This window comes from Cyprinodon tularosa, unplaced genomic scaffold (assembly GCF_016077235.1).
Source record: "Cyprinodon tularosa strain WSP-4 unplaced genomic scaffold, ASM1607723v1 ctg844, whole genome shotgun sequence".
Classification (NCBI taxonomy): domain Eukaryota; kingdom Metazoa; phylum Chordata; class Actinopteri; order Cyprinodontiformes; family Cyprinodontidae; genus Cyprinodon; species Cyprinodon tularosa.
Genome location: NW_024039612.1, coordinates 13,899 through 85,987, shown reverse-complemented (window position 1 = coordinate 85,987; position 72,089 = coordinate 13,899). Strand labels below are relative to the sequence as shown.

General features: G+C 39.5%; 2 protein-coding genes and 1 long non-coding RNA gene across 3 annotated transcripts; 1 reads left to right on the top strand and 2 right to left on the bottom strand.

The window, feature by feature from the left end:
* Positions 1 to 15,817: 15,817 nt before the first annotated feature.
* LOC119775022 lies at positions 15,818 to 18,076 on the bottom strand. Its single transcript, XM_038272868.1, has 3 exons — positions 17,378 to 18,076; positions 17,160 to 17,305; positions 15,818 to 16,235 (listed from the first exon to the last, which is right to left on the bottom strand). The coding sequence occupies exons 1-3, from the start codon at positions 17,802 to 17,804 to the stop codon at positions 15,894 to 15,896; spliced, it is 915 nt and encodes a 304-aa protein (XP_038128796.1). The 5' UTR covers positions 17,805 to 18,076; the 3' UTR covers positions 15,818 to 15,893.
* An 809-nt stretch (positions 18,077 to 18,885) lies between these two features.
* On the bottom strand, positions 18,886 to 64,740 carry casq1b (calsequestrin 1b). The gene is made up of 11 exons (XM_038272864.1): positions 64,342 to 64,740; positions 30,488 to 30,581; positions 25,794 to 25,894; positions 25,565 to 25,676; positions 24,089 to 24,162; positions 23,371 to 23,501; positions 23,170 to 23,215; positions 23,008 to 23,062; positions 22,811 to 22,911; positions 22,613 to 22,687; positions 18,886 to 20,396 (listed from the first exon to the last, which is right to left on the bottom strand). The coding sequence occupies exons 1-11, from the start codon at positions 64,579 to 64,581 to the stop codon at positions 20,094 to 20,096; spliced, it is 1,332 nt and encodes a 443-aa protein (XP_038128792.1). The 5' UTR covers positions 64,582 to 64,740; the 3' UTR covers positions 18,886 to 20,093.
* Positions 38,680 to 39,117, top strand: LOC119775020. Its single transcript, XR_005279602.1, has 2 exons — positions 38,680 to 38,797; positions 39,009 to 39,117. It is a non-coding gene; the product is annotated as an uncharacterized LOC119775020 (long non-coding RNA).
* Positions 64,741 to 72,089: the final 7,349 nt, after the last annotated feature.

Here is a 72,089-nt window from a genome sequence, read left to right as displayed (position 1 = left end):
AAGGTTTGTCTAATGGTTTCTGCACTGATTCTGGCCTGATCACTGAGTCCATGCACCTGCTCTGCTCCACTCATCTGCAATCAGCTCTGACTGGAGTCACCTGCTTCCAGCACTTTAAAAACCCCATCAGATCTGTCCTCGGTGCCAGATTATCTCAAGCCAACCAGCTACGAATAATCCAGCATCAAAGGAAGAACCTGACCGCCTATCTGTTTCCAACCCGATCTGCCCCCTGACTCCGAGCCTGCCCGAACCCTGTTTGATTCTGCCTGCCTGCTTCCCTCTCTCTGGATCTCTGACTCTGAAAAGCTCCGCCTGACTGCCTGCCTCTCCGTCCTGGATAAAACTGGCAAACCTCCCTCAATCTGCCCGCCTGTCTTCCTGCAGCCAGTTGCCCACACAGATCCAGCCCCGCTTTCTGATTAACCCTCTCAATAAATCTTCAAAAACGTCACTAACCTGTCTGGGTTTATTTGGATCCAGTCTCTGTCTCTTTACAGTTTGTGGGCAAATTGCACTTAGGAAAAAGGAGGAATGAGAAGCCTGCTACTACAGTTGAATCATGTGGAAAATGTACATCTCTAATAGTCAATGAGAATGTATCTTTTTCCTTTGTTGTTAGTTTCTACGTATTGTTTGATTAGTAGAGGATTTTGTTTATTATAATTCTAATTTTGCTGCTGTCATCAACATTCTGTTTAAAGAAGTTAGAGCTTGGCCTGTTTTTCAGTGTGTTCCTGTCTCTCTGACTGTCACTATGTGCTCTCTTTCATCCTCTGACATGGGAGCTGGCACAGAGCTTGTCTACTTGGCTGTGTGTTTCCTGGACTAGGCCGCCTGTGGAGCTGGTTGATAGCTACCTTTTGTATCTCTGCTTCTTTTCCTATTTCTGCTTCTGTCTCCTTGAACCCAATTCGGCCTCTGCAGGTTGCCACTCACAGTTAGCCTGGTTCAGAAGGCTGAACAGCACCAAGTCAACCAAGTAGGCACACATTTAAAAACATATATAACCTCAGTGTTGAAATTCAAAAGCAGTGGTTTGTATAAAGGAAACATTTTGGGATATAACTCAGCTTAATACTGATTAGTCCTTCAATAACATCACTGAGTGACCATACCTCAGCTCCGTAGACCACAGGTTGACACTGCATACCGGAAACTTATACACCATTAGGTTCAGGTGATTAAATATCGTCAGGCTATTCAATCCCAAAGGTGACACATAGTCCTATTCTACAAAACCAAACCTCTAAAACTTCTGGCCTTCATCAGTAGAGTCGAAGGTGACGATGTTGTCTCCGCACGTCACTAGCAGCCGGGCCGGGTAGAGAAGGTGGAATCTGACGTTCTTCTGATATAAGGCTTGTTTGACGCTATTAAACACAACTCTCTTTTTATCGAGTGCTGTGCTAATATCTTAATAGACTCCTATAGTGGCACCTTTGTAGTTGTACTAATGGTTCCTGGCCCAGTGCAGCGAATCCTCCAGTCTGCTGGAATCTGGAGAAGCAGACCAGGAATGTGCGGAGGAAGATCTCTGGCAGGCTCTGGAGGTTGGGGTACAGTGGGCTCTCTCCAGCTCAGGCAGTGTGGAAAAAACATTGGGGCCCATTACCTACATCAGATCATCCAACATGAACTTTATTTGTTCTTTGTCATCTTCACACCTCTCAGGAATATTCAATATATGGAGTAGATCTTTGTGAGTGATTATTAAGCCTTAATAATTGCATTGGTCCAGTAATGACTTGGTCTGGCTCTGGAATGTTTGGATGGTGGATTTGGCTGCTGTTAGCCGCTCAAAGCTATCACCTGCCACCGACTCGACAGCAGTGAGACGGCTATGAAATGAGGCCATTATTTCTGTAGTGCAGTGAAGAGGTGAGGTCTATCCTTGGATAAAGATGAGTATCTCATTGTATAGCAATTTAAAGAAACTCCACGCTTGCTTGTAATGTAATGCACAAGGAGCACATTGATAGTAAAAAGAGTCAGACAATTTAAACCCTGGTCTGACCAGTTGAGCATGGTCCACTGGATGGATGTTGAAAGAGCAGGATTACTATTGCAACAACACATTATCAGTAGGGTAAAACTAACCTGTCTCACGGTCTAAACCCAGCTCACGTTCCCTATTAGTGGGTGAACAATCCAGTGCCTTGTTACAGGTATATGTACCAAAGACTTTTAAGGTTCATTAAACCTCTGCTTAAGAAACCGTCTCTTGACCCAGATGACTTGGTCAAATATAGACCTATATCCAATCTTCCTTTCTTATCTAAATATCTTGAGAAAGTAGTTCCCAAACAAGCATGCGATCACTTACACCATAATTAACTTTTTGAAGAGTTTCAGTCTGGCTTGAGAGCTCATCGTAGCACTGAAACCGCTCTGGTGAAGGTTGCTAATGATATTTTCATGGCCCCAGATCAGGCCTCAGATTTTGGTCAGGACCTATCATTTAAATCCCATATCAAAGATGTTTCTAGAATTTCCTTCTTTTATGTGCGGAACATTGCAAGAATTAGAAGTATCCTGTCCAGGGGTCCTGCTGAGAAACTAGTCCATGCATTTGTTACTTCAAGGCTGCGCTATTGTAATTCTTTACTATCAGAAAATCCAAAAAACTATAGTTAAAAGCCTTCAGCTGATGCAAAATGCTGCAGCCAGAGTTCTGATGAAAATTAAAAAGACAGTCCATATCTCTCCTATCCTGGCTTCTCTTCATTGGCTTCCTGTTAAATCCAGAATAGAATTTAAAATCCTCCTGACATATAAATCCTTAAATGGCCAAGCTCCTTCTTATATCAGAGATATGATTGTTTCTTATGTTCCTAAAAGAGCACTTTGCTCTCAATCTGCAGGTTTACTAGTGGTTCCTAGAATTTCTAAAAATAGAATGGAAAACTTTTTAGTTATCAGGCTCCTCTCCTATGGAACCAACTACCAGTTTTAGTCAATGAGAAGGACAACCTGTCTACTTTCAAGACTAGGCTTAAAACTTTCCTTTTTGATAAAGCTTATAGTTAGAGTGGCTCAAGTTATCCTGAGCTATCTCTATAACTATGCTGCTATAGGCTTAGAATTCTGGTGGACATAGGGACCCCCATATAATCATTCTGCTTCATTCTATCTCTATTCTACCACACTGCAGAATCTATTAGTTTGATCTCTAATGTTCTGCTCTCTCTGCTTTTTCTCATAGTAGCTTTTTCTCGTCTGTTCCTTTTTGGCTGTGACACCATCCTGGAGAGAAATATCAGCTGTGCTGCTGCCATCAACCACCCTTGTTTATAGATGCTGGAGATCGGCCTGTTTTCCAGTGTGGTCCTGTTTCTCTGACCGTGACTGGCTGGATGTGTTCTCTTCATCCTCTGACATGGGAGCTGGCTCTGAGCTTGTCTGCCTGGCGGTGTGTTTCCAGGGCGGGGCCGCCTTTTACAGCTGCTTTTTGTATCTCTGCTTCTGTCTTATTGAACCCTAGTCAGGCTTGGCAGAAGGCTGTTCACCCTGAGCCTGGTTCTGCTGGACGTTTCTTCCTGTTAAAAGGGAGTTTTTCCTCTCCACTGTCCTTACAAGCATGCTTAGTGTAAGGGATTGCATTTGAGTCAATGAGTCGATGCAATCAACTGGTTTCCCTTAGATAGAAAACTTTGAATCAATCTGACTGTATGATCTGGTTGAACAGTAAAGTACCTTGAGATGACATGTTTTGTGAATTGGCACTATATAAATAAACTATACTGAACTGAATTGAAAGCACTGTGGTGATGATACTAAATTTGTCTATAAGTCCAGATGAATTCACCCATGACATAGACCATAGGCATGTCTTGAAGACGTAAAAACCTGGATTACTCTTAACTTTCTGCTTCTGATGCAGACAAAACAGAGGTTATTATCTTTGGACCAGAGTCTTAAAAAAAAAAAAAAAGATAATTAATTAGTTTATCCAGATGGGATTAAATTGATCTCAGATAATAAAGTAAAAAATGTTGGTGTTGTGTTTGATCAGGACTTGTCATTTAAATCCCAATTCAAAGATGTTTCTAGAATTTCCTTCTTTCATCTGCGCATAATTGCAAAAATTAGAAGTATCCTGGCTAGGGGTGATGCTGAATCTAGTCTATGCATTTGTTACTTCAAGGGTAACTATTGTATTTCTTTACAGTCAGTCTACAAACTAAAAGCCTTTAGGTAATCCAAAATGCTGCAGCCACAGTTCTGATGAAACTTAAAAACAGAGATCATATCTTTTACAAGTGCATTTTTACAAGTGGTTCCTAGAATTTCTAAAAGTGGAATAGGAGGGATATATTTTAGTTATCACGCTTCTCTCCTGTGGAACCAACTAACAGTTTTAGTCCATGAGGCAGACACCCTGTCTACTTTGAAGGGTAGGCTTAAAACTTTCCTTTTTGATAAAGCTTGTAGTTAGAGTGGCTCAGGTTAACCTTAGTGTAACCCATGTTAAAATCTAACATAAATAGGGATCTAACATAATAGGGATAAGTAGTTGGTTAAAAGTCTGTAGACAGAAATAACGTCGCTGTCCCTTTAAGAAACCAGCGTTGCAGGTGCAGTGTCTGGGTGACGCTGCAGTACGCAGACCCGAAGGAGAGAGCAGAGGAGGAATCGGAGAAAAAAAAGAGCGGTGAATAATTAACAGAGAAAAGTTAATATTTTAGTAAACAAAACATAATTTACCTGGTCGGGAACTGACGAGGATTTTATGAGAACTAAGCCATATCGGTTTTGGTCAGGTTTTTTGTTCGGTTGGAAGCTTGGTCGGAGCGAGGATTAGTCTGCCATGTGCGGCGTGCACATTCACAGACGGGATTCAAGATGGCGAGCCAGACCTAGACCTTCAATTCATCTTGTCCATTGAGGGAGGGACTTTCCCACGTGTGGTAATCCCCTGCCAGAGCGGTAGGGATATCAGAAACTAGTTTGAACTGAACTAAAAAAGAACTGGAGACTGATTGAATTATTATTTTTTTTTTTGGACTGAATCAAACTGATTCTTTTCGTCGAACTGAGTGCCTATATTTACATTTGGACTTGAACTTGAATTTAAAGTGCCATACTTTGATTTTCATATTTTTATTTTCTGAATGTGATTTGAGTAATTGTGGTCCACTTGATTTAAATGTGTTTGAAGGTATTTTGCAACCTGTAAAAGAACGGAAAAGAGTTAACTCAGGAAAAATTTAAATCTTAAAATAGGTGCAACCTATGAAAAAGAGACTGGTCTAATTAATTCAAATTGGTCTAATTAAAATAACCTAGGTGAACTAAAGAGCAAAAAGAAAGAGTGATATATTCTTTTTTTTTCCTTCTCCTTTTTCCTCCCCATTTCTACTTACCTCATTATTAAGAATCTGCAGAGTATTTTTGGTTTCATGTATTGTATTTTATGTGTGTTTTGCATTCATTAAATTGCCGGCCATTTTCACTTAAGCAGCGGTCTCTGGTGCTATTATTTTGCTCCCCACTCCTTAGAGCCTAGAACTGGTCCAGTGGCGCAGTTAGTGGTGTGATACCGGTGCTACAACTTGGCGAGCCAGCCAGGAGTGGCTTAAAGCATTAAAACTAGAAACCAGAGACCATATATAATATTGTTATCAGTGTTAAGGGAGGAGAAAGAAGGAAAAAAATGGATGTCGTTGAAACCAGCAGTGTAAAAATCCCTAACTCAGTCATAGTTAGCGGTATAACCGATACAGAAATAGATGACGAACTAAGTGACTTCCTGAAACAATATGGTTCCATTCAAAGGGTAATTCCAGTAGCTCTCACTGAACCAGAGTCGGCCAAGCAGGTTATCGTAGAGTATGTGTATGGTATAGCTATGCAATCTCTCTTACCTTCACTGCCTTACAGACTTAACAGTAAAGCCAATACTGATGTCACTTACCACATCAGAGCATTAGCCAATGTTTACACACCTGTAGCTAGCAAAACAGCTACACAGACTTACCTTTCAGAGTTAAAGGACATTGCAAAACGGACTGGTAAAGACTTTGCAGCTGTCCTCAGAGAAGAGCTTTCCCTCATCGGTGAGACTGTCGATCTAGATCATTCAGAGCTCCAAGATGAAGATGCAGAGCTGAGCTCACCTGATACCCCAGAGCAACATGCCCCTGAAAATGCTGCACAAGTAGGCCCCCTGCCCAGCATTGGCCCCGCAGCAGCATGTTCAACATCATTGGTCTCCACCATTGACACCATCTAAAGAAAAGACACAGCCCGCTCTGAAACTTTCTGACGTCAATCCACCTGACATACAAAAAGTTATTGTTGAGCACATAGTGAGAAATGAAGACTCTGCTCTGCAGGTGCACACTTCCTTGAGACTCAGACCCTTCTCTGGACGTGTCCCACGGCCCAACAGTGAAGTGGATTATGAGACATGGCGATCCAATGTGGAACTTCTTCTTAAAGACACAACACAGTCTGATATTTACAAGTCACGAAAGCTTCTTGAAAGTCTCTTATCACCCGCCATTGATATTGTGAAGCACCTGACACCGGATTCTCCTCTTAGTGCATACTTGGAGATCTTGGACTCTGCTTTCGGCACAGTAGAGGATGGAGATGACCTTTTTGCAAAGTATCTCAATACAATGCAGGATAATGGTGAGAAACCTTCAGCTTATCTACAACGGCTGCAGGTGATGCTGAGCACCACCCTCAGAAGGGGAGGTGTAACTGCAAGCGACCTTGATCGTCATCTTCTCAGGCAGTTTGTAAGAGGCTGCTGGGATAACATCTTGATAGCTGAACTCCAGCTAGAACAAAAGAAGCAGAATCCACCTACCTTTGCTGAACTTCTCTTGTTACTCCGCACAGCAGAAGATAAACGTTCTTCCAAAGCTTCACGCATGAAACAGCACTTTAATATTTCAAAACCAAGAGTGTCCTCTCATTATCAAGGTGTTTATGTGCAGGGTGAAGAAGAGTGTAGCTCATCTCAGCCAGCTCCTGATCACAGGTTTGAAATCCAAGACTTAAAGAAACAAATAGCTGATCTACAGTCCCAGCTCACACGTATCACACAGAAAGACAGTAGAAAAGCTAAATCAGCCGCCAGACCACTAGCTCCCCAAACAGCTAACACACATTCCCCAGCTACCACTCACACATCTCAAAGGCTGCAGCCCCACAGCCGAGACGCAAACATCAGCGCAAGCAATAGACCAAAGCCCTGGTATTGCTTTAGATGTGGAGAGGATGGGCACATTAAGCCTCAGTGTGAGAGTGAGCCGAATCCATCTCTTGTGGCTGAGAAGAGGAAGCAGTTAAAAGAAAAGCAGTTAGCATGGGACAGTCAACATAGCGCTTCAAAGCCTGATGCTTTAAACTAGACCCAGTTCCAGTTGTGGGACAAACGGGAACTGGAGCACAGGCAAAGTGTCCCAAAAAGAAGCTGCACAGAGCCCATGTGTACTCACATACACAAAGACAGTCAGTGACTTTGCCAAAAGGTCTGATTGGGGCCAAGTGCACCGCACAAGTTATCATAGCTGACAAAGACTGTAGTTGCTTGTTGGATTCAGGCTCCCAAGTAACAACGGTCCCCAACTCTTTCTATCTAGAGAACCTGTCTCACTTGCCTCTCAACTCCTTGAACGACTTGCTTGAAGTGGAAGGAGCCAACGGTCAAAGCGTCCCTTACCTTGGCTATGTTGAGGCCACCATCAGATTCCCTAAGAGCTTGCTTGGAGTCGACATCGAAGTACCTACCCTGGTCTTGGTTGTACCTGACATGCGCTCCACGTTGTCATCAGTGCTTATAGGCACAAATACTTTGGATGTTCTCTATGAGAAGTATGCAGAGATTGTACCTCAGAACTTTGAGTCTCTTCCTTATGGCTATAAAGTTGTCTTAAAGACCCTTGAAATCCGTAAAAAACAGTCTTTTGAGTCCAACCTGGGAGAGGTGAGGCTTCATAGTAGAGACTTTGAGACCATTTCAGCTGGACAGATTAAAGTCCTTCAAGGATTAGTGAGTTGCAGAATATCTGATGTTGGAAAGTGGGTGATGGTAGAGTCACCAAAGTCATCGTCCCTGCCTGGTGGCATCCTGGTGACAGATAGTCTGGTAAGTCTACCACCAAAGCCATCAAGCTGCATACCAGTCACGCTCAAAAACGAATCAGAGCATGACATTACCCTGTCCCCAAAGGCTGTGATAGCAGAGATACACGCTGTCAGAAGTGTTCAACCTGTCAAGACCCCTGACTCAGATTCTCCTGCAAAACCTGACCAAAAACCAAATCTCGACTTTGACTTTACTGATTCTCCTATACCCAACGAGTGGAAAGAGAGGATAACAGAGAAATTGAGCTCCATGCCGGAGGTGTTTGCAATGCACGAGCTGGACTTTGGCCGCACTGACAAAATCAGACACCATATAACTCTCAGTGATGAGACACCATTCAAACATAGGCCAAGACCTATACATCCGCAGGACATAGAGGCTGTGCGTACCCATCTCCAGCAACTCCTCGATGCAGAAGTCATCCGTGAATCAGAGTCACCTTTTTCCTCGCCGATCGTAGTCGTCAGGAAAAAGGATGGCAGTGTCAGACTCTGCATAGATTACAGAAAATTGAACACACAAACAGTAAAGGATTCATATGCCTTACCAAATCTGGAAGAGTCCTTCTCAGCATTGACCGGTTCCAAGTGGTTCTCGGTGCTCGATCTCAAATCAGGCTTCTATCAAATAGAGATGGAGGAAGCAGACAAACACAAAACTGCATTCGTCTGCCCTCTAGGATTCTTTGAATTCAACAGGATGCCTCAGGGGATAACCAACGCCCCTAGCACGTTCCAGAGACTTATGGAGCGTTGTATGGGAGAGTTGAACTTGAAGCAAGCCCTAGTTTTTCTGGATGACCTCATCATCTTCTCTTCTACATTGGAGGAGCATGAGGAAAGGTTGATGAACGTGCTCAACCGATTGAAAGAGTTTGGCTTGAAACTGTCACCAGGGAAATGCAAGTTCTACCAAACTTCTGTAAAGTACCTTGGCCACATTGTGTCTGAAAAAGGCATCGAGACCGATCCTGACAAAGTAGCAGCATTAAAAACCTGGCCAAAACCAAACAACTTGAAGGAATTAAGAACCTTCCTGGGTTTCTGCGGTTACTACCGCCGGTTCATTAAAGACTACTCAAAGATTGTGAAACCACTAAACGAGCTCACTGCTGGCTATCCACCGCTAAGAAAGCACGCTAAAACCACAGTGAACTCTGAGAAGTATTTCAATCCAAAGGACGACTTTGGTGATAGATGGACGCTTGCTTGCCAAACAGCGTTCAACACTATAATAGAAAAGCTGACAACCGCTCCCATCCTCGGGTTTGCAGACCCCAAGCTCTCCTACATTTTACATACAGATGCAAGCACTTTGGGCCTCTGTGCTGCTCTCTACCAGGAGCAACAGGGACAGAAGCGTGTTATTGCTTATGCAAGCCGAGGTCTGTCGAAGTGTGAGTCCAGGTATCCTGCTCACAAGTTAGAATTTCTTGCCCTTAAGTGGGCAGTAACAGAGAAATTTCAGGATTACCTGTACGGTAACACATTCCTTGCTGTCACAGATAGTAACCCATTAACATACATTCTCACCTCAGCTAAGCTTGACGCCACGAGCTACAGATGGTTGGCTGCTCTGTCGACGTTCGATTTCCAGCTACAGTACAGAGCCGGTAAGCAGAATCAGGACGCGGATGGACTGTCCAGACGCCCTCATGGCAGAGTAGCTGATGACACATCATCACAAAAAGAGTTAGAGAGGATACAACAATTCACAAAAAGACACATGTCAGAAGCTGATTATGCACACTTGAATGACAGCACCATCAAAGCTATCTGTGAGAAGCACATGGTCCATGAAGCGATCAACAATCACCCTGGGGAAACGTCAACCAGCACCATCTTGGTTGTGTCACTTGCCCACCATCCAAAGGCTCTCCCTCAAATCTTTGAAGAGGAGGATCAGCTTGGTGGTCTACCTGTCATCCCCCCTCTAACATCAGCTGAACTAAGAGACAAACAAAATGCTGATCCCTGCGTTGGTGAAGTCCTTAGGCTATTGGAGTCTGGAGAGACACCCCCACCATCCTTAAGGAAAGAACTTCCTGAGCTTGGTCTCTTATTGAGGGAGTGGAACAAATGGAGGTCTCAAATGGTGTTTTGTATCGCAGGCGACAAGAGGGTGCTCAGACTCACTACCAGATTGTACTCCCTGAAGCCCTGAGATTCGTAGTCCTAAAGAGCCTCCACGACGACATGGGCCATATGGGCACAGAGCGCACGCTAGATCTTGTCCGGAAGCGATTCTATTGGCCCAAAATGTCAACTGAGGTGGAAAATAAAGTCAGAACCTGCAACCGTTGCATACGACATAAGACCATGCCCCATAAAGCTGCTCCACTCATCAACATCGTGGCCACAAGACCACTCGAACTCGTGTGCATGGATTTTCTCAGTGTGGAGCCGGACTCAAGTAACACAAAGGACATTCTGGTCATTACCGACCATTTTACAAAATATGCAGTGGCAGTCCCCACCCCTAATCAGAAAGCCAGGACAGTGGCCAAGACACTGTGGGACCACTTTTTCGTCCATTATGGCATCCCTGAAAGACTCCACAGTGACCAAGGTCCTGACTTTGACTCCCGAACGATAAAAGAACTGTGTGAGCTTATTGGCACTCAAAAGGTAAGAACCACACCTTACCACCCGAGAGGGAACCCTGTAGAGCGCTTCAACAGGACCCTGCTCAACATGTTGGGAACCCTTGAAAACCAGAAAAAGAGTCACTGGCGGGAGTATGTCAAGCCATTAGTACACGCTTATAATTGTACTAAGAACGAGACAACTGGCTTTACCCCTTACGAGTTAATGTTCGGGCGTCAGCCAAGATTGCCAGTTGACCTAGCCTTTGGCCTACCAGTCAATCATCAGCCAGGCTCTCACTCGCAATATGTCCGCAACCTGAAATCTCAACTTGAAAACAGTTACAGAGTAGCAACTGAGAATGCTAAAAAGACGGCAGATCGCAACAAAGCAAGGTTTGACAAGCATGTTGTTGACTCCACCTTGAAAGAAGGCGACAGAGTCTTGGTTCGAAATGTCCGTGTCAGAGGCAAGCACAAGTTAGCTGACAGGTGGGAGTCTGATGTGTATGTTGTCCTGAGACAGTCCGGAGACGTCCCAGTGTATGTTGTGAAACCTGAGACAAGAGATGGTCCACATAGAACTCTTCATCGTGACCTCCTGCTGCCATGTGGTTTCCTTCCTGTGACCCCGGTCGAAAGCGAAACTAACCCACCAAAGGCAGTAAGGCGACCAAGAACTCGACAACATTCTAAAAATGACACATCAAATGGAGATGATGGGGATGAATCCCAATCTGATTCTGAGGAATATCACTATCACAGAAACCTAAGAGTGGAAACACTAGGTTTCAACCTGACTTCTGGACCTATGGAATACTTACCTGAAAGTATTGGACCAGAACCTGACTTGACTGCTGTTGAGAAAAATCCCTCAGATGTAGCCGAAGCTTTCCCTGAGGATCCTCCAGTAGAAACTTACGACCTAGACTTACCTCGTCCTGAAGAGAAAGATTTACCCAACCCTGAAGAGAAAGATTTACCTGACTCTGAAGAGAAAGATTTACCTGACTCTGAAGGGAAAGACTTACCTCATCCTGAAGAGAGAAACCCAATCACTGAACAGGAAGTTGTAAACTTACCTGAGGAAGATCTGGATAATGTCCATCCTTCTACTCAACCTGCTCAGGAGAGCAAAGAAAACACTCATGATTTAGGTCAAACGGACAACCAAAGTGGAAGTGACTGTTCAGCAAGACCTGTCAGAGACAGAAAAGTGACTAAAAGACTGACTTATCCTGAGCTAGGAAACCCGTTGGTTACAATATTTCAGTCTTTATTTCAAACCTTGAGTGATGTGTTTACAGAATCTCTTGAAGATCCTAGCTCTCCAGGAACCCCTAGAGTTATGATAGCATAAATTCAAAATGCACAGGGACGTGCATTAGGTAAAGAGGGGAGGATGTAACCCATGTTAAAATCTAACATAAATAGGGATCTAACATAATAGGGATAAGTAGTTGGTTAAAAGTCTGTAGACAGAAATAACGTCGCTGTCCCTTTAAGAAACCAGCGTTGCAGGTGCAGTGTCTGGGTGACGCTGCAGTACGCAGACCCGAAGGAGAGAGCAGAGGAGGAATCGGAGAAAAAAAAGAGCGGTGAATAATTAACAGAGAAAAGTTAATATTTTAGTAAACAAAACATAATTTACCTGGTCGGGAACTGACGAGGATTTTATGAGAACTAAGCCATATCGGTTTTGGTCAGGTTTTTTGTTCGGTTGGAAGCTTGGTCGGAGCGAGGATTAGTCTGCCATGTGCGGCGTGCACATTCACAGACGGGATTCAAGATGGCGAGCCAGACCTAGACCTTCAATTCATCCTGTCCATTGAGGGAGGGACTTTCCCACGTGTGGTAATCCCCTGCCAGAGCGGTAGGGATATCAGAAACTAGTTTGAACTGAACTAAAAAAGAACTGGAGACTGATTGAATTATTATTATTTTTTTTGGACTGAATCAAACTGATTCTTTTTGTCGAACTGAGTGCCTATATTTACATTTGGACTTGAACTTGAATTTAAAGTGCCATACTTTGATTTTCATATTTTTATTTTCTGAATGTGATTTGAGTAATTGTGGTCCACTTGATTTAAATGTGTTTGAAGGTATTTTGCAACCTGTAAAAGAACGGAAAAGAGTTAACTCAGGAAAAATTTAAATCTTAAAATAGGTGCAACCTATGAAAAAGAGACTGGTCTAATTAATTCAAATTAGTCTAATTAAAATAACCTAGGTGAACTAAAGAGCAAAAAGAAAGAGTGATATATTCTTTTTTTTTCCTTCTCCTTTTTCCTCCCCATTTCTACTTACCTCATTATTAAGAATCTGCAGAGTATTTTTGGTTTCATGTATTGTATTTTATGTGTGTTTTGCATTCATTAAATTGCCGGCCATTTTCACTTAAGCAGCGGTCTCTGGTGCTATTATTTTGCTCCCCACTCCTTAGAGCCTAGAACTGGTCCAGTGGCGCAGTTAGTGGTGTGATACCGGTGCTACATTAGCTTCTTCTATAGTTATGCTGCTTTAGGCTTAGACTGCTGGAGGACATAGGGACCCATTTTCATCAACTGCTTCATTCTATCTCCATTCTCCCATTCTGCAGTATTTGTTAGTTCAATCTCCAACCTTATGCTCTCTCTGCTTATCATAGTAGCTTCATCTGTTCTGTCCTGTTTGGCCATTACCCCATCCTGTTGAGAAATATCAGCTGTGCCTCTGATAACATGTTTGTTTATAGATGTTGGAGTTTGTCAATTTTTGTAGTTTATTCCTGTGTTTCTGACTGTGACTGCTTGTTCTTTCTTCTTCCTCTGACATGGGAGCTGGCTTGGAGCTTGTCTGCCTGGCTCTATGTTTCCTTGGATGGTGCCGCCAGTGAAGCTGGTTGACTCTACCCTTTTGTATCTGCTTCTGTCTCCTTGAATCCCAGTCGACCTTAGTAGATGGCCACTCACACCGAGCCTCTGCAGGAGGTTTCTTCTTGTTAAAAGGAAGTTTTCCTCTCCACTGTTGCTACAAGCTTTCTTGGTGTGAGGGATTGCCTTCAAGTCAATGACTGTTTTAAATTGGTGTTATATAAATGAACTGAATTTAACTGAACCCCACTGTCGCTATATCCACTGTCGGGACCCCCACAGTGGATATAGCGAGATCTAGAATTTACCTCACACAGGCTGGTAAACTTACAGTAATACAAATCAATATTAATGTTATTTTGTGAATAAGAATTACAGTAGAAACAAATTATATTGAACAACTCAATTACAATAATTATCCATATATGCAGTAGAACCCTTATGAGATGGGATGGCCTCTTCTCTCATATGGAAAAAAGAAAACAGTTGTTTCTAAGAAAACACAGTGAGGCCCCATGTGCAAGGCTGTAGCTCTGAGGCACAGATTCACATGACATCAAGCATATGCTCCTTTCTTATTTATACTTTTACATAGTCAAATAAAACAATTTCCTTTCCCTTTTGGAGTTAATGATCTATTCATTTTCTTTTTCCTAACTTGTGATTTTCTGTCAGTGTTTCGAAAATTCAGCAAATTATCTGAACTTACAATTGAATGTGAATGTTTTATCTGCCATTATTCCGCTGTTACACCCACTGGCAAAGTCCCGTGAGTCTGCTCCTATGCAAACTCGCTATTTAAGGAATGAATGGTCCATTCACCCTACTCACTAAATGGTTTGGGAAGGCGGAACCTCAACAAGAAGCGCAACTCTCCATATCTTTTCAAAAGCTACTTCCCCATCTTGCAAGAAGCCAGATGTTAACCAGTTATAATATCTTTTCAAGGGTTTTTAGGGGACAGTTTTGTTTTAGCATTGTGTCTAAACACCTCTGGCGATCAATTATGAATTCATTTGGAGTTATTGCATATCTAAATGCAATTATGAAATCAATGGAACTGCAGGCCTAAAGTCTGGGGTTCCTCACGGCTCATAGGATGAAGCTTTGGGGATGTGTCTGGGCTCTTTTCACATTCTCTTATTGAGACCTTTGAAGTTGTACCAATAATGTTGTGATCAGACATTCTTGTTGAAAGTGCAGCTTAAAAAACCTCCTTGCTCTCAATTGAGAAGTGTTTCTGGTGGACTAAATGAAAAAAAGTTGGATATCCATTATATATATATGTATTTATAATGAATAGGTAATATATTTATTTTATTTTTATTTTGGCTCTTCTAAGCACTTCTACCTGCTGCAGATCAACTACTCTGGATTTTTTATTTATTCTATCCCTGACATCAGACTTGTAAAAGAACATTTATACATTTAAGAGGTGCATTTGCATGAATAATAAATGTTAAATAAAACTTGTGTGTCCTTTAAAAAAAGATCTGCAAATGCGCTTATTAAGTGCATCAAAGAGCGCTACAGATCCTTTAAGAAATAAACCAACAAGAAGAATATGTGTTGGCCCAAATCATTTATCAGTCTGGCTTCCAGAGCTTCACACAGCTTAAGATGCACCTGTTCACTGCGCAGTGCAATGGACCATGTGACTTTCTTTTTTCACCAATCTGAGAGGTTTGCCGCAGAGCAACAAATTGAAACAAATATTTGACAATTTATATCTGTGGTATTTTTTATTTATTTTTCTTTTTTTGTGGTGAATGTTGAAAGTTATTCTTATAAATTACCTTTTCTATTATTGTCGTATAGTTGTATATTAAACCCTGTAGTCACCCTTTCCCCGAAAAAGGAATTTTTAAGTCTTTCATACAAATTTTCATGACAGTATCACAAAATACATCATATTATTAAAATACTTCCACACCTAAAACCAATTTTTTTAACTGATAAATGTAGAAAATGATCTTGTCCTATGTTCTGCTGAGGAGGGGGAGGTTCTTATTGAGCATGCCAGTATCATTAGATCTGGTTAAAAAAAAAAAAAACAGATTCAGCCATCCCCATTCTCCAGTACATACATTCCTCAGGTTTTTGTCCAATATGTTTTCAAATTATCAGGAATATGACTGAAAACCAATCAAACAGGTGAAACAACTTAAAGATTTTTTATTTTAAAACTTTTTAAGGTCTTTTTTTATTATTGATAGGTTTTTAATCTCAGTTATATTAAATGTGTCCACACACAGCATAAAAGGACCAGAAATATTAATGGTAATGCAATTTTATTTACATGTTGGTCAATTGATAAAAACAAACAAAAAAAACTCCTGTATTCTTCATTTCAGGGTGAATGCAGAAGAATCCCACTGAATGTAGTGATATGGCTGTCCGACCAGACATGAGTATTAGCACCCAACCGCATATAGACATGGTCTCCTTGCTGCAGTTGCAGAAATGCTGCATTTCCTCCATTATCAACCCCATCATGATATGTCTTATGGTCGTAGGCAGTCACAATACCCTCATTGTTCTTCATAAGGGCTAGACTTAAAACTTGTGATCCTCCGGCATGATAAAAGAAGGTGAAGTAATATGTACCTGCAACAGACGCAGCAAAAATACCTGGAAGAACAGCAAAGTTTAGTAGATATTGGTTCCACCTTTTAGATGCCAGTCTGTTAAACTGTTACATTATTATCACTGTGCTGGAAAGCATTGTGGATAAAAACTTTATATCATTATATAAACAATTATTATATTCAACTTTGAGAGGAATATTATAGTTGAAAAGATTGTATTACAATTATAATCTTCATGAACAATATTTCACATGATAAAAATTACATTTTTTCATATACTTAAAGGTATGGTGAGGATGTTCTTTTTCTGGGTGGATCATCAAAATCCTAATTGTGAATCATTCTGGTGATATTTTTATGTAAGGCTATCCTATGTGCTCGTCCCCATTTTTACTTACTGGTGGTGACATAGTGGAGAAACTGCATATCTTTTGGAAATGAAGCTGGTATGAGGGATCCGAACAGCAACTTTTATATAGAGTGGGCACTAGGAGAAATGGGCTCCTGCATGGTCTGCACAAATTTAATACCCTTTCCCTCTCGAGAGTGAGTACAGGGTTGTGCATGTGTGTTTTTTTTACGTGGAAAGGGTTAGTCTTGTAAAACTCCTCCTTTATCCCTATAACTTGAGCGCCTCAGCATTCCCCTGCTAAAGCTCTTGATCCGAGCACGACAGGGTATGTCTGTGTTTGAATGAGGGCCTGAAACTTTCGCAGAATATAATTGGCTCTGCTCTCTAGTGGTAGGCGAGACCCCCACTATGATTGCAAGGTACCAGCTGATTGTATTTAGTGCTTCAGAAATAGAGACCATGATATTTGCAAAGCAGGTGATGGATTACCTTGAATAAGTTTGCAGTGATTAACCTGATTATGCTTCTTGCGCTCTTGCCTCCCCCCTATATCTGCCTCTGGACTCTACCCCATCATCTATCATCTCAATCTGTGTTCATCATAAAGGCCCAATCCCAAACCATCCCCTAAGTGCTATCCCTTCAGTATCGAGGGTCACTCCCAAAGAAGAAACACTCGCAGCTGTGGAAGGCGCCTTGACATTAGACCACCCTCACACCCAAAGGCCAATTCCAGCAAGTGTGCACTGGTGATGCTGTATAAGGGCTGAATGGTCACTATGTGCTCTGTACTGCCCCTAATCTTGCGGAAACTCTGCGGTACTGCGCAAACAGAGGGTCAGTGCTTAGGGTTAGTGCTTAGGGGCCAGTTTGGAATTGGGCTATACTAAACACCAGTCCACATCGCTGCTCCTCTCTGCCAATCAGTGTCACATATGTGCCTTACCAATATGTCATTACAAATATAAGTTAACTCACCTGTGTGCTGATTGTAAACATTGCCCATATTTGTTATCACTGTTCTGTAGATTATGGTTGAATCTGTAGTAAAAGGCCCAATAGCTACACTTCCCCCTGCTGCGGCACTAAATACAACCTTTTGTGCTTCTAAATAGATACGAAAAAAAGCTGAACTGCATCTGTTCAAAAATACATTGTCAATAAATTCAGAAAGAGCTTTACCTTTCTTCTTCAGTTCCAGAACCAGTTTTTCAGTCTCCTTCAGCCTTGTTTCCAGAGCTTCTTGCTTCTCATTTATGCTTGTTTCCATAGTTTCTTGTTTCTCTTTCATTGTCCCAAACTCTTTGAGGAATTTGCACATATTAGGAAAGCATGACTCTGTTTCAGCGTGTTAGGAATCCAGTCTGTGTGGGTTGTGCTTTTGTGTTTTTTCCCCTCCACCACCAGGTGGCGCCCTGTTCTCATTGGTCCTCCCACACACCTGCGGCTGGTTGGTAGCTCGATACTGAGGACTTCTTAAGCGGTGGACTGCCACTACTTCGATGCCAGAGTGTTTGCCAGTTTTGGGTACTCTAGCCAAGCTGAGTTTAGCCGAGTCTAACTGAGTTTTTGTCTCTCTGAGTCTAACGTGATTTTGTCTTTTTCCTTTCGGCAGGAAGTCATTCTGCAAACTGGATGTTTGGCCTTCTCCCTCTGGAAGGATTGTTTGTGCTTCACACTGAGCAGGGGATTCATCTCCACACGTCCCGTTCAAGTTCTCCAGGAGATCTAAGTGGCAGTCTGCTCCATTGCCCCTCAGGAACCAACCACACCAAAAAACCTGTCCTTCCTCCAACGAGCCCCTCAATCTCTGGAAAAACCCACACTGACTGGATTCAGGAAAGAAACCATTCTCCGCAATCGTGAGTCCCATTTATCTCTGTGTTTGCAAGACGTCGTTCAAAGTTCCCATGGACCCTGAACTAACCTCTGTGAACTTCCCTTCTCACTTCCAGTTCCGGTTCACCAGCTCTCTGAGTTTCCCCGAATCCAACCCTTTGAACTCCTGAATAAACCTGTTAAACTTTTCTCTAGTTTTCTCTGAGTGGTTTTCTGTATGTGGCTCAGATCTCTTAAATACATCATGACACAGTGGTCACTTGTGTTTCAGGGAACATACCGTGGTCCAAAGTTAAACCACAGAACCACAATAACAACCACACTCTGGAAATCATCCTGCTTCCCTTATGGTGTCTCCAGAACTCTGACTTCATGCTGTTTGCTCTTTCTGTGAAATTCTATGTCACCTGGTTAATATTCAACTATAGATAAAACAAAGTCACAACAGTCTGTTTAATTTTTCAGTGCTTTTGCAGGGAAGAAGCAACTTTTTATCTAAACGTTAAACTAGACAGCTTTAGACCGAGAGACAGACAGACATATCAGTCTGTGATTGCTTAATATAAATGTTTGACAGATCAGATTTATTTGATATAAATTAAATTGAATAGAACAGTAAAATGTAATCACCAAACACCAAGTTTCAAAAGAGGATGTGTAAAACATAAAAGTATTTATTTCCAAACTCACATAAAGCTCATAAATAAAAGGCTCCTTGTGTATTTTCAATTTTGTACAACTTTCTAATTTAAAAACCAAAGGCTTGAATTTGCTTTTAATAATTTTATCTTGTGACTTATCCCAAGTCTTAAGGGAGGTTGTTGCATATGATCTAATTCAAAAAGGGTTTGACTTTTAAATGTTAATCATGTGAGAAGAAGTAGAGATAGGGAATGAGTTAAAATACCTCTCTGTTCACCTGGACAATATATTTTACTGAAGACGCGGTAAAGCCGGCTACAAGAAGGGAAAGAGTGAGCATACTGCTGAGCTGAGGGCAGCTTAGATCCTTCAGTGCAGCCCAAAATAGATATATAGGTATAGCCTGCTGGTTCTGTGATAGGGACTCCTCTAGAGGCTTAAAAAAAATCCCATAATAAAGACCATTATGCCAACCACCAGCATCCCCTTAAACAGAGTGCCGTACAACAACAAAGTGCCTTCACTTTAATAGAAGTAACAACTACACCTAATATCCTCTCGGAGTGTTTTTAAATAGAACTTATTGGAATTGAATCAAATAACTCACACTCACAAACTCTCACACATATAAGGTTTCCTCTGATTGACCAAATTTGATTACTCTGTAGTGCAATAACATCAACTTTTTAAACTAAAGGTGAAAAGTAGCAAATGTTCTAATTGATTTAATGACTTTTTTAAGACTGTCTGGCGACAAGTTTGTTCTCAATAACATTAAAACAAGGTAAGAGAAAAAATAAGATAATTATATGATTGGAATACTGTGTTGTTAAATCGAAGCCCTTAAGGTTTCTGTCCATTTTTACATGTATTGATATTTATTAGGTCTGAGTTATGAAGTTCATATACAATCGTTATTTTAAACAGGACCCCTTCTAGTCTTGTGTGAGAGAAACCTCTTGTTTTACTGAAACCATTCGAACTGACAGTGTTTCATGTCAGTGCAACAGCCCAGCATGGAAAGATATGCAGTAAACAAAAAGTCTTTTTGTAGTAAAATGTTTTGGCATATTGAAAAAATATGTTGGATTTTCTACATAAATGGCAAAATGACTGAAAAGATGGACAGTTATTCCTCATCATCTTCATCATCTTCGTCATCTTCATCGCCGTCTTCATCTTCATCGTCGTCATCATCGTCGTCAACACCGTCATCATCGTCGTCATCATCGTTGTCATCATCGTCCTCATCACCGTCATCATCATCTTCGTCATCATCATCGTCGTCATCTTCATCATCGTCATCCTCATCTTCATCGTCATCATCATCGGGATCAATTTTTCCTGACAGAACGTCCTCAATCCACTGTTCCAATTCATCAGCTGTGGGCATGTCATCCTGATCATCCATCTCCATCCATACGCTGTCAGCCTGCCAAAATTACAAACATTACCAGTATATTAATCCAGCTTTCTTGGTTTAACTGATTAAGAAAAAAAATATGTTGATTAACTTAGAGTCACCGTATTTATTTATCCAATTTATATTTTATCTAGACAAGTTTTTTTTCATTTCCCTGTTTTCTTATTTGTTACCTTTTTTTTTGTAACCGCTACAGAGTATCCAATCGCGGTCGATTCATTGAATCATAAGCACATTAGGTTTTTGTAAAGCTTGGTACAAGCGGTGTACAAGTCCTTTTTCTAATGTCATCAACATACATGTGTTACTGCATGGCTGATGGGGTATGTAATAAGTGCTGCTGCAGCATTTTAACCAAAACAATTACTGTTCCTCTATTAAACACAATTTAAGGAGAAGGAACTGTCTTGGACTTTTTGTCTCTATGAGCTGGCCAAGTCAGGGTGGAAATCAGCTGTGCATATGCATTAAACAACTAAAATGGCCCAGAAGGACCAACTTTGCATGCCCTAAATCAGGCAATTGACAGTTAACCTACATCGAGGAGACAGTGGCGTTGGATGTAGGAGTTTGCCCTGAAATCGAAGGGTTGACGGTTCAAGCCCCGACTACGACTTTCAGTGTCGTTGGGCAAGACACTTCACCTGCATTATCTACTGATGGTGGTCAGAGGGCCCGGTGGCGCCAGTGTACGGCAGTGAGCCCCATTGTGGCTACAATGTAGCTTGCCACCATCAGTGTGTGTGTGAATGGGTGAATGAATGTAGTGTAAAGTGCTTTGGTCAAGTCTCCTAACTTGAATAAAGGCGCTATATAAGTACATGTACCATTTACCATCTAATCGTCATTACTAATCTAAAATTCTTGAGAAAATTGTTGCTAATCAGGTGTATGACCACTTAAACCATAATGACCTTTTTGAAGAATTTCAGTCTACTCTTAGAGATGACTTCTACTCTAAAACAGCACTGAGGAAATAGGTTTTTTCATGGCCTCAGATAATAGAATTGTGTCTTTCCATTTCCTGTTAGATCTTATTCCTGCATTACCACAGGGATGGGTGCTAGGTACAATTCTTTTTACTGTCTTACCAACTTGTAGAATTATCGGACAACTTGCAATTCATTTCCACTCTTACACCAACAATGATGTGGTATATTTGCCCTTAAACCCTGGAAAATCTAACATGTTGGATAGATATAGACATCTCTCAAAGATATTAAAACCTTATAGACTTTACATTTTCAGCTTTTAAATTCAGACTGACCAGAACTTATCGTGTTTGGACTGAGGTCTTCAAAAAGTGAACTGCTTATTTACTTATTTTATCTAGATTGCATTAAATTGGCTTCTGATAAATATGTAAAAAGCCTTGATGTTATTTTCGATGTAGACTTGTCACTTGACTTCCTTATTGAACAGGTTTGTATACTTTTTGCCTTTCTTCTAAGGAATATTGCCAAGATTGTAAATATTTTGTCCAGGAGTTGAAGGGCCAGGAAACCTTTTTGATCCTTGAACACAAACCCTCCTAATTCTCGCATTTCCATGGTGTCGATCGCACAAAATTATACAAGTGTCACCAATGTGATCAGTTTGACTTTTGCACACTTTATAGGAAAAACCTCCGGTACACTTAACTTCAGTGATCATTGAGGAAAGGAAAGTGATTGTGACAAAACATTTATATATTGTGCAAATTTTAAGTCAAGTATTGAGTTGATTTATAGATTATTTCTTTTTATTGATGTGATTGGTCTAGAGCTATGGCTCAGTAGCACAGGCATATATATTACTGTGGGGTTAAGGCCTACAGAGGGGCCAGTCTATGGTTAAAGATTGATGTGTAGTGAATTTGAATGTCAGTTAATATGTAGCTTCAATTCCCAACCTAACCATCCGCATTTCCAGTTTCTCCTTTCTCCAAAATGAAAGTGAAAAGTGACGTCTGCAACTTCTATAAATTGAGCCCCCGGTCTGAAACCAAGAAAGGCCCTTTGGGATGTGGTTACACTAAAGATTCTAATAATATATATGTTGTCAACTATTTGAATCCCTTGTGTGATACTTTGACACCAGTGTGGATCAAAATCTGTTTTCACTTCTTGAATAATCTAAGACACAAAAAAAGCCCAGTTTTAAAAAAAAGCCAAGGGGAAACTACGAACATGGACATTCACAGTGGAACAGATTCAAGCTTGTGTGAACTAGTAACAAACTCTTACATCCTTTACATCGACGACACCAATCTGAGGAGACGAAAGATCAATACTGAATGTTCTCTCCCAGTATGGAACCAGCTGAAAGTGTGAAACAGAAAGCAGAAAGAGCCCAGTAATACTTTGTATCCTATTACAAAAATTAGTTCTTGGAGAAAAATTAAATCTAGGAAAAAAAGTCAAGATAAAGTTCTATTTTTATACCAGGGGGAAATTGTCTGGGTCAATCCAAATAATGCTGAGGTTGGGGTCATCAGTGTTGTCGCGGGCTACTTCCTTCAGGATTTCAAGAAATTCAAAACCATCTAAAAGAAGTTGACATGGATTTATCAGATCTCTTCATGTTATACTTATAGGTGTAAATAAATTATTTTTAAAAACACCTAAACCTAAAAACCAACCTGGATCATCCTCCTCAGCAAAAGCCACAATGTGCTCTCCATTAATATCATCTTCCTGTGATCACAAAAAGGTTGACAAAAGACGATGTTTCATAGTCACAAGATAGGTAAAGCATCTTAGCTGTAAGTAACAAACATATTGAGGTGTTTTATCAATCCTACCCAGATCTCATACATGCTGTGAGGTAGAAGCTTCCTCAAAGTGGGTCTAAAACAAAAAAACAAAAAATTGAGGACCTCACCTTTTCCTGTAATCATTTCTTAAATAGGTTAATATCTAACACCTTAATGCAATTGCATTATTGGTATAGTTAATTTTACATGACTTGAATTGTGCAATAATGTGATCCCTCAGAACCCCACCTGTCATGCTGTTCGATGTATTCAACAAGCTCAGACTCAATGTAAGGCTTTCCTGGAATGGTGACAGGATCCTCCATGAATGGTTCATAGAAATCCACTTCATTGACCTTTAGTTTTAGCTTTTTGGCAATCTGGAAAAGAAAAATAAATTCAGTCTGCAAAAATCTGTCGGGCTCTCTTTTTGGCATCACGACAATCATCTTACTGATGTAAAATAATGTCATTGCCTAGACATTAAGTAAATTCTATATTTAGTATATTTTAACTATATTTATTTAAAACAACCTTATCAGCACCAAAAACCTTGAGAGTATTTCTTATAACTCTGATTTATCGGTGAAACCTATGCCTAGTTTTTGCTAATGCTTGGTTCTACTGCAGGCTGCTCTCATTTCTATTCCATGTCCCATGTTAGCGTTAGCTGCAAGTAATCTGGGGTTTGGCAATACAGCTGACTTTGAACTGTCTAATACAGTTTCCCTGGCTGGTATTTATTTAAAAAGTCCTGGCAAACCACCCTGACATAAAAATTCCCAATTGGCTAACTATTCTTCCTTTTTGTACAATTTGTAAATTAGATAGAATACCTCATTGTGAATGTATTGTATTACATTATCTTTTCTTAAACGTTTTTCAATTTTGAATTGTCTAAAATACCTTTGACCATGATACAAAAACACATCATTCAGTGCACAAATGAGGCATTTTAAATGTAAACCTTGGGGTCAAATGTTGCGAAGAATTTAACAAAAGGGTGAAACTCTTCAGCTGCATCGTCGTACTCTATAAAATCTGAAACAAAGAGAGGAAATACAAGTTATTACAATTTAAGTTATAAATAGGGATGCACAGATATCCATACTGGGCTTAATTCAACAGGCGTGTAAACACTTGTATTAGTAAATCAGCTTTGAAATAAATGGACCTGATTCTAGAATTATTTTCCATCTTACAACCAGTATTAATTTGCACACTGATATTTTAGCCAGTAAGGGGTGGTAATAATATCCTAAAATGAGGGCAAGCCCCGGGAAGACACAAAAGCAATGGTAACAATGGTAGTTGCAGTAGCATTTTAAGTATCAGTAGCAGCGATGGCGGCACCAGCTCACATATGAACTGTTGAGAAAACCTCATATCATGTCACAGACTCTGCATCATACTGACAACTCCAAAACAAAATCCTGCATAATGCACCATTATATATTTTATGCTCCGAACTTCCATATCAATGTGGTTTCTTTCCACCATAATTTTTCTTCAAAACTGTTTACATTTGATCACTGCTGCACTTTAAGAAATGGAAATGTCATGAAAGCTGTATATACTCTGTGTTAAAAAATGACAATAAAAGTTGTCTAAGTCAGCTTCACTCAATGACCAGTCATCACTTTAACAGTTCAGTCAGTCCTCTCAGATTGAGACAGGAACAAGCCTATGCACCACAAATGGGAGAGTCGGCGGTAGCCGTCCAAAGTTTCCATATGCAGCAGCCTGCGTGAAGAGGCAGGAGTCTGAGCCAGGTCAGGCAAACAGGTCTAAACAAGATGATTCCGAGATCAAGAAGTCCACAACCCGGCCAGAGGTTCTGATCCGAAACAGAAACAGAGAGTTTCCAGGAATCCACAGAGCGTTTTGGGCAGGTTCAGGGTTCCATTAGTTCAGCAGAAAGGTCAGGCAGACAAGCTCAGTTTGAAACAGGCGGGCTCAGGAGTTGAGAGGCAGAAACATTACATGACATCAGGAAAACTTCAGAACTTTAAGTATCCAGACTGTTGAGGGGAAATGTCAGTTGTGTGGAGGTATTTTTTTGCATGAACAGGTGCCAAAAGAAGCAGCCCCTGCAGATCAGTTCCCCTGTTTAGCTTAACATCCAGACTGGTTTGTCGATCAAGAGAACCGCAAGTTCGTACTATTCAGCAAAGTTATTAACACAAGCAAAAAAAAAAAGCATCCAATCTGTGCTGGATCCAAGGTAAAAATCAATCTTCGTCTACTGAACATATCAGGAAATATGATAAGAACTCTTTGTTATAACTTAGCTTTTAATTTATTTAATATTCCAATCAGTACAACGTGTTGGTGAATGCTAGAATCTCAATATTGTACAAGTACTTTGGTTGGAAAAATCTAGTATCAGTGCAGAAAAAAAAAAATTTCAGATCATTTCTAATTGATGAAGTATTGAACTTACGGGGAGATCTTTCACTTTTAAAGTAGCCAACCAGTTTGATGACATCATCCATGTTATAGAAACCCTTCAGCTCTCGGTCGTTGTCAATGATCTCAACAGGGTCTTCAATCACCTAACAGGAGACAAAAAATCAGAAGCATCTCTTGCAGTTTCTAATTATTATTGGTCCATCTTTTGCAAATATGTGATTAGCCACAGTTCTGGGTGGCTCTCCACCAACATTACTTACATCATATAGGAACTCAACGATGGTGTCTGCAGCCAGCTCTCCATCGTACTCTATTATCTCATTGTCCGCAAAGATATAGATGCTTTCAACTTCATCTAGACCTGGTGAGAAAAGGAAGTTTTATCTGCAAAAAAAATTACATATTAAAGATTCATATACAAGACTACACAATTTTTTGTTTACACAGCAAATGAAGTTCTTAATGTGATCTAGCCCTTCCTCATAGCTCTCAGTGTCCTCTTCTCTTTTGCTCAACTCACTGAACTGCTGATTTAGGGCAGGGAAATATTTATTTTCTATGGCTGTACTTTGCTTTTATTTCTTAGAAACTTTATTGCTCTGCTAATTCAACATTTTTCTATAGTTTTTGCCATGGAAAGATCAAAATATAACCCTTCCCTAGGTTTCACATAGGGACATGATATCATGACTTTAAAATCTCCTGGAATTTTGAAGAGTTCATAATGCTATGATTAGAGATTCTTTTTTTTTAAAAAGGCAACCCCCAGAGCACCACATATCCTTGATAATGTTTTTAACTGCAGTAAGGGGATTCCTAAGTTTTCCTAGAGATTTTGTAAAAAGAGAATTTAAGAGAAGTTATGTGTGTTTTAGTTTATTCTGGAATTAAGGATTTTTTTCTGTTAGCTATTTGTAGAGAAACCAGTCACTTCGTCACACAATAATCAATACCCTCTAAACATTGTTGCTGACATTGTGAACAAACAGCTAATTTTTTTTCCACCAACCATCAAACATGGTTGTTGGACAGTTTCAAATGCAACTTTTATTTTAGCTTGAGTTTTCCAGAACTGCCGTTTTGTTTGGCACGCTTTAAACTATGGCTGAAACAATTAATCGGATTAGTCATGATTAATTGATTATTAAAATATTCGTTAACTAATTTAGTAATCAAATAATCATTAACTGGAGTATAGAGACTGTAAAATACACCTTTAGCTGACAGAGCAGCCCACTTGGAGCAGTAATTAATTATATCAAAATTGCAAAAATATGTTAACATTTTTCATTTATGTTAAAAGAATAATTGTGTCTGTCAATTTCCGGCACTCTTTAAGTGGAAATGTTGTAGTTTCACCTGGTTTAATTTCATAAAGAATCTTTAAGGATTATATCCGATTATAAATCAATGTATCAACAAAATAATCAACATATTAAGTGATTTGCAAAATGATCGTTAGTTGCAGCCCTACTTTAAAACCCTAAAACTATCATTGCAACAAAAAACATTATACAACATTACATTTCTTTAAATGCACCCCAGCCCAAAACCAAATATATGAATTAGCTTTTTTGCTGAGGAACAAAAACAGTGTTTGGACTTTTCTACTCCTTGCTCACTCTATTTAATTTATTTTATTTTTTTTGTAAATATGGGTCACATTAGCTGACTGACAGTGTCTTATACTTTTTAAACACTTGAGGTCGCTGCTTGTTCATAAAACATTTGGGGTTACCTGCATATCACCTTTTACAGAATTGTAAAAAATAAAAACTTGCCAATATTCTGTTAAATTTGGTTTTAAGTGTTTATATTTGTATTTAATTAAGCAAGAGTATGTGCTGTATGAACTGTCAAAACTATTCATATCCTTTGATGTTTTTCACATTTTGAACATCCTGCTCATGTCTTTATTGTATATCTTCAATCTTTAATAGAAAAACGAATCTAGATCTATCTTTGTTGCAGGATGTTAATACGTCTTTAAAGTGTGACAGGCAAAATGCATATAACCAACCGTTTACTTTTCTTTGGCAGGACCTGATTCTGTGTTTTAATGGTGCTGGTCTGCTTTGTCAATTAGGTTGAGTAAGAGAAGTTGATCAATCTGCCTCAGATCTTAAAAGCTGACTGAAGACTTCTATAAGATCTCTCTTGACACCACTGGAGTATTTCTTAAAACTGTCTTAGTTTGCAAGCATATCTTAGGTAGCCAAGTCTGGCTTATTTCGTTGTCATCTGGGTTTCATAAAGCCGATTCTCAGAGTTTTAATTTGGTTACCACTGCAACTTATGCACAGAGCTTGGCCTGATTGGGTTCAGGTTTAGAGCTGATTAGAGCTCTTTCCGAACAGCTCAAATTGTATTTCCTACCGCTTGTCCCTGGCTCCTATTAGTTCTGTAACTGTGAGGTCGCCAGTAAGAATATTATCCAGGGCAGAAAAGGAACTCTTTACTGCTGTGCTGAATCCAGGCAGCCTATAAGCCTAAAGGCCGCAAATGTTTGAAGGGCATATAGACAATGCCACTCCTTCACATCCCCGCATCGTTGAACCCTCATGAACTCCATCCCTCCTCAGCCCATTTATTTTTCTGCACATAATCTTGACTCCGGGAATATATTAACATCTAACCTAGATCTACATTATTAAGCAGAACTACATTCAATGCAGTGGTCTTCTTTTCTCCATGTGAGTCTGTTCAGGTTAAAATGTTTTTAGACTTTTTCTGTCAGCAAAGATTAATTATAAAATATAATTGAACAAAACCTAATCTATTCAATAATTATGCAGAACATAACTTTTCAATGGCTTCAGTGTCAGTCTGCATTCAAACCACTATGCCCCACAATGAAGGTAGGGAAACTTGCCGGTCAACCAATGGAGAAAGCTGACATAGCTGATATGATGATCAATCTGATCTTGTATCGGTTTAATAAAATGATCTGGACAGTTTGCCTTCAGCAAGCATGAAGAAGTTTCTCAAAGAAAACACCATTTATGATGCTTTGCTAGTGTCAGGACTAAGCTCAAATGTGCAACAGCCAATGGGTAACTTCTAGAAATTCTGCTACTGACCAGAGTTGTTTGATGGAGCACTCAAGATAACAGCTGTACAGTTTTCTGAAACTGACAATCCTGGGGATTCCCTGGGATTCCTGAACTTATTTCAAGTACTGACCCATCCCTTATTCTGAAAGAGGGCCCTGCAGACTGAGGGAGGCTTACCAGTCCCTGTTCCACGGGCACACCAACTGACCCAAAGATGATGCTTTAACAAATTTTTAAAGATTTTCGTCTCAAGGGACGAAAATTCTCTCTCTTCTTCACCCCAGTCCTTTGGCAAGAGCAAGGCAAGGCAAATTTATTTGTATAGCACAATTCAGTACAAAGACAATGCAAAGTGCTTTACATGATTAAAATACAGGAAGATAAAACAGAATCAAAGCAAGTAGGAAAAAATAAAAAATAAATAAAATAAAATAAAAATTGCAGAAATAAAAAAAGAATATTAAAAACAGTTGGATTAAAGAAAACATGTTTTTGTTGAACTGTCTAACTAGAATAGTCGAAGGCAATCCTAAACAAATGTGTTTTTAGTCTTGATTTAAAGGAAATCAGGCTTTCCGCACTTTTACAGTTTTATGGAAGTTTGTTCCAGATAAGTGGAGCATAGAAACTAAATGCTGCTTCTCCATGTTTAGTTCTTTGCTCCCCATCTTCTTCTCTTTTGATATCTGTGTTATGTGTTGTGAGTCATTTACTAGAAAATAAATTATTTCTTTAACATTCTTTAATGTAGTGATATGAACTAACAAACAGAGGTGGGTTAATCTTTAAAGCAGGAAATAAGAGGAATTACAGTAAGAGACATTGTTTTCATGTTTTAGTTGGATGTTTCTACCAACAGGACTAGGAAGGTTTGATCTGGTGCTGCTAAATGTTTGTTTCAAAAAATTAAAAAGAAAACTTTTAGGGGAAGCAAAATATCCTTTTGGGATTTTTTGCGTTTTTATATTTTTTCAGTGTTGAAGGAAATTGTGGTTTAAAGCCATAGCTGTCAGACCGTGCTTTATATTTAAAAGCACATGATGTCACTGTTGGTCCATGAGCCTTCTGGGCGTCCATTTCTCCTTTTATAGGAACTCTAAAAGATAAGAAGGATCAACATCTGGGACTTAATTACATCTTAATTACATTGTTTGTAATATTTTTTTCTTTATTTTATGGAGCAATAGGATGAACAATATAACCCATCTGTCAAAAGTATATATACCCTTTGATGTGTTTCACATTTTGGCACGTTACCACCGCACATTTCTCTCCATTTTATAGCCAGTTTTTCATAGAAAGGAAAGTAATGTTGAAGGAAAGTAATAAATGTTTAAGGTGTGGTAGGCAAATGTTATCCAACAACCCTTTACATTTGTACCCTTTAATCATATTTAGTTATACTAAATACCATAAAAATCACCTGATTAGTAAATACAGTCGATCCATCTGCAATTTAATGTCACTTTAAGTAACATTAAACTAAACCAACTGTTCTTTAGGTGGCCTTGAAATTTGTCAGAGAAAAGCAAATACGAAAGAAGAGCAGCCAAGGTCCCCTACAACTTTGGGAAATCTGCAGATATCCATCGCAAAGGTAGGAAAACATATTTTTTAGTACTATTAGCTTTTGATGGATGAGTTACAATATTTAAAAAAAATGATATAAGAGGTCCTCTCTGCATTTCGCCACAAATCATGCAAGAGACACTAGAAAGATGTAAAAGAAGGTCTTCTGGTATGTAAGAGGATTTTTTATGGTTTTAAAAATAAGATCCTCAACACATAATTTCCACCACCAAGTACTGTATAGTGGCAGCATTACTTTACAAGACATTTTCAAGACAATTTACATACCTCATGTTTAAGATTTTTATAAGCAGTCTTCCTAAAATTCATACCTAGCTTCTTGGCAACAGCAGATGCCTTCTTCTCATCCACCAGGCCGAATCCGATCTCTTCATCTTCAAACCCATCCAGAACTTGAGCTGCAAGCTAGACGAAGGGATAGTGGCACAAAAACAGGTGGGCGAAATCCAGAATCAGACCAATGTACTTTATCCAAAAAAAGCTGATTCAACCAACTCAATTTTTGCAGAATTTAAACGTTTAAGGTATCTTGATGTAGACATTGCAGCATTGGAAGATGAATATACAACATAAGGCACAACAAGCCCAGCAAAAGCTTAACTGTATCAAGACATACTGTGCCAACATGCCTTATTTTGCTATTCGCAGACTGTCTTTAAAAGCATTTCTTATGGTCATTCAAACTCATCCATTCTTTTGGTACAAATCTGATTACTGTTCAATAGACTTAATAGAGTCATCACCATGAATCCATTCCATCAATTTTTGTTTTAAAGATACCCAGGCACTCATTTCCCTTTTGTGAACAGTGAAAAAAAAACAACACATAGTTGCAACTCTCAGTTAAAGTGTTTTACAGGTCAGCATAGCTTCTGGCTAGGCTGCTGTTCTACAAACAAAATGCCTACTTTTTTACTGAAACATAATATAACCTGCCTGATTCTGTACCAGGTTCAAATAATGAGCAGGACAAATTCCTGGAGTCTTCTGACAAACTGCCAACCTTCTAGTAATGTGACACCAGGCCTGTCACTGAGCCTGTATTTGCCAGAAAGCAAAGCTGCATATTCATTTTGATTATATCCTATAGGAACGTGCTTTCTCTGCATCTGCTGCTTGGTCAAATCCTGGAGGCAGATTTGGATCTACAGTCATGTCTATTTTTTGTGATCTTAATGCTTGGCCGTTAATTACCTGGCTCAAGCCAAAAAGGGTTGTGGTCTTGTTGCTGATGATTGTTAATCTTTGAAACCTTGCCTCTGTCAATGTTTGCAAACTTGCTTTATCATGTACTTTTATCTTTTTCATCATCTGTTTTCTGTTTGGATGTTGCCCAAAAGATCCTCAAAAGATAGGTTTACCTATCTACTATCTACTACTCGACAAATTTTTTTTTTACATTATTATTATTGTTTTTTCCGATGATTGCCCCCTCTTTGAGCTCCACTCCCCATTTACTGAACCATAAACATGCTTTTGAGCTTCTTTGAGATTTGTTTCAGTTGTGGTATAGACTGCCTCTTAACCTTTTCTAAAGATCCATCTCTCGGAAGTCCAGCTAATGGTTGGAGCATACTGCTATGGTCTGTGGGCTTGACAATGCCCACATTGTGTATAAATATTTATAGAAATATATGTATATAAAGATTTATAGAAATCTAGGAAGGCATTGTTAATACCCTCCGGATCCTGTAATATATTAACAATTGAGTCTGTAAATGCAAATATAGTCGTTTTTTTCTTTGTTTATTGTCCTGAGAAACTAACGTTACGTTTCCCCACTTTAAAACGAAACAAACATGGTCGCTCACCCTGCTGATCAGCTCTCTTCACTGCCATCGAAGGCTCCAGCGTGTTTTCTTTTCAGGTGCTGCATCATAACAGTGGTGCTCCCGCGCCATGTTAATTTGTTTTTAGAAAAGTTGCATGTTACGACTTTTTTCGCTTTACAAAGCGCAGGCTATTTTAATTATTGTGATCAATTTGCGCCTTCAATCTCAGCGCATGCGCGCTTCATTTGCAGTCTGGACGCTGAGGGTAAACATCCTCTGACTGCAGCGCTGAGAGGGACTCCTGCGGGAGCGGGGTTGGGATGGGGGAGGCGCCCCACGGCAATGACGACGTGTCTACAGCTGAAGTTCAGCAAGAATTAAAAAGCATGCCAAATAATAAAGCGCCAGGTCCAGACGGGTTCCCCACTGAGTTCTATAAAGAGTTCTGGGACATTCTGGCCCCAACGTTCCATAGAATGCTACAGGAAACTCAAGATAATGGCAAATTTCCAGTTAATATGAATTCTGCCACCATTAGTCTCCTGCTTAAGCCAGGCAAAGATCCTATGTTTCCGACCAGCTATTGTCCCATATCCTTAATTAATGTGGATATTAAGATAATCTGTAAAGCTTTAGCAAAACGATTAGATAAAGTCACTCCTCTCATAATCCACCTAGATTAAACTGGTTTCATTAATGGAAGGCAGTCAGCTGCTAACACACACAGACTGCTTAATTTAATACATTTTTCCTGCAGTAAAAATCTTAAATCCTATATATTGGCTTTAGATGCAGAAAAAGCATTTGATAGCGTAAACTGGAAATTTTTATGTGCTACTCTACATTAATTTGGCTTTGGCAATTCCTTTATAAATTGGTAAAAAATATTATACAGCTTCCCAACAGCCTGTGTCAGGACAAATAATCAAACATCTTCCAGCTTTTGTCTCCAGAGGGGCACCAGGCAGGGATGCCCGCTCTCCCCTTCACTTTTTGCTATTTTCTTTGAGCCTCTAACTGCTACAATCAGACAAACTAATGTGGTTAAAGGTATAAAAGGCATGAAAATAGAGCATAAAATTAGTCTTTATGCAGATGATGTATTACTTTATCCCCAGCACTCAAACACTTGCCTCTCTCAAGTGATTAGATTACTAGAATCTTTCTTAAGAGTCTCAGAATACTCTATAAATTGGTCTAAATCTATAGTACTACCAATTAATTGCTCTCCACAGAATCCCACAGGTCTACAATTGCAATCAGGAATTATCAAATATTTGGGAAGTACTGTGTCATCTAAATTGGCTGAGTTACCAAAACTCAACCACACCCCTCTTTAAAATAAATAAAATAGAAGAGGACCTAGAGAGATGGAAATCGCTTTCAATCTCCCTTATAGGTAGAGAAGCCTCAATTAAAATGACGGTCTTACCCAGAATTAACTACCTATTTAATGATCCCAAATAAACCATCATCTGACTGCTTTAAATCTCTATATTCTTCCATCTCTAAATTGCTTTGGAAGGACAAACCCCCTTGTATCAGCCTAAAGACACTACAGAAAACTAAAGACAGAAGGGGACTAGATTTACCTTACATCCCAAACTACTATTTAGCAAAAAGATTACAGTACATCTCAAAATGGATAAAACCTTAGATGAGCCCAGGATAGACACAGAACAGGAAATATGCAGTAATATCATGACTTCAGATTTGGCGTTTATTAGGTCTAATATCAAGCGGCACTCATGTTTTAAAAATATTAACATCAGCTCATCCCTGACAGCATGGTGGGAATTTCTTAAAATAACGAAGTCATCACTTATCCTGTGCAGTCATACACCCAGGAATAACCCTGACATTCTACTAAAAAGTAATATGATAAACTTTCCATACTGGAAGAATAAAGGTATTTCATATCTGGGTCATTTATTTAAAGGTACAGAGTTTATCACATTTGCTAGATTAAATTTTCAATATGGCATTAACAAAAATAAATTCTTAATATATGAGCAAATTAAAGCTATAATTAGAAATAAATTTAAGCATATTGATGGAGGTTTACAAATTCCAACTAATATATCAGAGTTTCTAGATTTAAACCATCCTGAACTACTGTCTAAATTATACAGGACACTGACTAAACTGGATGATACAATATCTCTTCCTATTACTAAATGGGAGGAGGATTTATCAGTCAGCTTTCAACAAAACATCTGGGCTCAGATAAGTCTTAGAACTTTTAACATGACTAGAAACCCCAATTTACAATAAATACATTACAAAATCCTCCACAGAGTGCACTATACAATTCAAAGATTTTTCAAGATGTCCACATCTGTCCACAGTGCACAGGCAATCATCTTGATAATTATATTCACGCGTTATGGTTATGCAAGCTGGTTCAGAGGTTCTGGGTACAGGTCTGTAAGGACCTATCACTGTGCCCGGGTTGTAAAATCTCACTTTCTCCTTCAGTTTGCTTGCTGGGTGACTTTGAGGGAAGCTCTATGGAAAAAAAATCAGTTTGCATGGCTTTCACTGCGTTATGCAAAGAAAACTATCCTCATGAATTGGAAAAGTAAGGATAAACTCAGCATCAATCAGTACAGAGATCTGTTGTTGGATCATAATAATCTTGAGACAGCAACTGCATCCCCATCAGACCGATCTCTCTGGGCTCCTTTGATCGGCTCCATCACTTAGTGTAGTGGGGGGCTGTGGGGCGCGTCCTACGGGGTGCAGGGGATGGTTCGGGGATTGTTGGGTCCTGGAGGGCTCGGGGGGGTGCCCGGATTGGGGTGCCTGGCGGGCCTCGCCCTGGGGTCTATTGCCCCCATCGGGGCGGGCCTGGGACACCTCCGGGGGTCCTTCGGCAGCCGCATGTGGTGCTCTTGGGGGGTTGTGTGGTGGCGGAAGTGGGCTACTGGCCTGGTAGCTGTGCTGCTGCTGGGTGGGTCCGGGGTGGGTCCAGGTTTCTGGGAACCCTGGGGCACGTTGCCCTCTGGAGGGGGCCCCGTGTTCTGTGGGGAGTGCTGCTTGGGGTCTGGGCTGGTGTACACCCGGCTGTCTGGCCCTGCCGCGGCCTCTGGTCTGCTGGGGTGCCTCAGGGCCTGTTGGGCTGGGGGGGCATGGACATTAACACCTCTGGCAGATGCATACCCCTTCAAGGGTTTGTACTCTGCTAGTGGGGGAAGGGGAGGGAGGGGGTGTGGGAATGATCTAGGCCTGGATGTCTTTTGTTGCTTGTGTGTCAGTGGGGGAGCTGGCTCCCTGGGAGTGCAGTAAGCACCCCAGTCCTTTGCTCCCCATCCTCGAAATCCTCCCTCTGCCTGCTCCATCACACTGCCACACATGTAGGTTTTTGGAGAGGGGGTTGTTACTGGAGGGCCCCACCTTCTGATGACGTCCCCCACCCCAATTTTATTTTGCATTTTAGACAATTCCATCTAAACATTTTCACAACACACATCTATGTAGGGCATTTTCTGGGGGGTGGGGGTCAAGGGCACTGGGGGGCTTATTTTACGGGCCTCACCAAGGTTGGCTCCCCCCATCCCCTCTCGCATTTAGACATTGTGGGTTCTGGGTTGTTGAATGGGGGGGTGCACTGGCACCACCGCCTATCTCCCAGAGGGGGGTGGACTGTGCTGAACACCCCCTTTTGGTACTCCCAGTTTTAATTACATCTGAGAGCAACACATAACAACACCACATTTGAGCAGGCGCAGGGAGGATTGGGGTCTTCTCACACCCCTGTTCTCCGGCTGCCACCTGGAGTCTGGGGCTTGGAGGAAGAGCAAGCCGCCTGGTCTGTGGTCTTGACGGGGGGCGGCTGCAGGGCCTGGGTGGCCTGACGGGGGTGGGGCTATCACTTCTGCTCTCTCCAAAGAAGGTCGGAAGGAGGGGCGTGTAGTGGCTGTTTGAAGTAGTTTGGGGGGGTGGGGGGGGGTTCTGGTTGGGTGGCCTGCGGGGAAGCTTTTGCTGGGGGTGGTCTGGTCCGGGTGTGGGGTGGGGGGCCGGGCTCGAAGCAGGAATGAAGGTTCACTTATTGGGTCATCCGATACTCCCGGGACCAACCACCGGTGCCGCTGGGTCTTTGGTCCTGGTATTATTGGATGTCAGTGTTATGTGTGAATGTGTGTCCGTGAATGCCCTCTCTCCCAAACCCATCTCAAGTCTCCGTTAAGTGCGGAGCCCATTCCCCTCATCCTGCTCTCCCTCCGCTGGCTGGCGTCGGGGCTCACCGGTGCACTGGTGAAGCTCGGGGTTTGGGGGTGGTTGCCCGGATGGCTGCTGGCTCAGTCCTGGCGGCCTCTCCGTGGGGCCCGGCCGGCCGGGGCCTTGCTGGGGCTCCTGTCTGGGGTTTGGGCGCCCCTGGGGCCTTGGATCCCTGGGGCCCAGGGCCAGATTCACCTCATGGTGGCTGGCTGCCGGCGGAGCCCGGGGACTCGTCCCCGCGGCTCTCCGGGGTGCCGGCATTGCGGTGGCTGTGGGACTTCCTCGGGGCTGTATCACCTCCTCCCTTGGTCTGATTTCCTGGGCTGGCCCCTCCTTGGTGCCTTCGCTCTTGGGGTCCCTTTGGATGTCTGGGCCTTTGGGTCTCCCGGCGCTGGACTCGTGGTATGACGATCCACAAATTACTGAGCGGTAAATACAATTTTTTTTGTAGAATTTCATATCACCCCTTGTTTCAGTTAGATGATGACAGCTCTCAGCCAGAGGTCATCCAGTCAGATCGAGCCAGTAACATCATCAATGACCCCTCACACCCCACCATGAACTGTTCTCCCTGCTGCCCTCTGGGAATTTGATGCAGGTCCACCAGATTTAGCAACAGCTTCTTCCTCATTGCCATCAGACAAATGAACTTATGAGAAAACTCTAAATTAAATCACTGACTCTGCATCTCAATACTACCAAACCAAAATAATACACACGTGCACCACATATAATTAATGTGTTGTTTTTCTCTCCCACAATGTTTATATTTAATCAGTGCTGCATTATATGGAATGGAAATGTTCTAAAAACTGTAAAAAACAAAATTTGTTGTGTATACACTCAGTATATATAAAATTGCAATAAAAGTTGTCTAAGTCTAAAGATCGTCCGTCCATTGAGTTGGTGTGTATGTGTAGCACCCAACCCAAGTAGTTAGGCATTAACTCTGTATTAATGTTATGGTACTACTATAGGTAGGGCCCTGGGTACGTTGCTTACAACTAATATTGTTAAACAGGAGAAATAATAAGAAATAGTCTTTTAACTGTATGTAGTTATTTAGAGTTTTTGATATTAACGCTGCCTCCACTTAGCAGGATTTATATATGCAACTCTGTATTTAAACCCACTAAGAATAATGAATTTATCTTTTAACCCCTTTCATCTTACTTTTGTTTATCCTTGAATGCAACCATTACTTTTAAATCTTGGTTAATAATTATGACACAACACAAATAAATTTAAATATATGGGTAAATTTTAGTAAAAACTTAAATTATGATTTGGGAAAAATAAATAAAAATAAAAGAGAAAATATTGAAAAGAAAATGTCCAAGTTTTTTTTTTTTAAGTGTCTCAGTACTGTTACACTACTACAAATGTCTTCACAGACTCAAAATAACAATAATTCAGAAAATTATATTCTATAAATTTCTTCCCTTTAACCAGTCCAGATACGTAACCTATCTGAGCTCAGATTCAATAAACTGTTGCAGGCGCGGATTCAGGCGGGGGCGCGGGGGGCGCGCGCACCCCCCTTTGGGATATGGCAAGCCAATTGGGCCCATAATCGTCCGTACAATAACGCGCAGTTCCAACCCGTATTTTACGCGAGCGCGCGTTTCCAGCCAGAACGCGCGGTGACGTAAAAAACGTGCGCTCGCGTAAAATACGGGTTGGAACTGCACGTTATTGTACGGACGATTATTGTTCCATTCGGCTTGCCATACCACAATGGCGTCGTTGCGATTACGAGGAGACCTGGAAGATTTAAGGCCGAACAAGAAAACCAGACAACCATCTCTTTTAAGATTCTGGTCCAGTCCAACAGAAGGGTAAGTAGAAACCAACTTTATCACTTTATTTTCTATAGGCTTATGTCTATAATCTAAATAACACAGATTGAAATGTTTATATCTGTAAATGTTTATTATATAATGATTACTAGAAAATGCTGATAATGAGAAAACATTATCAACATTGTTGATAAACAAGTTGTTTAAAGTTGCAAAGTAATGCAATTGTACGAATACTTTAACCAGTAACGGGAAAGTTATAAAAAATTGCAGTGTTTGATAAGTAATAAAAAGAGTGTACAATTAACAAAATTAAGCAACATTAGTTGCCATTGACATGCATACAATAGTTATTTTGTAGTATGTATTTTTGGGTCTAAACCTGTACCACATGTGTTGTACTGTTAAAAATAAGAATGGTATCCTTTATGAAAACATTACTAACTTTTATCGATTGGTAAGGATCCAAATCAATGAATGCTCTAAGCACATGCTTGGAGTCTAAGGGAGTCTTGTTAACGTTGTGATATGATAACTACAAATCTGGTGTTATTTGTTTTCAGTGCATTTAATATTTTACAATAAAAATACAATTTACTTTTAAGTAAATTCAGTTTTGTGCAACTAGTGATATGTGTTCAGTGAATTTAATAATTTACGATAAAAACACAACATTAGATTGTTTTGTGGCTCCTCCTGAGATTACAAGGTTCACCTGATCAATTATTTTCTTTTCCAGATGAACAACAAGGACCGTGTTTCGATGTAAAGACAACTGAAGAGCCGGCGCTCAACCAAGCGGATTTGCCCCAAACAACTTACGACATAGGTTAGTAATAGTTGTATATTTTTCAATGTCAAAACAATTACTTTTGTTTTTGTTTTACACAACTGACTTTTTTGCTTAATCTTGAAATCTTACATTTCATAATAATTATTTCACAATAAAGCAAGACTATACAAAAGCTTTATGTAAGCAGATTTACAACTCCACCAGCACCCATACAAAATTGACAATGTAAATATCAATGTTATTACAGATATATCAAAGGCCAAGGACCGGATTAGTGAAATGGACGACTCTGGAAAATTCCAGCTTCTTCAGACCAGAAAACCACCCAAATCTTTCAATTTCCCTGCCAGAGAATTTAAAGACAACCAAAGAGCCAGTGGGGTGACCAAAAGAACATGCCAGAGGGACTGGCTGGACAAGTATAACTTTTTAAAACCCATCTCTCTCTCTGAAATTCTAAAGATAACAAATATGAAGTGCTACCCAAACATTTATATGATTCTTCACCTTCTGTCAGTCATACCTTTTACCAGTGCTTCTGTGGAAAGTGCTAACTCGGGTCTTAAAGCAGTGAAAACTTTGCTGAGGTCAACAATGGGACAAGAAAGGTTTGTGGCTTTGCTACTTTTGTATGTGCACAAGTACATTCAGTTAGACATCAACAAAATCATAGACATATTTTGATGTTGCTATCTTCCAACCTTCTTCATTGTCACTATTTCCCTCTTCCATCCCACAAGAATCGCTTCCTGTTTCCTCACTACTCACGGCCCAGGACATTTCTCGACAAGCGGCTTCAAAACACGCACCATGCACCAAATAACCATCCAGCGTCTACCAAACCGGAAGCTCCCAAACGACACAGAAAAGTCTCAGCTTAGGTGGCTCCCGCAATACATCTGATTGGATATTCAGTTTACATCATCCAATGCGATAAGAGAAATTACAAGATTGACAACTTAACAAGTCAGGTTGTAAACAAGATTCAAGGCAAACGAACTTAAGGCAACATTAACATTAGTATTCAACAAATAAATTGACAAAAAAAACAAAAAACCTGTTGTTTGGATTTAAACTATTTATGAACACTTTTTAATAATTGATTAACTTTTATTTATTGTTATTTTAAACAGATTTTAAACGCATTTTAACTTGATTTTTAATATATTTAACCTAGTAGTCTGAAATAGATTTTTTTTTTTTTTAGACCAGGCTACATATGGGTCGACCAATCTGGTTCCATCCTTTAAAGTTAACTTCTTTCAATAACTCTCTTGGAACCCCAAAGTAAATAACCTTAACCTACATATTCACATAAAAAATAGATTTTCTATACACATAATTGTGTAGCCAGACTGACAGACTGGAGGCGTTTTGAGAAATGATTACAATGCAATGCCATCAGTTTCCAATATTTAACCTTTCAACAATATTCTGACAATGTTTTTCATACCTCCTTATAACTTTCACTCCACTGCATTTCAAAATTAGATATTGTACTTTTGAATCAACTACATTGGCAGGAAGCTAGTCTTTTTCATCGTTCCTTTGAAAATGATAAAAACAAAAAACAAATATGTTTTGGCTCAGCTGTTCATGTTTTTTTTTCTCTCAAAATACAAATAGCCAAAAAATATGTTTCTCACAAAGGGAGCCAATCACAGTTGTAAATCACAGCGTACGTCATTCTGGTTGACAGCACTGATCTCTATTTGTTCACTGGACGTAGAATAACGTTGCTTTTGGCTGTAAAAACAAGCAGTTTTCCGAATGTGAGAGGATGTTTCCCAGTCATTGGATGTACTAACCAAGAAAATCCATATATACGCCGATGTATCCTATGTTAGGTTTCTGTTTCTGTTATGTTTTTCTTTTGCTCCTTGATTTCTAGTGTTTAGTTTTCTTTTCACCATGTTTCTTTATTCTAGTTATTTGATTATTATTTTGTTGATGTTTTCTTATTAGTTCCTGTCTTCCAGCTTTTCATTTGTTATCCTCTGCTGCCCTCTTGTGTCCTCTTTCTCTTGCTCTGTTTTCTGTTCAGCTCTCACCTGTGTTCAATTCCCTCATCAGCCCTCTTCCTGTCTCTGTCCCCTTTAAAAGCCCTCCCTCTTCAGTTCCTATTTGCTGCTATCCTCGTCTTACATCTCATCAAACCTCTGGTCAGTTCTCTGTCGTCTTTCCTTGTCTCTTCCTGGTTTTTAGTTTTTGGTTTTTCCCTGATGTCTCCTAGATTCTGGTTCCTAAGATATTTCAGTTGGATTTTTGACTCCTGCCTCGTGAGATATTTTTGTTGGATTTTTGACTCCTGCTTCAGAACCAGAAAACCTATTAAATCACTTAAATTCATCTCAACCAACTCGTCTCTGCATTTGGGTCCTCTAACCAACACCACCGAAACGTGACATCCTATAGTATAGTATGTATCCTAACATAAGTCTTGCTATCTCAGACTGACTCGAAGAGACCGATTGAGTTGGCCATTAAGATTGAGTCAAATAGTAGAAAATAGAAATTAGAGTAAATTAAATGTCAATGTAGTATTTTTTTGATGAAATGGATGATGCTTTAGTTTTGGTAGTATTTAGTATGTTCTTAATTTCAAAAATCATGTGCTGAAATATATTGCATGGTATATTGAGAAAAAAAAACTTAGATAAAAAAAAACTTAGAGACTTACACAAACTTTTGTTGCCTTTTTTTATATACCGAGTATATACAGAGTGTCATTTTGTATATCAGATTCTTGTCGTAAATGAGCAAAAAGAAAAATATGAATTTAATGTTGCCTATTTTGCCAATTTGTGTGATTTTGCTAGTGTAGAAACTGAAGCTGTGGAGCTATTAAATTGGTTCATTAATTTAGGTCAATTTTAAAACCTGTCAGATTTATTGATTGATTGACTTTATTGAGTAGAGAAATGTACCGTTTACATTTGCTCAATAGTCAAAAAGAAGAAGATTTAAAAAGGAAGAAAAAGGTGCATGGGGTATATACAGTATATAAAGTGCTGATTGATCAATCTCTGTAAGCAAGAGAGACAAATTTGACAGTTAATCAAAAATATCTAAATATTCATTTATCAAGGACTACATTTATGTATTTATTTAATGTAAGCATATCAGATAACACTTAAATAGAGATCTTATCAGTTTTTAATTTATGAAATATGCGGCACATTTGGCTTTCCATACCTACTCCATTTGCATTTGATGCACCAAATGGTCTACATTAATATTAATTACCAAAATTCTTGAGAAAATAGTTGCCAAACAAGTGTGCAATCACTTACACACTAATTAACTTTTTGAAGAGTTTTAGTCTGGTTTTAGAGCTCATCATAGCACTGAAACAGCTCTGGTAAAAGTCACTAATGATATTCTCATGGCCTCAGATAATGGACTTAAATCTGTGCTTGTCCTGTTGGATCTCCGTGCTGCATTTGATACAGTTGACCATAATATTATTTTAGAAAGACTTGAATATATTGTTGGAATTAAAGGTACAGCATTAAACCGGTTTAAATTTTATCTATCTGATCGAATTCAGTTTGTTCACGTTAATGACAGATCTTGCACATGCTCAGAGGTTACCTGTGGAGTACCACAGGGATCAGTGCTAGGACCAATTCTCTTTACTTTATATATGCTCCCAATCAGTAGAATTATTAGACAGCATGGGATTAATTTTAACTTTTATGCTGATGATACCCAGCTATATCTGTCTATAAATCCAGTTGAGGCTAACCCAGAGTGCAAAATATGGGGGAGGTCCGGGGGGGCTCGACCCCCCCGTTTAACCCATGAGACCCCCTGAAAGCCTCAAAAGCAAAATTTAAAGGGGGTCTTAGGCTACGTTCACACTGCTACGTTCCCATATGTGACCTGTATCTGATCTTTTTATGACAGTCTGAACGACACAGATCGGATTTTTTCAAATGCGACCCAGGCCACTTGGATATGTGGTCCTGAATCCGATACGTATCTGATCTTTTCAAATGCGACCTGTGTCTGTACGGCCAGGTCGCATTCATCCGACCTACACCTCATTGATACTTGACAAATGTTACTAAACATTACTAATCTGCGTCCTACTAAGCGTAGATGGGAAAAACTAACAACCATGGTGGAAGATAACACAGAGAGCAGTCAATGGAGAGAAAGTGAGGTTGCTGACTTAATTTATATTTGGAAAGATAGCTCGATTCAGACCAAACTCGAAGGGTCTTACCGGAACCGGGGGAGGGTCTTTCTTTTTGATCTTCTTAAAAAGATTTCGTTCGTAATGTGCCTGCTCCTGTTGGAGAATAACTTAAAGAACGCAATATACGCTGCGGTATTACGAGTCATGTTTACTTCCGCAAACACTGAGGACGCTTGCTACATGTGACGTCATCGCGTCCTCGAGTGCGCATGCGGGACACTTCGGTTGAACGCTTTCAGTTCACACAGTAGATCACATACAAGTCGCATATACTTGGAAGTGTGAACGGACACGCAAAAAAATCTGATTTCACAAAAAAATCGGAATTGAGCATTAAGGCCTGCAGTGTGAACGTAGCCTTAGATTGTGTCAAAAAATGTATAAATACAATATTTTTTTGTCACTAATGGTCACTAAAATGTTTTTAAGCTCAACATGTCGAGTATTAAAATTCAAAACCTTTATTCACAAATATGTTCTGTTTTTTGCCAAGTGGAGCCAGCCAATCCTGCTCAAGTATGCAAATTAGCCATGTGCCTTTCTGCAGTTAATAACATGGGCAACGCGAAACAGATTGCGCAAAGACAGCAGGTCTTCACTCCTGTTTGTGGACCTCAACGGACCTCCTCTGGAAAAATTCTACCCAGTTCCATTCCTCAGAAACTGGATTAAGCAGGACATTTGCGTGCATGAAAGAGAGAGACAGACAGAGAGAAAGACAGACAGACAGACAGTCTGTGTGTGTTTGTGTGTGTGTTTTCATAGACTGACTGTTCAGGCTCTTGCCCGCTCCACCAAATTCACAGAAAGCTTCATCCACCAAGCTGTCAGGAAGCTGAGCCCCCCCTCAAAAAAAAAAAAAAAATCACTCTGGACAAACTGTCTCCTACACTACTATTATTACTATATTTATTTACTGTTATTTTGCACTGTTGTTTCACAAATACTATATCTTACATAATTGGTAATAATAATAATAATATTAATTATTATTATTATTATTTTGCCACTATCTGCCTTTTTGCACTAGCATAAGTATTGCATATTTTATATTATTGTACATTTTATATATTTATTGTGAAATTGAATGTTTAAATTTTAGTATTCGGTACTGATCTTATCTGTTGTCACTGTGCACTTTATCTGTTTCACCGTTGGTGAATGAGAAACATCCTCTCGAGTCCTTGTATGTCTGGTGAATGTGAAGAATTGACATTAAAGCTGACTTTTGTCATGATAGGCTTAATGGACTTAACCCACATGCAGAACACTTACTGGAGACAGAATAAAGTTTAACAATGTTTATTTAGGGAAAACAGAGTAAATCTGGACTGGTTCTGGTGCAGGTCCGGGACTGGTTTCACTTCTATCTGGAGAGATGAGAGTTTGATTAGCCAGGCAGTTAGATGGTTTGACGAGTGAGTAATTTCTGAATGTACCTTGAAGAGGTTCTGACAGATCCTTGAGATGGGGAACCGGTTGGGTCCAGAGATTGTGGAAGTAGCAGAGAGCTCAGCAGCAGCAGCGTCTAGCTTCTGGCTAGTGAGACTCTGACGTGGGTTTTGTTCCTAGCTCTTCCCTGAGAGCTGAGGGAGGAATCCAGACTGAGATCTTCAGGTTAAGCTTCCTAGCCCTTCTCTGAGAGCTGAAGGAGGAATCCAGACAGATCTTCAGGTTTAGCTTCCTAGCTCTTCCCTGAAAGCTGAAGGAGAAATCCAGACTGAGATCTTCAGGTTTAGCTTCCTAGCTCTTCCCTGAGAGCTGAAGGAGGAATCCAGACTGATGCTCTGTTCGAAAACCGAGGACGCATCCTTAGAAGACCGGATTCGAAGGCCGATTGCATCATAGCACGGCGCCGAGGTCTGGTCGGATTCCAAGAGTCCTCGTTATGCGGCCTTAAAATGCGTCCTTCTTTTTGCCCGATTTGAAGGACGGGTCTGATGTATCCTCGGTATTCTTGGATATCCCAGGATTCATTGCGAGACCAAGCAAGCTGTGATCAGAGTAAAGGTTACTTGGCGCCGAACAGTGGTGAAAATTGGAAGTTCGGTTTAATATAATACAAGTCATTTAATAGTTCCGTCTGAGATTAATGAAAAATTGTTGTTTTAATGGTTATTGAGTCAGATATGTGGCGGTAAAGTTTGATTTATCTAAAGGTTTTAATCTGTTACTGTGTAAATGGGTTTGGCTGTAATGTAAGGACAGATTCTAATATATCTGCAGGGTGGGGACTATAAATCTGATAGGATTTTTATCTTTTTATTGCTGTTTTGCACAATATGCTTATCTACGTATTTTTTGTTGTTGAATATTAGAGATTTTGCAGATATATTTTTTATAAATACATTGTTTAGATTTACTTATATCTTTCTACCCCTTTTATAGAACAGAAAATCCCTTTACTGTCCCACAATGGGCAAATTTACAGCAGCAGAAAGATTATTGAAAATGGTCACACAAATGTGGACCTTAGAAAAATGTATAAGAATAACATAATAGGGAAGAGTTAAAATATAAACAATACAATACTGTAAAGTCTTTTAACAATATAAAACTGGGGAATAAATTATGAGGTGCCCCCAGGGACATAAATCAGAATTAACTTGCATATACACATATTAAATTACACTCTTCCATATAATATACTGAAAACCTCACACAACACTAGTAAAAAGCTCTCACATAAACTAGTGAAAACATTTACCTCTTATATAATCTACTCAAAAGCTCTCATACAAAGTAATGAGAACTGTTCATATAAACTGGTGAAAAGCTTTACCTTTCATACACACTACTAGAAAGCTTTCATATACACTATTAAAAAGCTCTCATATACACTACTAGAACGCTCTCATATACACTATTAGAAAGCTCTCATATACACTATTAGAAAGCTCTCATATACACTATTAGAAAGCTCTCATATACACTACTAGAAAGCTCTCATATACACTATTAGAACGCTCTCATATACACTATTAGAAAGCTCTCATACACACTATTAGAAAGCTCTCATATACACTACTAGAAAGCTCTCATATACACTATTAGAACGCTCTCATATACACTATTAGAACGCTCTCATATACACTATTAGAACACTGTCATATACACTATTAGAACGCTCTCATATACACTATTAGAACGCTCTCATATACACTATTAGAAAGCTCTCATATACACTACTAGAATGCTCTCATATACACTATTAGAACGCTCTCATATACACTATTAGAAAGCTCTCATATACACTACTAGAATGCTCTCATATACACTATTAGAAAGCTCTCATATACACTATTAGAAAGCTCTCATATACACTACTAGAAAGCTCTCATATATACTATTAGAAAGCTCTCATATACACTACTAGAAAGCTCTCATATACACTATTAGAACGCTCTCATATACACTACTAGAAGGCTCTCATATACACTACTAGAACGCTCTCATACACACTACTAGAAAGCTCTCATATACACTATTAGAAAGCTCTCAAACACACTACTGGAAAGCTTTCATACACACTATTAGAAAGCTAAAATATATGGTCCCCCTCCTTTAATTTAGGCAAACATTGCTCAAATATCACCGAATCCAGATGGTTTGTTGTTGATGAAGAGAGGAATAAACACAGTTTAAGATTTGCAGCTAAATTAATTTGTTTCCATATTATGGAACTGCTATCAGGCACTTCCCATCATCTTATATCAGTAATAAAAAATTATAAATACAAATTTAGTATTTGGTGACTTGACTTTTATTTCTGTCAGGCTGAAGTTAAAAAACTTGGAAAGAGACTGATTCTCTTGGCGTTTAAAATAACAACACAAAACAGCATAAGAAAACCGCATGTATTTTTTCTTTATTTTACAATTTTGTAAACAACAGCGGCTGATTAAACTAAATGTCTCAACCTTGTATAATTTTACGACTTTTTATTTAACCTAGAAATGATCCGAAAAGCCTGGGAAATGATCAGATCCGCTTATGTGGCCGCAATGCGCGGCGCACTCCCGACACAGGTGGAACAGATTTTCACATGGGAACAGAATTTCGCACAACACCGGAAAAGGATCTCTGTTGAAGCAAAAACATAAAAAATAAAATAAATAATGCCCATGCTTCTGTGAGTTGTTTAGCGGATAGCTGAGCATGAATCAATAATTTTATTTGATACAATTTCGGCCGGAGATAGCACAAAATGTACGGAGCTAGCCAGAATGACCTCCGTTTAAAACAACTTCCGGTGTAATGACGGTCCTTCCTGTTTCACTGAAACACCTTCCGTTTCAACTGAAATCCGCTAATAGCTTTTCAGTAGTGTGTATGAGAGCTTTCTAGTAGCGTGTATGAGAGCCTTCTAGTGGTGTATATGAGAGCTTTCTAATAGTGTATATGAGAGCCTTCTAGTAGTGTATATGAGAGCTTTCTAATAGTGTATATGAGAGCCTTCTAGTAGTGTATATGAGAGCTTTCTAATAGTGTATATGAGAGCGTTCTAATAGTGTATATGAGAGCTTTCTAATAGTGTATATGAGAGCGTTCTAATAGTGTATATGAGAGCATTCTAGTAGTGTATATGAGAGCGTTCTAATAGTGTATATGAGAGCGTTCTAATAGTGTATATGAGAGCTTTCTAATAGTGTATATGAGAGCGTTCTAGTAGTGTATATGAGAGCATTCTAGTAGTGTGTATGAGAGCGTTCTAATAGTGTATATGAGAGCGTTCTAATAGTGTATATGAGAGCTTTCTAATAGTGTATATGAGAGCTTTCTAGTAGTGTATATGAGAGCTTTCTAATAGTGTATATGAGAGCTTTCTAATAGTGTATATGAGAGCTTTTTATTAGTGTATATGAAAGCTTTCTAGTAGTGTGTATGAAAGGTAAAGCTTTTCACCAGTTTATATGAACAGTTCTCACTACTTTGTATGAGAGCTGTTGAGTAGATTATATAAGAGGTAAATGTTTTCACTAGTGTATGTGAGAGCATTTTACTAGTGTTTGTGTGAGGTTTTCAGTATATTATATGGAAGAGTGTAATTTAATATGTGTATATGCAAGTTAATTCTGATTTATGTCCCTGGGGGCACCTCATAATAAATAACCAATATGCAGCTATGGACATTTTTACAGTAAGGGATATTTGAAAATAGCAGCAGCATCAGAGATGTGCAAAATGACAGCTGCATTTTATTTAACTGACTAAGGTTTCTATCATTACATTTGATTTTATTTGTTCCTGCTCCCGGCTGTTGGAACCTTTATTCCACTCTGGAGTGTTGTGAGTGTAGTCTTTGTTCACTTCAAAATAAAAAAGAAATAAATAAACAGTTTTGAAAACTTCGGTTTTCATTCTTTTCCTGCTTTGTGTGTCAACGTTCACGGTTGCTAAGCAACAGCGCATACAGCGGTAAAACCCACCGAAGGGTAGACCTGGTTGAATTCACAGCCAAAACTCTTCCGGTCTACTTATTTTCAAGGACTTGGAAGGATCCAGTCTAGGTAGACCGCGTCCTTGGAGGACACGTCCTAGGTTTTCGAACAGAGCCTGAGACTTTCAGGTTTGGCTTCCTTGGGCAGGCAGGCAGGTTTCCAGGTAAAGCTCATCCAGAGCTTCAGACTTCGGTCAGGCTTTCTGTGAGTAAAGAAAATAGAGGCAGGTTAGAATCCAGTTCCTCTCTAGAGTCTACTGAAATTCACTAGATAAACAGAGGCTTGGGTTTGCTAACCAAACTTGGTCAACACTCGGGCGTTGAAGGAAGGTCTGGCTGCTGCTTATGTAGGAAGGTCTCCTGATGAGTTGATGAGCTTCAGGTGTGCTGGAGGCTCCAGCCCAGGAGACCCACAGCGCTCTCTGCTGGAGACAGAAGGTAGATCTCCAGATCCCAACAGTAACCCCAGTCCTTAACAGAAAACAAATAACAGAAGAGGATCCTCGGCGCCCTCTGGTGGGCAAGCCTCAGGATCCCAACAGAGCCCCCCCTCAAGGGCGGATTCCAGACGCCCTCAGAACAGTCCATGAAAAAAAAAAAAAGGCAAAAACAAAAAAACAACCCACACAGGGCGGGCGGAGGGTGCACTAGGGCAAGGAGGGCCAGAAACAACAAAAACAGAGTCCAAAAAACAAAAAACAACCCACCCAGCATGGGTGGAGGGGGAAACAGGCCAGGAGGGCCAAAAACAAAAACCAGTCCAGAACAAAAAAAAACAATCCACTTAAGGTGGACAAAAGCAACAAAAGTCTCTGATGACTCCTAAGACAGAGTCTCAGGTGGCCGGCCGTGGGACAGGCAGCGAGGCAGAGTCTCAGGTGACCGGCCGTGGGACCGGCGGCGTGGCAGAGTCTCAGGTGGCTGACCGTGGGGTCGGCGGCGAGGCAGGGGTTCAGGTGGCCGACCGTGGGGTCGGCGGCGAGGCAGAGGTTCAGGTGGCCGGCCGAGGGGCCGAAGACGTGGCAGAGGTTCTGGAGGCCGGTCAAGGGTCCGGCAGCGGAGCAGAGTCTTAGGTGGCCGGCTGTGGGGCCGAAGACGTGGCAGAGGTTCTGGAGGCCGGCCGCGGGGCCGGAGGCGGAGCTGATGCTCTGGAGGTCGGCCGCGGGGCCAGAGGCGAAGCTAACGCTCTGGGGGAAGCAGCTTCTTAGGAGCATGACGCCCCACTTTCAGTAGGTAGCCCCAAGGGGTACCCCGTCCCTTCTTCAGCGGCTCTGGAACAGGCTCTGAAGTGGCCGCCGACTGCGGCTCTGGAACAGGCTCTGAGGTGGCCGCCGACTGCGGCTCTGGAACAGGCTCTGAGGTGGCTGCCGACTGCGGCTCTGGAACAGGCTCAGAGGTGGCCGCTGACTGCGGCTCAGGAACAGGCTCTGCGGTGGCTGCCGACTGCGGCTCAGGAACAGACTCTGTGGTGGCCGCCGACTGCGGCTCAGGAACAGGCTCTGAGGAGACCGCCGACTGCGGCTCCTGGACTAGAACAGAGGAGACCACCGACTGCGGCTCTGGATCAGGAACAGAGGAGCCCGCCGACTGCGGCTCCGGATCAGGAACAGAGGAGCCCGCCGATTGCGGCTCCGGGTCAGGAACAGAGGAGCCTGCCGACTGTGGCTCCACCCCAGGAACAGAGGAGACCACCCCCTGTGGCTCCACCTCAGGAACAGAGGAGACCACCAACTGTGGCTCCCACTCCAGCAAGGGAGAAACCGCCCGAGGCTGCAAAGGTTCGGTCTCTGAAGAGGCTGGTGATGCTCGCAGAGGACTCTTGGCGGTCAGGGGCGCCTGCAGAAAAGTCCTGGGAGGCGTAAAATCACATACCTCTTTAAAATTCTGCTCAGGGGTCTCTGGACGGCACGGAGCTAACTCAGGGGTCTCTGGACGGCACAGAGCTAACTCAGGGGTCTCTGGACGGCACAGAGGTAACTCAGGGGTCTCTAGACGGCGCAGAGCTAACTCAGGGGTCTCTAGATGGCACAGAGCTAACTCAGGGGTCTCTAAACGGCACGGAGCTGACTGAAGGGTTTCAAAATGGCACAGAGCAGACTCAGGGATTTCAAAGTGGCACAGAGTTGATTCAGGGGTTTCAAAATGGCACGGAGCTGAGTCAGGGGTTTCAAAATGGCACGGAGCTGACTCAGGGGTTTCAAAATGGCACGGAGCTGACTCAGGGGTTTCAAAATGGCACAGAGGTGACTCAGGAGTTTCAAAGTGGCACAGAACTGACTCAAGACTGCTCACGGCTCGTTCAGGGGTCTTTAGACGGCTCAGAACCGGCTCACGGTGCTGCCATCTCTTACGTCAGGGTTCGTTAGGAGCTGGGCTAATAGGTTCAGAGACTGACTGAGGAAAAAGGCTAACTGGTGTGGGTTCAGGTTCTGGTTTAGCTGCAAAGCTAACAGTCATAGGAGTTGAATTAGTTGGTTTGATTTTAAGCCTCTTAACGGATGGTGCTAGCTGGCGGTCATGTAAGTGATGGCTGAACTGGACTGAACTGTGCAGAAGTGGACTGAACAGGGCTGTACAGAGCTGTACTGGACTGGACTGAGCTGGACTGGACTGGACTAAACTGGACTGGACTGGGCTGAGCTTTAGTGGACTCAGAAAAGGCTAGAGAGAGATCCTCTAAAAAATGCTCGAATGTACAAGAAATACTGGGTCTTGAAGAATAACTGGTCTTAGCCCTTTTGCGGGCCTTTCCTGATAAACGTGAGAGAATGAAGGCTATTTTTGTATCATCACTAGGGAAATTGGACGGAGAAATTTCAAAAAACAATTTGCATTGAAGCAAAAATCCTTTATAGCGACTAGGTATACCAAAAAAACCTTTCAGGAAGTGGGGAACGAAACTCAGGAAGTGACGGAGCAGATTCTGACCTGAGAAGCGGAACTGGAATCTGAAGTGACGGACGGAATTCCGGAAGTGACGAAACGGGCTCCGGAACCGGAAGTTGAGCTGGCGTTGTGTTAGCGCTTCTGTAGTAGTCGGCGCATTCCTGTATAACTTGGTTCCGACGTTCAATATACGTTTTTAACTCACAGAGGGTTTGTGCTTGTTCTTGAATCTGGGCAACTTGTTCCTCAAGCCTCCTCTGGAGGTGATCCGCTGGGTTTTGTGAATGGCCGGAGTGTTCTGTCATGATAGGCTTAATGGACTTAACCCACATGCAGAACACCAACTGGAGACAGAATAAAGTTTAACAATGTTTATTTAGGGAAAACACACAGAGTAAATCTGGACTGGTTCTGGTGCAGGTCCAGGACTGGTTTCACTTCTATCTGGAGAGATGAGAGTTTGATTAGCCAGGCAGTTAGATGGTTTGACGAGTGAGTAATTTCTGAATGTACCTTGAAGAGGTTCTGACAGATCCTTGAGATGGGGAACCGGTTGGGTCCAGAGATTGTTGAAGTAGCAGAGAGCTCAGCAGCAGCAGCGTCTAGCTTCTGGCTAGTGAGACTCTGATGTGGGTTTTGTTCCTAGCTCTTCCCTGAGAGCTGAGGGAGGAATCCAGACTGAGATCTTCAGGTTTAGCTTCCTAGCTCTTCTCTGAGAGCTGAAGGAGGAATCCAGACTGAGATCTTCAGGTTTAGCTTCCTAGCTCTTCCCTGAGAGCTGAAGGGGAAATCCAGACTGAGATCTTCAGGTTTGGCTTCCTTGGGCAGGCAGGCAGGTTTCCAGGTAAAGCTCATCCAGAGCTTCAGATTTCGGTCAGGCTTTCTGTGAGTAAAGAAAATAGAGGCAGTTTAGAATCCAGTTCCTCTCTAGAGTCTACTGAAATTCACTAGATAAACAGAGGCTTGGGTTTGCTAACCAAACTTGGTCAACACTCCGGCGTCGAAGGAAGGTCTGACTGCTGCTTATGTAGGAAGGTCTCCTGATGAGTTGATGAGCTTCAGGTGTGCTGGAGGCTCCAGCCCAGGAGACCCACAGCGCTCTCTGCTGGAGACAGAAGGTAGATCTCCAGATCCCAACAGTAACCCCAGTCCTTAACAGAAAACAAATAACACAAGAGGATCCTCTGCGCCCTCTGGTGGGCAAGCCTCAGGATCCCAACAACTTTGACTTTGAAATGTTATAGGCCTACTGCATATGGAGAAAATGTAGATCGGTATTGCGCAACAATCGGAAGATGGGGACCCCCCCATATATTGACAGGTATTTCTCACAATGAGCTAACCCATTACATAAATTACAGGCATGTCTTGAAGACAAAGAAACCTGGACGACTCTTAACTTTCTCCTGCTGAATGCAGACAAAACAGAAGGCATAGTATTTGGACCAGATTCTTTAAAATAGAAGCTGATTAGTCAGTCACTTCATTTGGATGGGATTAAACTGATTTCAGATTATAAAGTAAAAAATCTTGGTGTTGTTTTAGATCAGGACCTGTCATTTAAATCCCATATCAAAGAGGTTTCTAGAATTTCCTTCTTTCATTTGAGGAATATTGCAAAAAAATTGAAATATTCTTTCCAGGGGTGAGGTGGAGAAACCAGTCCATGCATTTTTTACTTAAAGGCTGGACAATTGTAATTCTTTACTATCAGGAAGTCCACAAACCGTAGTTAAAAGCCTTCAGCTGATCCAAAATGCTGCAGCCAGAGTTCCGATGAAAATTAGAACTCTCATATAAAGCCTTAAATGGCCAAGCTCCATCTTATATCAGAGATCTGATTGTTCATTATGTTCATAACAGAGCACTTTGCTCTAAATCTGCAGGTTTACTAGTGGTTCCTAGAATTTCTAAAAATAGAATGGGAGGCAGATCTTTTAGTTATCAAGCTCCTCTCCTGTGGAACCAGCTACCAGTTTTGGTCCGTGAGGCAGACACCCTGTCTACTTTTAAGAATAGACTTAAAACTTTCCTTTTTGATAAAGCTTATAGTTTGAGTGGCTCAGGTTATCCTGAGCTATCTCTATAGTTATGCTGCTATATGTTTAGAATTCTGGAGGACATAGGGACCCCCATTTCATCCTTCTGCTTCATTCTCTCTCTATTCTCCTACCCTGCAGAATCTGTTAGTTCAATCTCTAACGTTATGCTCTCTCGGCTTTTTCTCATAGCAACTTTGCCTCGTCTGTTCCTGTTTGGCTACGACACCATCCTGGAGAGAAATATCAGCTGTGCTGATCCTCTGTTCCTGTTTGGCTGTGACTCCATCCTGGAGAGAAATATCTGCTGTGCTGCTTCCATCAACACCCCTGTTTATAGATGCTGGATATCAGCCTGTTTTCCAGTGTAGTCCTGTTTCTCTGACTGTGACTGGCTGGATGTGCTCTCTTCATCCTCTGACATGGGGGCCGGCTCCGTGCTCGTCTGCCTGGCTGTGTGTTTCCAGGACGGGGCCGCCTTTTACAGCTGCTTTTTGTATCTCTGCTTCTGTCTCCTTGAACCCTAGTCGGCCTCAGCAGATGGCCGCTCACACTGAGCCTGGTTCTGCTGGAGGTTTCTTCCTGTTAAAAGGGAGTTTTTCCTTTCCACTGTAGCTACAAGCATGCTTAGTGTGAGGGATTGTATTTGGGCCAATGAGTCAATACAATCAACTGGTTTTCCTTAAATAGAAAACTTTGAATCAATTTGACTGGATGATCTAAATAAACTGAATTGAATTGAATTACGGGTGCGCCATGTAGTCACATCAGTCAAATTCAAAACTTCTCAACCTCTCAACAAAACCCATTGGTCTGTTCTTAATTATAACTTAATCATAACTTAATTATAACTAACTTAATCTAACATAGATAGGCAACAAACCCTTAGTAGATAGTGTGAGAAATGGAAAATGAAAATCGAAGTGCTTAAAAGCTGTGACCTCCTTCTCAGGCATTATGCAGGTCAGGGCAATCTTAAGTTCTGTTCGATCTAAAGCTGTTCCTGCTTCTTGAGGCCGCTTCTTCATATGAGAGCTGCTGTACCCTTCATCTTAAAGTGATGCAGCAGCTGCCTGACACCATCCACGAGAGAAATACCAGCTTTGCTGCTGCCATCAATACCTTTGATTATAGATTTTTGAGATCAGCCCGTTTTGCAGAGTAGCCCTGTTGCTCTAACTGTGACTGGCTCGATGTGCTCTCTTTATTGTCTGACATCGGGGCGGGCTCGGAGGTCGTCTGCCTAGCTGTGTGTTTCCTGGACGAGGCCACCTGTAGAGCTGGTTTACAGTTGCCTTTTGTATCTCTGCTTCTGTCTCCTTGAATGCCAGTCGGCCTTGGCAGATGGCCGCCCACACTGAGTCTGGTTTTGCTGGAGGTTTCTTCCCGTTCTAAGGGAGTTTTTCCTCTCCACTGCCGCTACAAGCATGCTTAGGGTGAGGGATAACCTTCAAAGTAAATAAGTCAATGCAATCAACTGGTTTTCCTTAGAGAAAACTGACTCAATTTGACAGTATGATCTAGTTGAATTGTAAAGTGCTTTGAGATGACATGTATTGTGAATTAGTGCTATATAAAGAAACTGAATTGAAAATTGAATTAAAGATTCAGGTTCTGTATTTTCCTGTCTCCTCCTGCAGTGCAACCTTATGTATAGCAGTTTGATAAACTTCAGAGAAACTGTCTCAACAGCTGAAGTCATTTATTTAGCAGGATAATTATATAGCGTCATTGCACACGGTATTAACAAGGGTATTTATATAGACAGGGATGTATACATATAGCTATTGCACTTGGTATCAAATATAAAATAAAAAGGCTAGTGCACTGACACATCATAAAAGTAAATGGCATCATGCATGCACAAGTTGCAAATAGAAAAATAGTATAGCATAAAAAGACATGTACTTGTAATTCAGTCTTTATGTAAAATCTTGAAATTATATAAAATATGTAATAACCAAAGCAATGTAATCAATACATGTACATCAGCAATTTAGCACTTTCAGCACATCAGTATTATTATGCTCCATTAACACACTGATTTTGTTGTGATAGATTTGTATAATATGTTATATTACATCATTTATACACTTCATTGACTTCATACTAACTGTGCAATATGATGTACCTATTTATTTATCATAAATTATGGTAATATGCTTATGCTGTAAAACAGCAAGTATGTGTCAAAGTGATGACCATATATTTATATTAAAAGTGTTAGGACCCCCTGAAAACGAAGAATATCATTGTTGTTTGATGCTGTAGCGCACATGTTGTTTACATTGTGACCGGTCTAACTAGGGAGTATCAATATGGCAGCTGGTGACTCCACTGCACCCAGTGGTAGTACCAACTATTAACAATCCAGTGAATAAATAGAAATCGGTGGTTAACTGTTATGACCTGAGCAGGAGCATGCATCTTAATTTTTAGCAAAACTAGACAGAAAAAAGCAATGGAAAGTGTTGAAGAAATGCAAGCAGAGAAACTAGCTAGCACAACGTTTGAGATTTCAGGAGTCAAATATAATTCATATCAGTCATTCTTTGTAAAGGGGTTATGACGTCAATGCAGCATCTATAAAGCACATTAAGCTGTTGTACGCTCAGTGTGCTGCAGTTAGAGACAGAAACGTAACGAACATAACATTTCCCCTCTTTCTTAGGTCGGGCAGTGCGACGGAGAATTAAGGCCAGGCTTGAGATTTTTTTTCCGTAATTGTAAGAGAATAAAGTCATAAAATTACGACAATAAAGTCGTAATATTACGAGAATAAAGCCATAAAATTATGAAAATTAAGTCCTAATATTCCCATAGTAAATTAATAAAATTATGAGAATAAAGTATTATTATATTACGAGAATCAAGTGACAGAATTACGAAAATAAAGTTGTAATATTCTAAGAATAAACTCCTACTATTAAGATAATAAGTTTTACTTGTATGAATTGGTGGGCACTGACTCAATTCTGGCCCGGGCCTAACTGAGGCTGTCAGCTTGCCTGCATACTATATAAACTGTATATACCCCATGCACCTTTTTCTTCCTTTTACTTGCAGTTGAGTAAGATTTGACAATGAGTAGCAATACTTTTACTCAAGTGCAATAGTTGTTTACTTTGTCCGCCACTACTGATCTATGCAGCGACATATTTTCAGCATATTTCAGGAGCCGATGCTATTACATTTAAATGTCTTACAGATAAAGTATAGTGCTTTGCATATGCATTTACATCTCATTAAGGTACTAAGGAACATAAGGGACATAAATTGAAACTTCCAGTGTTGTAATTGTTTTACATTTGGTACCCCAGGGTTAATTAACACATGGTTCGGAAGTAAAATTACTGATTGATTTCTGTTTTAAGTATCATGGTCTATTGATATTCAGCCCCTTTGGATCAAAGCTTTCACCTTTGTAATGCAGTCAATGAGGAAACTCTTTTGTGGTATCTAGAGTCTAAAATATGTATACTGCTTTTTTATAGAATTCCAGCCGGACGATATAGACATTTATAATCTAAAGTCAAACCTCAATCAATTCTGAAAAACTTTAGAAGCTCTTGCTATTTCTAAAAATGCTAAAACATTCAAAACATGGAAAACTTTCCTTCAACTTTATATTGATGTACAGTCTTTTGTTGTTATATATATTAAAAGTCCAATAAAATAATTTAAACCTGAGGATGTAGTTTATAGAAAATGAAAAATATCTTAAAGCCGATCAATTAATTTGCAAGTATAACATGATGTTTGAGAAATAAAACGCTTCAAAGATTAAATCACTTAATTCTTTTATCTCTGGAATTTTGTAAGCAACCAGAGTTCTGATTGAAATTTAAAAGAGATATATTTCCCCTACTTCCCTCCATTGGCTTCCTTTTAAATCAGATTAACCATTTCTTTCCTAGACAGAGCCACCTATGAAGCAAGTTTGCTATTATATTTTCCATGTATTTTCTTACTTGGAAAGTATTTATAGATCAGTTCCTGTTTTCCTTTAAATGTATAATAGAGGATTTTCTTTTTCAGGGTGAATCATCAAAATAAGTGGTCCTCCTAATTGTCAAATATTCTGGTGATTTGTTTACGTAAGGCCGTCCTACTTTTTCGTCCCCATTCTCACTTACCGGTGGTAAGTCTGACATAGTGGAAAATTTGCAAATATTCTTTTGGAAAGTAAGCTTGTATGAGCAATGCAAACTTTTGAAAAGTCTGTGCACAAGGAGAAATGGGCTTGTGCATGCTCTCGCACTCATTAAATAGCCTTTCCTCTAAGGAGCGGGTAAAGGGTTGTGCATGCGCATTTTTTTTGCAAGTTGAGGGGGCGGGTCTTTTCAAAACATCTAGAAAATCCTCCACTATGCCTTTAATGCATCTGTCTTGGTAACTGTGAACCCCAGTTGGCCTTGGCAGAAAGTTGCTCACACTGAGCCTGTTCTATTGGAGGTTTCTACCTTTTGAAAGGAAGTTTTTACTCTCCACTGTTACTACATGCATGCTTGGTGCGAGAGATTGTTGTAAAGTCAATGACATAATCCAAATGAATGACCGACATGATCTGATTGACTTGTTTCTGTAAAGTGCTTAGATAACATGTGTTGTAAAGTTGTGTTATTCAAATAAACTGATTTAAATTGTTCCTGCCATCATTCCTTTACTCTGTGTTGTTATTGAAAGCATCCTTCCAGGAAAGACCAGGTGCATACTTATCTGCTATAAAGTTAGCTATTCAGAGGCCTGTTCTTTTTTTTTTTCCTCCAGCTACTGTGATACAACGAAAAGGATCAGGATGTTGACAAATCAATTTATCTCAGTTCAACAGGGGAAAGGTTATTAATTATATTTTTTGGTTATTGTTTTTTATTCATAAAAGAAGAAAAAAATATGAGAGAAAAGCCCCAGAAATTGGTAATCAGAAGCATATTTGTAGGCAGAAGAATAACAGTGTCCATATAATCTGTATATAATATATATATAAAGCTATTAATATGCATAAATCAAGCGGAACACTTTGGCGATAGATGTACTGCTCCACCTGTGAAAGTAAAATCTGTTGAGCTCTTTTTGGCAACAAGACAATTATTTTTGTTGCCACATTGCCAGACAGGACTTTGTAAAAAAAAAAATAAAATAAAATAAAAAGAAGAATATTATGATTATACGGTAGTGCTTTCCTAAGCTCTCTAATTCAATTATTCATACTTCTGAATTCATAAGTGACAATGGAAAGCTATTTTTGTCTCCGGTCTGGGTGCTCTGTGACTTGATTAACAACTACTGCTGACAGGCCTTTAGAAGTAGTAGAAGTAGTTTGGCTGCTCTTTCTGTTTCTCCGCCTTGGGAGCTCTATTGCGACATTGATCAGATCCAACCAATTTGTGTGTGTAACTGTAAATGGTTTGAGACGTTGGCCACAGGATAATGTAGCACATCGTAGCAACACAGCAGTGTTTCGGCCCTAGCTTATATAGGGAAGGTGCCAAGGCCCCTGTGAAATATCGCTCTGAGCTTTCCCTCTGTCTCACGAGGGCTTTTAGTTCCTTGCTCAGCATGCACAACTGTCTCAGGCTATTTAGAGAGAAGACTGATGGGAGCCGACTGTAAGCTACACCGCGCTGATGCAAGAAGACACTGCTGCTCTGAAAAGGCAGCAGGTTGCTGTGGTTAACTGGTAAACTGCCTGACTGCTGGGCCCAGGAGCATTATTTCCGGCTGCGTGATAAAAATAAATAAATAAATAAAAAAAAAAACTTTTGAGATATATTTGTCCTATAGCTCTGTTCAGAACTTAAAAGGTTTCTGCTCATGTTATTTAAACTGTTAAGAAACAGTTCTGACTTTTTTCTTAAATCAATGCTTGGCTTACATTACAGCATATTTACATACCACAATTCAATTTTCTTTTCCAAACTTTGCTAATCTGACTAATACATTTGACCGCATGGAAGTCACTCAGCATGATTGAGATTGGATTTAAGTCTAGACTTTGTCAGGACTGTCCCAACAGTTAAATGTCTTTTAGATCTAAATTATTCTATTATATATGTGTTTGGATATTTATCCTGGAATGCCAACCTCCACCTCAGTCTCAAGTTTTTCTTGCCTTTAACAGGTTTTCTTCCATGATGTTTCTAATTTATTTAAAATGCCTTAACACATATTTTTCTTCTGAAGAGCACATCTTAACACCCTGATGCTTCTTTAAAACACTAAAACATTTCACTCTTAAAATTTTTTTATTTTTACTATGTGAGATGTTTAAATGTTTAGATAATGTTTCATAACCTGACCCTACCTTTCTGTTCTTTTTCTTTTTTTTTGGTTCCAAATGTTTGTTCTTACCTTGTGGTTAACGCTCTAAATTTCTTCAACATACTGTTTGCCCTTAATTAAATGTTCCCATTTATTTGAAGCTTAAATCATATGTAGGTAGCATTTCCTCCTTGATATATCCTCTTTTAAGTCCATTTGATATTAATGTGTTTATGAGATGATTGAAGCATCTTTCATCCCCCTGCACTGTCTCTTCCCAGAAAACCACTATTGTCTGTGCCAACCGCTGGGTGGAAGTCTCAGCAGCTCTGTTCTCCTTATTGAGGCAAGCAGGATACGTATTTAGAAGCCTGAGGACTGCAAGGACATTGACATGAATAGCCACACACCCGTCAATGTGCTACTCATAAACAATCATAGACCATATTTTAATTTTGGAGGTTTCTGACATGCCAGAGCTATTAGACAATGGCAGATATTTAAATAAGGCATTTTTTTCCCCAGCTTCTTCGAGGATATACAAAGGGCAGTCCGTGGTCATGTATCACAACAGTGCTATTTCCAAAAGTTCCTGTAGGGGAGCAACATTCCAGACTCACTAAGTGCTCCTTAAAGAAACAGGTTATTAATTGTATGCTTATTTATTTATTGAGCATTTCTTTATTTCTGCATTTATTTTTATATATGGCAGAGTCAGTCCTCCATACAGGCGAGCTGTAGTAACCAATTACTTGATTGTTAAAGAGAACTGATTCCTCCATATGTTAAGGCAGCAGAATGAAAGGGATCCTTCAGATAATCTGTGTGTCCCGAGCCCGTAACATTATCAACGACCCCCACCATGGAGTGTTTTCCCTGCTTCCGTCTAGGAAGAGGCTTCCCAGATGCTCAATGCAGGTCCAGCCGATTCCAAAACAGCTTCTTTCCCACTTCCACCAGACAGCTGAATGTTGGAAAAAATCTAAATCATGTCACAGACTGCATCAAACTGACCATATCAATGTTTTTTTGTTTTGTTTTTTTGCAATATGTTTTTCTCTGCCACAATGTTTACATTTGATCACTGCTGCACTTTAACTAACGGAAATGTCTTGAGAGCTGTACAAAGCTAAATTTCGCTTGTTTATATGCTCTGTGTATACAAAATCAGTTAGTTTGTCTAAGTCTAAATCATAAGTTTAAGTCATAAGATCTTGCAGCACATCTGGGTTTTCATCGGTTATATTTAGTTGTGTACATTTTTTAAACCATTTATTATTTAAATCAAGTTTCCCACTTTGTTGCCATATATTAGTGTGTTATGTAACATCCTGGTAAAGTGTCTAGTTGTAGGACGAAAAAGAAATACGTTTGCAAACTTAGTTAACTGTATGACTGATAACAATCTTAATAACATGATAGTAGTAGTTATGTCTATGATCATACACATTGTTTTAATATTTTTATAAGGTTTACACTGTACTTTACACACAGATTGGCTGGAAGACAGTCTAAGTTCGCCTATAACCCTTTGCCACTGCCCGAAACCCGGTTTAAACCCGCGAGAAATCAGTTTTTGGTGGCAGTGGGAAAAGCTCACTTACCTGTGTCAACCAGGCTCAAACAACTTAGCAAGCGACCCATGTTAAATACACCTTCAAATGGCTCTTCTCTTATTGGTATACGGTGGGAACATCAGACCCGGGATGAAATTTACGTGATACTATTAAGCACAACAAAGAGACGTTATCTGTAGGTTGTGCTTAAAAATCATGCATGTTACCAGGTCGACCCACAAGGTTAACATGCTAAGTTCAGTGGAAAAGAGACTTTAGTGTTTTTGAATATACCACAAAATGCTTCTTTACAAAAAGTAACTAATTCTAGTCACGATTTACGTCTCTAAAAAGTAAATTAGCTAGAAATTCAGCTACTACTCAAAGTAACGAGTTATTAGTCAAAGTAATTATGCTGTTACTTTTTATAATCTAAGATATTAATAAATATGGCTGACTTTCCTGTGTTCATACCTTTATCTACAACTTTAAGTTAATTAGTTATTTTGAATCATTACAGTAAATACTGGATATAAATTATTTAAACAATTAATTGGTTAATTTATAGGAGCAAATACCTGAGAAAATTGTATGTATGTGCGCTATTTTGGTTTGCAATAGGATATTTATTTTTCTATAAATTTGTATTTGGTTTTTGCTTATGGCAGAAGGACAATGAAGCAATCCTAAGGTGCTTGGTGATGACTTGTGTTGTGAATTGGTGCTATGTACATAGACTGAACTGAATTACATTAAGATATATTTTGCAATAGAATTAAACATGGGTAACAGAATTCCAGAAAAAAAAAAGACCGTATAATCCCATTCATAGTTTGAGCTGCATTATTTTGCAAGTAACAATGGCGTTACTAATATATGAAAAGTAATTAGTAAAAAAAAAACCTTTGTCTAACTATCAAGATTTTATTTCTTCCCCATCACAAGAGGTGATACAAAACATTCTTTTATTTCTACCAAAAGGAATCCCTAAATTATATCCAAATAAAATATTTTGTTGAATTGTGTTTATTTTTGTATAAAGAGCCCGATGAAAAAGTACATAGTTCTATGAATATTTCTCTCTTGTTGCTCTCGTTTCTATCTATTCAAATATGATGTAAATGTTTCCTTGAATTGTCATTGAAATATTTTCTCTGTTTCCTTTAAATATTTTAACATTTAGTTAGCATATTTATTTATTTTTAAGTCTGGGCTGCCATGGCATTACATGGCAATTATGTAGGTTCTCTGTGTATTTTTTATTTATTTTTTTTACATCAAAACCCTGTTAATTTAAATCTACTTTGACCCCTGAGGATCGGTAACTAAGGGGCAAATTCTCAGAAATAAATCCAAAATTGAAAGAAGTAGAAAGAAGAATGCTTTTGTTATTTGCTTTTTTGGTGTAATTAAGTTATTATTGACCTTTGTGTAATACATAATTCATAGTAGATCAGGAAGTGTTTGCTTTATGATGGAAACCTTGTATATTATGTGATAGAAATAAGTCAGGAAGGGAATTGAGCATTTGAACAATAATTGTATGGTTCGATTGTTGTTGCCGTTTTCCGAGTATGTCACATGCATGTTTCTCTAAAGGCAAACAAATGACACAAGCAAAGGAAAGTAAAGTAAGGCCCAAGTAAAGTTGCAGAGAGGGAGTATTCACAGGAACACATTACCAGCATTCTAAAATATGTACACTTTGGGACCCAGTTTAAAAAACAGAATAATGCCACATCGAATGATTTAAATAAAAAAGATCAGAGACTTACAGAAAAAAATTTCCATTTACAATAGCACAAGTGGCCTTGATAGTAGGGTAAGAGTGAGCCATAAAGTTCATTAACTCTAAACCAGGGACCTTTATCATCCAAAGAGCCCTTTGTGCCTTATGTCATGCCAAATTAAATTTGCACGGAGTTTCAAAGTAGCACTTCCCTGTGAAAAGGCTTATCATTTTTTTCAAAATTGTTAGAGTTGCATATATGTTACAAAAAGAAGAAAGTCAAAGATTAAAAAAAATATCTAACAAATGAATTAATTGTTATTAGAAATTCTTGGCATATAACTAACAGTTTGTGGGATTTCAATTCAGAGATCGTCTGATAATCCGTAAAACACGAAGGGAAAGAAGTAAATATAACAAAATATTCAAATATTTGTATGGTAATGATGGCTTAAAACAGCATATATTTCAATCTTAAATATTGTCAAACAGTTCTTAATGTGGCTTGATATAAATATATGTGTGTGACTATATGTATAAAGTCACACACAAACATTGTAGTTTCAACTCCAAAAAATAATAAAATGTTAGTCATTCAGCATGAGCAGTAAATTCCAAAAGCATCTTGTAACATAGGAAGACAAAATGCTGCCAGATTGTTGCATAAGTTGGTAAGGATCACTGTAGTCTGTATTAAAACCTTAAAGATTGAGAATATTTTATTTCAACAATATTTTACTTCAACAAAATAAAAGCATGAAAAAATCTTGTGGATGACTTATGTGTATAATTTGTGTGTAGTTTGGTATTTTGATAAAGTCCAGAAGGAGCGGATCCTGCAAAGTCCGTAACTCAATGCAGTCCCTAGAAAACTTTTAACTAATTTTCTGATTGATTTCATTGAATTGTCTCTTTAAAGTACCTTAAGTTGACATGTAGTTAATTGGCATTATATAAATGACTTAACATAAACTGAATCGGTATAGAAACCAGAAGTTCCCAAATTGAGAATCACAATTTAAAAAATCTGAAGCCTTCATTTTGCCTTTAAGTAGAAACCTCTGTTTTAGAAATGACGAGGTATGAATTTATCCTCAACTGACATATTAAACAGAATGTGAAGGTTTATCTATCAACCTTAATCCATTATTCGCTACTTTTATGTGTTCTACAAACTGACTCCTTCTTTGCAGACTCTAAAGCCAATATTAATGATGAAAGGAAAGAATACATCTCACCAATTCTAAGGTTTTTATGTACAGATCTGATCCTTGCTAAGGCTGTTACTGGTTGTGTCTAATCACAGGCAAAACAGCTGAAAATGTCAACACTTTCCTCTGATCTGGGATATAAAGGACATAGCTGATCCAGGTATTAAAAACCAAAGCTAAACCCATCATCTAATACAACCCAGAAATTAGCCAATCAGAAATTAATTTGTTTCCAAGCTTTGGCAGAGACCCACCTCCAATGCCAGCTCCTCTATCTGAAGCTGCTTCATGGCACTTCGATTCCCATCCACATTTTTATGGTAGTAGATCACCATCACATCATACTTCTTCATGATGGACTTGTAGTTCTTGGCAGTGAGGGTATTGATGCGGTCTTTACCATCATACTCTGGGATTTCCAAGCCCTTCTCACCAAAAGACAAAGACCCCAAAGATAGAAACAGGAATCCTAAAAACACCCAGCCCCACTTCATGGTGACTGTTAGCAGCAAAAACAACTCAAACAACTTTACAATTAGGGGACAATAATACACTTAAAATGATAGTTAGTCCCCTAAAGGGAGAGTAAGTCTTCTTTTTGGTTCCAATGGCTGGACAAGAAAAGGTCTGACATTGATACTGTCCTTATAAAAGGTGTATCACATTGGTTTGCTGACATCACTGGCCAAAGAAAAGGGGTGGGACTCTGTTCGGGACGCAACTCTGGGTGGGACAACTCATGTCCACAGTACAGAAAATGAGCTGCCAAAAAAAGTAGGGCTAAGGGTAGAGGGACTTGTGAGTGGAGATCAGAAATATTACATGGTGTGTTTTCATGTAGGAGGGGTCTCACAACCACCTGTTTTGAGCTGTTCAGATGAGAGAGCAGACCATGTTACTTTTGGTTGTTGAAAGGGTTTTAGATAACTTTAGTTTCTTGACATAAAATAAGTTAAAAATTAGAGAAACAAGGCAAATTTCCCAGTTTAGGTCTTACATAAAAGCTTCTGCAGTGATTAAAGAAACATAACATAGCCCACATGTAGCTGCAAATTTCCTTATAAGTTAGACATTTCCTAAGTAGATAATGGTTAATTTAGGTAGGCTGTAAAATAAACAACATTTATCTATCTTCAGAATTGTACAATTGGGTTTTTTAGTAGCTTCTCCAAACCATTGGCCTTTTATAAAACAAAATGAAATACACCAATGAGTTTCATGGTAAACCAAATATGAGGCTTTTATTGCAGATTCACTGGCAAGCTTTGTAACCACTTCCCCTGTTGGAGATAGGTTTGATGGCCATATAGTGTCATGTTGTCCCTGCACAGCCGTCAAATTTGTGTGGAGTTCTTTAGAGGCTGAAGGGGAAACGAGACAGAAAGTGGGAAGAGGAAAAAGCAGACAGACCTAACAGAAGACTCACACAGAATGTGACGACAGAGCAGTACCCTGTCAGCTGTGAGGAAAGGGTTGCTATTAATAACAGTGTGTAATTCGATCTGTTTTCTCACCCTATCAATGGGCTGATTTAACCAGAGTTGTGAGCTGGTTTGAATGCCTGCAAGGGGTGCTGGGCACCGCTTTTGAAACCTTTGCATCTCTCCATGAGAGCAATCTTTCTGAACAATAAATATGAGTCTTTGATTCTATTTCTTGTGTGAAATAATAACTTACATGCTGAAAGACCAAACTGGTAATTTTCCGATCAAGGATGGTTATTGTTTTTTTTTTTTTTTTTATAAATTATCTCCCAATGTTAGTTAAAGAGATACAGTAAATGTTATTGCGACAAAAACAGGCTGAAAAGAATAGCTTGAATAGTTCGATTTACTCAATAAATCAATCTTTGCTGTACCTAGAACTAAGCATTTCTGGAGTGAGATGTCTGCTGTTTCTCTATGGAAGCAAATCGTTTCAAACGAAAAACCATTTTCAGAAATGCTTTTATAAATTCAATTTATGAATTTTAATGACATTCAGTTATGATTCAAGTAATGCAGCCACATTCTTAAAATGGAAAAGCTTTTCTGGAAATCCTTTTTCATTTTCAAATTTTACATTTCAAGTTGAATTTTGCTATGTATTTGCTGGGGTACATGTTGAATAATAAATCTCAAATGTATAGAAACAAATTGTTACCATATTTCAAATGAAAAAGCATTTTGAGAAAAGCTATTTAATTTTAAGAATTTGGCTGCACTGTTTGACTCATAAATGAAATTAGTAATCAATCATCCTGTTTGCATTTTCTTCTTTAACACTGCTCATCCTTTTACTTAATTAAAATGAAAAAGGAAAAGACATTTGAGATTTATTTTTCAAAATGTACCCCAGCAAATACATACCAAAATTCAATTTGAAATGTAAAACTTGAAAATGGAAAAGCATTTTCAGAAAAGCTTTTTCATTTTAAGAATGTGGCTGCATTACTTGAATCATTTTTACAGTCAAATAACGCAGCCACATTCTTAAAATGAAAAAGCATTTCTGAAAACGCTTTTTCATTTGAAATATGGTAACGATTTGCTTCCATACAAAGGAATATGGAGAACACATATAGAAAAAAATAGAGACGAAATGTAGGAAAATCATAAATCTCATGAGAGCGGTAGCAGGAAAAGATTGGAGAGCAAGTAAACAACCATTGGTGCATATTTATAAGGCGTTAATGAGATCAATAATAGATTATGGGTGTTATATACAGAGGTGTCAAGTAACGAAGTACAAATACTTCGTTACTGTACTTAAGTACACTTTTTAAGTATCTATACTTTACTCCATTACTTATTTTTCTTCATACTTCTGACTTCTACTCATTACATTTTCACACGAGTATATGTACTTTCTATTCCTTACATTATTAAAACAACCGTTACTCGTTACTTTTGGCTTCGGTTTAATGCAGAGGTCACGGATTAGCGGACCGCGGTCCGGTGTTATGCGGAAAAGTGCATCCCTGCTGAATATGCATCCCCAGTAGCAGGAGCGCGCCTCGCTCTGTACAACCACATATCAACGAGGGAAACGGATTAAACCATAGATATGGATATCTATGGATTAAACTATGACCAATTTAGCTACTTGTTGTTTTATTAATGATATAAAAACGTTTAAATATTCCTCTGGTAAGAAAAAAAATTGTGGTTATTTAGAAGATTCATTTAAATACATGGGTGTTATGAACAACATTAAATCCAAAGATTTTGTCCAAAGAACGGCTGATTTATTTGTTGTAGTCTCTTGTTTTTCACACACAACAATAAACAGTGATGCCGCCGTGACAGCACAGCGTTCACAGACCAGTGTGATGCATTCGCGAGCGTCAGATAGCTATGGTGCATGGTGCAGGAGTATGGGACATTTCATATTTTCAAGGAAAGATACATAAACGGAAAAGAACTTAACTGATACAATACTGTATCTTTTCAGAAACAGTGGGGGCTTTTTTTTATAATACTGAATGCTCTATATTTGTATTTCTTTTTTTTTATGATGCACATCTGCTAGTTTTTTATTCTAAAAAAATCTGTAATATTAGCAGCAAATTATCAAAGTTTTTCAAAAGCCAGTTTAGAAGCTCCAAATGAGGCTTCAGATCAGACAGCGACAATTACGCTGTTATTGTTTTACAGGTAGAATTTGCATTTGCTGACCCTTGACCTTTAACTGCTGATGGATGTATAGGAATACAGTCATACAAGTGTCAACTCCTCTGAGATAGCACAGGATGCAGTTTTTGGCTATTTATTTATTTTTTTTCAATTTAAAAATTTTATGTATAACATTAATGCAAAAATACCTCATTTTGTTTCAGTGTTAAATTCTGTTTAAAGTAACAGATCATTAAAAATGTCTCCAGACCTTTACTGGTTGATGATTTTCTTTATTCAGACCCACTGATTTTTAATTGGTTTCCCCTGGTTTAATGTTTCTAAATATTTATTTCACGTCATGTGCTCCATCCAATGCAGATCACCGGCTCCACCCACATCTAGTGAAAACTAGAGTGATTGGATGAGTCATAGAACGCAAAGACTCATTGGTTAGCTAAAGGAAATCATCAGAAGCAAGCAGGTGTTCTTCAAACTGCAAACGTGAATTGTTTATGCCATGCTACAATGATGGATTCAGAAAAAGATGTTGAAATGTCTGAAAGGTCGGACACAGGCGAGAGCGTATTGGGAGATGGAGACCAACAAGACCTCCCTCATCCTTGGCCCTATCTCAGAGGATTTTTAGAAATAGTCGAAAAATTGAGCTTTCAGTTCATATAGCGGCATCTGGCTGATTTTTTAAAGGTTACTTTATACTTTTATACTTTAAGTAGCTTTTGGAGCAAATACTTTTTCACTTTTATTCGAGTAAAGAGGTCAAGTTGATACTTCAACTTTTACTAGAGTGTTTTTAAACTGCAGTATCTATTCTTCTACTTAAGTAACAAATGTGTGTACTTTTGACACCACTGGTTATATATATGGAGCAGCTGCTTTAACAAATTTAATACAAATAAAAGTAGAAAGAGGAATTAATACTGTTGCAATGAGAACAACACGAACTAAAGCAATGCAGGTAGAGTTAGAAGTGCCTTTAGATTAAAAAAAAAAGATCAGCTTATATTGGTGTCATTTACAGGGATGTGGGAATGAAAATATAGCAAAAAGTGTTATAAAGGAGTGTTGGGAATATAATTAATTTAAAGGTAAAGGTTTTGGATGGATAACAAAAGATAGATCAGAAGAATATAAAATAGGAAATATATGGTTTAATTCACCAAGACCTATAAGTAATATCCCTATTTGGTTATTTCCAAATGTCGAGATAGATTTTAATATAATGGAATAAAAAATAGAGTGGGTAGCAGAGATGGGAAGTAACGAAGTAAAAATACTTCGTTACTGTACTCAAGTAGATTTTTCTGATATTTTTACTTTACTTTACTACTTATTTTTATGGCGACTTTTTACTTCTACTCCTTACATTTTTACACAAATATCTGTACTTTCTACTCCTTACATTTTAAAAAATTGGCTCGTTACTTTAGTTTTGAATCATTTCAATGGAGTTACCGTTATTATTTTTCACGTCATCAATACCAAATTCAATCTAATTGGATGGGAATCTACGTTGCATTTGACGCACCACTACAAGATGAATCGACAGATTCGGCGATATTCATTGGCGGCAAATCATTGCAGCTTGGTGGCGGTGGCGTTAGCATAGTAGCATGGACGACGAGATGATTGAAAATGAACACAACGGAGATCTAGTCCTATTGGCAGACATCCATTTAAAATGTAGGCAACGGCATGAAAAAAGTGGTTTCTACTTTTACTTTTATACTTTAAGTAAATTTACAAGCCTGTACTTTGTTACTTTTACTTTAGTAAAGAAGTTTAATCAGTACTTCCACTTTTACCAGAGTATTTTTTAACACAAGTATCTGTACTTTTACTCAAGTACGTAAAGTGAGTACTTTTGCCATCTCTGGTGGGTAGACAGAAAGAAAGGTCAAATGGCAAATCATTATATAAGAACTAAATATTATAACTATTTTTATATGTATATATATATATATATATATATATATATATATATATATATATATATATATATATATATATATATATATATATATATATATATATATATATATATATATATATATATATATATCTGGTGTGAACGGAAAACAGTTGTCTGAAATGTTTATCTGAACAAATTTATGTCCTTTGATAAAGTGTTTCTGTTGGGAAGACTCAATGTTTGTGTGTAAGGACACTCTTTATAATGCAAGGGTGGGCAGTGACTGAGTCAGAGCTTTTCAAAAAAGAGGACAACTTTTATTACCCTGGTTCTCAGAGAGCCAAAGCAGAGGAGGAAGACAAACGGGTCAGCGCTACACTGGGAGCTGTATGCAGCTGTCTCGTGTAGTTCTCCTCTGCAGAGAAAAACAAAACCTTTTCTTCCTTGTATACTGTATCAACTATCAGTGCTCATTTTTACTCAACAGCATTGATATAGTATGTATATATAGATATATGTATGTTTAGATATATATATATATATATATATATATATATATATATATATATATATATATATATATATATATGTGTGTAGATATAGATATAAAGTAATTATCACATTGATATGGCCCATGCTACATACTCTGGCACAGTAGGTGGCGGTATGCTCCTAAAAGTTAAGGTTGCAATCTGCCATAAAAAAAAGAAGAAGAGGAAGATTTTGATTTTTAACAAAACATTTATTTAACAATGATTGAACAATGAACAGTTAAAAAACTCAGGTCATCAGCACATCATTATAGTAGCATATTTCAGCTCTCCTGAGTCAGAAATGGTGCACAACACATTATTAAAACCCCGCAGTTGTAAAAAAAAACCCTTCAAAACCCCAGTGGCACTTTGGAAGCAGAACTCCAGCCTCAACCTGGCTTTGATGTTACACTTCCACAGAGCCACCGCATCGAGCTGAGGTCCTTCCTGCAGTTTTCTCTTCGAGTTAAATAAATAGCCATTTTTACTTCAGAGATTGAATAATTAAAAATTATGTATTTGAAAGCAGTGGCTCTGCTGTAATGTACACTATTTATAAAAACGGAATGGGTAAAAACCACACTAAAAAGGCTAAAAACGTTCATTAAAAAATAAAAAAAAACAGTCAGTTGTACACAATCTATAAAAATGTGAAACACAATCTGCAAAAAGGACATTTGTTTAAAACCTCAGGACTGATGACAGATAAAAACGAGTTTGAAGCAATGGCGCCATGAAGTATCCTCGATTGAAAGTCACCAGTCTGTTTTTTGATGGGAGGCTTGTACAAAGTCTTCCACTGAGGTTTTTGCCCTCTGAACTTGACCGCCCAGACGCTTGCTGCCCTGTTGTGGAGAGTTGTCTTGTTTAGAATTTTTGTGCAATTTCTGTATAATGTTTTTGGGTCCGTCTTGCACAGATCCATCCTTTGATTTGCATTTTGTAGTAGGGCCCGCCGTCCTCCTCAAAGTCCAGATCCATATACACGTCCGGGAACGGGTTACTCATGTCAGGCGGGCGCTTTCCGGTGATGTGCAACTGCAGGAGCAGCTCTCCCCAGCAGTAATCCGCTCTTTCAGACACTCCAAAAAGCGCCGCGCCAATCTGGCGGACCGGACCCCGAGCAGCGAGCAGACCTCCTCGACACCCGAGAAATCCGGCGCGGTGACCCGCACCAGATGCCGCAGGGTCATCGCTCCCGACCTGGACAGCGTCTCGGGAAGGCCTGGCACAGAGCTGTACGTCCAGCCTCACTCCACACACCAGCGGTTCTTCTAAAAGCCAATGCAGAAAGTTATGCATTTTGGATCTGTGCAACTTAAAAAAGCACATGATTTAAAAACACTTAGATAAAATTGAGGCAACCCTCTTATCTTTAAGAGACTCAAGTCTGTTAAAAACAGAGCAGCATCCAGCCCCAGAGAGTTTACACGTCTGAGAATGCAGCTGGCCAAGTCCCTCCACACGGGGTTATATGTCAAGAACTTCTGAAGGAACTGTAAATGAAAATTGGCTGTTCTGGACCCCTCCTCTCTTGATAAAAACAAAACAGACTGTAGCACCCAATGTCGACAGCTCCAGAAAAAATTTACCATGTCTGATTGTATTTTTACAAGTAGATCAGAAAGTGGGTCTAAAACGGAGAGTTTGTGCCACAGCTGTGATGCGATAAGATTGTTTAAAACCAGCACTCTGCCCCTATAGGACATTTTGGAGTGCAACCACTTCAATTTTGCCAACCTGTTTTTTTATTTTCCCTTCCACTTCCTCCCAGTTCTTCTTCACAATTGCTTTACTGCCTAAAAACACACCGAGGTACTTAAAACCATCCTTCTTCCACACCAGACCTCGAGGGAGAACTGGGAGCCTGACGGACCACTCTCCGACGGCCAGGGCTTTGCTCTTTGCCCAGTTCACCCTCGCAGCGGACAAGATGGAAAACT

Coding starts and splice junctions, on each gene's coding strand:
- LOC119775022 (XM_038272868.1), bottom strand. CDS start 17,804: ATGTGCAAATTCCTCAAAGAGTTTGGGACAATGAAAGAGAAACAAGAA. Junction 17,306..17,377: donor AGGAGCAGCGATGTGGACTG/GTGTTTAGTATA, acceptor CTGTTTGCGCAG/TACCGCAGAGTTTCCGCAAG. Junction 16,236..17,159: donor GGCGCCTTCCACAGCTGCGA/GTGTTTCTTCTT, acceptor ATAATGTAACAG/TTTAACAGACTGGCATCTAA.
- casq1b (XM_038272864.1), bottom strand. CDS start 64,581: ATGAAGTGGGGCTGGGTGTTTTTAGGATTCCTGTTTCTATCTTTGGGG. Junction 24,163..25,564: donor TAAAAGTGAAAGATCTCCCC/GTAAGTTCAATA, acceptor TCTTTGTTTCAG/ATTTTATAGAGTACGACGAT. Junction 23,216..23,370: donor TACATCGAACAGCATGACAG/GTGGGGTTCTGA, acceptor TTTTTGTTTTAG/ACCCACTTTGAGGAAGCTTC.